Raw genomic sequence first — 61,886 nt, 5'->3', positions numbered from 1 at the left:
ATTCATTTCCGAGAGGAAATGGATGCTATGTAATACTCCCAAGGTTTGGACGGTCGTTTTATCTATATTGAAAGGTCCAAATTTTGGGGGTGTTACACCAAGAGGCAAACCAATTATTTTGGCACGACCAACCCGAAAATCCAAAAATTTTAAAATAGATAAGGAACCGCCTAGTATAACACGACCCGACATGGCACATAGAACGGGTCGTGCATGAGCCTCGTTTATGGAAGAGATGTATGCTCACGATCAGTGGCGGACCCAGACCTTTAGGTCAGGGGTGGCACAATTTTTTTTTGGAGCGAGGAGATTTTTTTTTTATCAATATAATGTAAAAAGTTTGTACAAAATTTAAAGCGACTAATTAGGATAGAGCAGTAAATGATGGAATTGAATTCATTTTGTTCGACAAAATATTTTTTTATATAGTATAGTCCAATTAAATATGAAGGTGGGGGAAAAAAAGCACACGATGTTCAGTTGGTGTAAAATAATAAAACTTGAGATAGAGACATCAAATGGAATTATTAGGAAAGAAATGGAATAATAATATGAAATGAACAATTGATGGTCATGATTTTTTTTTCTTTTTAAAGTGTAGTCCAATTAAATATAAAGATGGAAAAAAAAACAAAAGATGATTAGATTGATGTAGAATTAATTAAAAAAAACTAACTAAACAACCAAAGAATGGGTAGAAAAAAATATTTAAAAACAAAAATAGCAAATAAGTTATATATTAATTAAAAAAACTAAATAAACAACCAAAGAATTTGGTAGAAAAAAAAAAACGAATTAAAAACAAATATATAAATGAACCAAAACTATCATGGTTGAGCCTCATACCCTTGCCTTGTGGACATTGACAATCATGAAACTTCTTTCCTTCCTCAACCACTGCAGCACAATTATATTCTCTGCTTATTAAGTGCAAATTTTATATATACCCTTTGTATGTTTTTTCTTTTTTCTTTTTACACAATTTAAGTTTTTTTTTTTCGGCCCCAATGTGGGTCCGTCAATGTTCACGATACGACATGACTTTTTCTCGGCCCATGGGGGATGAGGCATGCAGACATGACACATGGACTTACACGCACTAGTGGAAAAAATACCTGTTGCAGCCCCCTTGTTGAGGGGGGCATTTAAAAGCACGCCTCAACAACCACTAAGTCAACGCGGGTCAAAGATTTTAATGAGATATCGAGGCGGGCTTCTAATTGTTCGCTTCAACATAGTCTATTAGAGCGGGCTTTGGTGTTGTTCGCTTCAACCAAACCAAGCCTATTGGGCCGAACTCTAATTGTTCGCTTCAATAGACCCCCCGCCCAACTTAAATCAGCTCACCTGTTTGATTAGGGTTTTTATATCTCATTCCTTCTCTCTCCTTATTTCCTTAGCCGTTTTTTCTCTCTCTCTCCTTATTTCCTTAGATCTGATCTTTTCTCTTCTTCATTTTTTTTTTGCGATTTCATTTTACTTATCCTCTCACATTTGCATTTAATTCCTCTCGTTCATCTTCTTAATCTCTTTCCCCTAAAAAAAACCTTCTTAATCTATCAAGATGAATAATGTTTATGTGTTTTTTGAAACTCCGACGAAGAGTCAGATGTTAACGGCGATGGACGAGATCGTGTAGGTGGCGCCGGTGAAATTTAAACGAGTCAATATTTCAATATGAGATGGAGACGGCGGAACTAACGAGGGGATGGCGGTGCAGAAGGCGAAACGAACGAGGAGAATGTTTTAAACGGCAAGTTTCCTCATAATTTTCATTTTTTTTGTTTTATTTTGGATAACCTGTTGAATTTTTTAGTTGTTATTCTGAATTCATTGGAAATATCTCTTGATTTTTTTAAAAAACACTTTAGGTTCTTTGATTTTCTTATTTTATGGAAATTATCGGTAATTTATTTAATTTTTCTTAATTTTATGTTTTCATTGGATTTTAGATCTAGATCGATAATAAAACTCTAAACGGCCGATTTTGTTGGAATTACGATCCATTATATTGGATTCATCGATCACTTTTATTTTCCGCTTTAAAATTTTTTTAAAAAAATTAATTTTACCAGTTTTTCTAAGAACTATAATTTATATATATATATTAATTTTACCAGTTTTTTTTTCTAAGAACTTCAAATAATATGTAAAATGCATACAATCTGAAAGATATATTTAATTTTTTAATGTTTAGAATAAATTAATGTAAATCTATTTGTTCTAAATTTAATTTCTAATTTCTATGTACGTATTTGTTTTTTATTTGGTGGATCTTTTCTTATTGGTTTGTTCACTTCTTAGTTTAATCTTTATTGCTAATTGTTTTTGCAGGTTTATCAAATGGTGAAGTACCTAGATCCTCCGAATTGAAGACTTAAAAAAATACTCATACTTTTTGATAATTGTAACTTGATGTAATCATATATACTTATATATAGAAAGTGTTAATTTATTTAATAATGTATTGCTGGATAAGTTATTTAGTTCAATATGAATAAATTTGTTCTTGTATTTTCCCAAAGGATTTCAAATTTTTGTCTCGGAAGTATTCAAGCATGCTCATATTAACCAATTAATACGGAGTATTCTCCAAGCAAAAGGCACATCAGCCAAGAAATAAAGCAATTGAAGATAAATTAATTAATAATTACATTTCAAATTCCAAAACAGAAACAATAATTCAATTTGGCGAGCTAATGAGGCGGGCTTTTTAAGGGCCCCCTCAATAGACTACTCTGTTGAGGCGGGCTTTTGGTAATGCCCCCCACAACAGGTCCTTAATTTTTCCTTTAGTTTTGGGCTGTTGAGGCGGGCTTTTGAAAGCCCCCCACAACAGATGACCTGTTGAGGCGAACAAAGCCCGCCTCAACAGCTAAGTGAGCTGTTGAAGCCACGTCTATTGAAGCGGGCCATGTTCGCCTCAATAAGCCCAAAATGCCCCCCTCAACAGGTATTTTTTCCACTAGTGACGATCCGATACATACCCAACTTTAACCTCTGTCGCACACATTCTACTGACTCTAGCACCTTCCAAAAAAGTTGTTATACTTTTTAAATAGCATTCTTATAGTTTATGATTAACTTTGTTGGTACTCATAGAGGCGGCAACTAGTTATTCATGTTAGGTACAAGTAGGGTTCATTTAAGTCGGGTCAGAATTGAATTCGAGAGTAGAGTTTCAGGTTGAGGTGTGAGTTATATTCGGGTAAGTAGATTCCTAATATAGATGTGTCAAGCCTGATCAACACATGTCGGGTCAGGTCCTTTTTTAGGTCTATTAAAATTAACTTACTGTGGAGAAGTAATCCATTTTAACTACGAAAGTAGTAAAATGTAATTTTTTTTAGAGTCTATTTTAGATCATATAGTTTATTAGTTTATAAATGGGGTGCAAACGAGCCGTGTCGTGCTGAGTACTACCTTGTTCATCAGGGCCGTCTCAACCATAATAAAGGCCCTATGCTAACTTTAAGAATGGGCCCCCAAAAGTTAAAGTTCAAGGGAAAAAAGGAAAATAAGAAAAGTTGAAGGAAATAAAAACAAAGCGTGCACTGGGTGGCCCACTCGACCACTCCAACAAGCAAGTTTAACTTACAATTTCGTTGCACGATTTAATATATAACCAAAATTGGTGGCCCTTTTAACTCCTTTATATTCGTGAGCCCCGTGCTATAGCCCCGCTTGCACAGGCTATTCTCCGGCCTGTTATTCATGTTCATGTTCATTTAATTTAATTTAGGCGAGCTCGAACCCGAGCCCGAGCCCAAGCTTTCAACCGAGCTCAAAAATATGTTCAAGCTCGGTTCGTTTAAGTAATTTTGCGTCCGTGAATGTATCGTAAATGTGAGAAATAAATACAATCTCTTATTCCATCAATCCCTAAATGTGAGAAATAATTTTCGCATATTACGAGACATAATTTTCCATGATGTATTCATAAGGTGGTGTATTAATATCGATTTCAACTAATTAAATATTTGTCCATTTGAATTTTCATGTTATATAAAATGTGACTTAAAATATAAATATGTTCAGTTTTACACGCATAAAAATTATATATTAAACATAATAATAATGTAATAAAAATAGTATGTAATAGTACAGTAGTAATAATAATAATAATAATAATAATAATAATAATAATAATATGGTAACAATAGAAATACAAAGTAGTATAGTTATAATAATAATAATGACGAACACAATGCCGATTTCTTTTGAATTGAATTGAAATTAAATCCAAAAGAATATGGCCTTAGATTTCAAATAGCACACGAGTAATGAAGACATATGTATTACACATTTACACTCCACACACACGAGTCCAAGACAACATAAATATACGATCCCTAGAGTTCTCCCAACTTTGCAGGCCAGACTCATTGTAAGTAAGGGGATATTATAAGGGGAAATCCTCACCTGCAAAGAGCCCCTAGTGGAATTTAATCTCATAACCTTGACGGCTCGTTTGGTATGAGAAGGGGATAGGGATAAGAATATAAATTAGGATAGGGATAAGAAAGTTATGATAGGGAATTCATTAATTTTATCTATTTCCCTTGTTTGGCATGGTAGAGGATAAAGATATATATTAAATAATAAATGTACTATATTACCCCTTTTAAAATATAGGCTAAAACATATCAACCTTTATTTGCATATTACCCTTTAATGAAGGGTAAAGTAGTCTTTTAACATTAAAACGAGAAATCCTCCATTCTATACCTACTCCTACCCAAGGATTAGCAACTCGGGCGGATCCAATATAAATCCCTCATCGCCCCTTCACCTGCGACAAATTCATTATTTAACAACATCACCCAATAAACTTTCCTCCATCGCCGCCCACTTGGGGCAGATGCATAGAGGGATCTCCCAAACAATTTGTCCCACTGGCAATCTGAGATCCCTATATTCGATAAATAATCCAATTTTTCTTTCAACTAAATTTTAAATATATTGACATAAGTTTATAACGAATTATCAAAATTGATTGTATTAGCTATAATATTGAAAAAAATGGTGAGTGTTCTCAAATTCGATCAATTCATACTCGCCCCATCACCAAGATGGGTACATGTTATTCTTATACCCATCCACCAAAAATCTCTTTTTGTTAGTCAACATTAGTCAATCATCTATGTTTAACTTTGTCGTTAGGCCAATCTAAAATCCAAACCCGTCCCATCATCACGTGTGATTCACCATTTACATATATAAATTTTATTTTACACGAAATTTTAAAGTGATATTGCAATCATTTACATTAATTTATAAAAGATTTTTTTAACTCAAACATATTAATAAGAAGGAAACTTAATTATCTAGATCATATAACTTTGAACATAGTTGATTACGATATATTAGTTAAAATTTAAATCAACATGCTCTTAATGCGTCAATAATATGAGAGGATAAATTATTATCCCTGGTCCATATAAAAATATCACGATAATGAGAATATGGTAAAAGTTATTTTTGATATTTAAGATTAAGTATAGGCTTCATACTAAAGAAAGTATATGGCTAGGGGCTCATTTTGTTAGTTAACAAAGTGCCTATAAAATGTTTGAGACAACCTTGTTATATACATTAATAGTTAAATATTGCTATGCATATCCGTATTCATTATATGACACAAATTCTTAAAAATTTAATAGTATTATAATAATATAATTAATAGTCCAAGTTAAACTATTATAAGATTTTCTATGCCGGTTATCAAAATTGTATGCAAAGAAATTTTATTGGATAACAAATAATAAACGATTAAAGGAACATTCGAACATATCCGTACTCATCATATGACAATTTCTAAACGAAACTTAATAGTACTTACAATTAGTCATTATTTATGTTATAAGAGAGACAAATCAGAGAGCGACATTTGTCATCTCTACATCGACTTGCTTCTCTTTTAGTATAGTACAGAGTATATAGATTTAAATTAAGAAGTTTATTGACATGAGTAAATAAATAATTCGTAGTATAATCTATTATTACCATACGTATATAATTAGAAGATTTTAGGTACAATATATACAAAATATATTAATTATTTTCACGGTTGTTAGTAAATCACTTCAACTATTAGTACCTTAAATTATCAATTAGTAAAAATTATTTAAAAAAATGGTAGTATCTTTTAAGTATTTAGACAAATTCAACAAAATGCTATGGAGTACATGATTATTTTTATCATAAAAGTATTAATAATCACCAAAAAAAAAAAAAAAAGTAGAGGTATGCGTGAATATAATAGCTAGTGTAAAAATCAAATAGTTGCATCTAACAAATTTAGGAATTACGTAGTAAATTACTCCCTCTATTCCTTTTTTAATTTTCATGTTTCCATAAATATCGTTCCTATTTGATCTTCCTGTTTCGTTTTTTGGACATGATTTTTTACCCAAATACCATTCTTTATCTTTCTAATTACCAAAAAAAACCTAAGAATATTTACATATTCTACCATAAATTTTCCCACTATCCCTTATTTAATTCATTCACATTTTCGATTTTCCCATTCACCCACCCAACCCCACTTTTATAATTTTTTATTACTTAAATAAAATTATCTTCTCTCTCCTTCATTTCTTTACACGGTTGCTATACGCAACCTTTACTTACTTTAACGCACTCCCATAAAATACAAAAAATACCTATATAGTCTTTTGCTTTCTCCCCCAAACTAAAATTCTCTATGATAATACCCTCGCATTTTTGCTGCAATATAATTCCATCTTCAACTTCTGGCCTTCAATTTATATAAATAGCAATTACAGTGCTTGTAATTTGTCTTTTAGTTAACACATGATCAAGCAAGACAAATTAGATAACCAGTTCACTATTAAAATACTACGAGTAATTAATATTAGTAGTACTCGACTACTCGTTGCACGAATACCATTTTAATTTGTTAAATTTTTGTATAATGACGAGAGTTATATTGTTCATTGTACATGCATGAAATCTTGTGTACACTATTGCGCCAAATGTTTATGAAATAATTAATTATCTTTTGTTCAACTTGTACGAAATTTTAGTTTGGTTATGTTTAATATATATGAAATAGTTAATTATATTTTGTTCAATCTGTACAAAATGGTTAGTTCTACTATGTTCAATATGTACGAAATGGTTAGTTATATTATGTTCAATTTGTACAAAATAGAAGTATTTATTTTATACAAATTGCATGAAAAAGGCTAAAAAACAGGAAGAAAAAAAACGATAATTATCTCAATTCCAAGGTTTTCCAAGTCAAAAAGTCGTCCATTGCAATCAACATATCTATTCTAATTTGATTAGATATACATGACATTTAAAAAAATTAAATTTATTTGAACTAAAATAATATAAAAAGGGTTGCGCCAAGTAAAATCAGGTTACATTTAGTACTGCCATTTCTTTATTACTTTCCTTCATTTCTTTATTACTTCCTCTTACTCTTAATCATTATTCTTACACCAAATCATTACAAGATTCTAGTTTTCTGAATTTCCACCCTGATTCCACAATAAGAAGATAATAAAGAAACGGAGGGAGTAGTAGATAGATTATATTACACGCGTTTAATTTTCTCATGTTTTAAGAAGTTACATAATTTTTTAAAAGTAGCAAAATATACTATCAATGGCGGTGATAATTTTCGAATTTAGTTGCTAAATATACTACATATAAAATAGTACAATCATTACCGGTTATAATTATCTCATTTAGTTGCTAAATATAACGTATAAAATAGTACAATCAATGACTTTTTATAATTTTCACATTTAGCTGTTAAAATAATACAGAGTACTATTGTACTTTTTTTATACACTCTTATTCATACTTGATTGATTTTCTAATTTATTGAATAAGGGACAGTTCGTTGTTAGAGTACTTGAACAATTTATTGAATAAGGCTCCGTTTGGTAGGGCGTAAAACATTTTCATTGTAAAATAATTTTCCATGTAAAATATTTTTCAAGGGAAAACATAATTCCAAACTAGTTTTCTAGGTAAGGAGTAAAGAAGGAAAAGTGGTTTCCCTCCTTTCCAAATGGAAAGGGTTTTCCACATTTGAGGAAGTCATAATTGTTTTTCATCTCTTACCCAACCAAACAACGTAAAATAATTGAAAATAGAAAAATTGTTTTCTATGAAAACGTTTTACGCCCTACCAAACGGAGCCTTAATGTAAGAGAAAAGTTAGTTGTCGTGGTTTTTCTCCTCAATCTTCTTACTGATGGTACGGAACATCAAAGATTGTCAAATATGGTAAAGGGGTTTAATAGTTAGTTGGGAGGAATTGGAAGGAAAAGAAAAGAAAGAAAAGGAAAAATAATGTTCAAGACTATACAATCCATCTCCATATTTGATTCTTCGCCTTCCTCACCTCTCGCCTCTGATTCAGATTACAAGGTTTGTACAACTTCGTTTTAAATCCAATAATCCAATTCCATCTCTCTCCTTAGAAATTACGGAGTAATATAAGTATTTTTCTTGGGTTGTGGGGTAAATTTTATTTGTTTACTTAATGAGTACAATTTCAGCAAAAAGTTCGGCGTCAACCTCACTACGGAGTATTAAGCTTTGCTATCCACCTAATCGGAAATTTTTTATAGGAAATCGCAAGTACTATTTGTTTGTGTTAATCTGGCAAACTTTTTGTTGCATTATTGCTTTATGGAATTTGTAGAATCGTAGACTCCTATTCTTGAAAGAATACGGTGTTTTTGGAATTGGGTAATGGTTACTGTAGATTGATACCCATTTATAGGTGCAGATTTGGACAAGTGACTAAGACCATATTATTTAGAGCTGAACTGAAGTAAATATTTGATTTACGGTTAATAATTATATATTAGTAATTATTAATATAAGAGAAGGAGCAGAGAGGCAGAGAAGAAACAACTTCTTGAGCTAATAAGGTACTTTAAGTTGAATAGAACAAGATCTAAATAAACTATTATAGGAGTAGATATTCTTGTGCTAATAAGATATTAATATTTGTAATCAACTATCCTGATATTCTAATTATTAAAAGTTTTGAAATAATATACTCCCTCCGTTTATGAATGTTTTTTTTTTGGTAAAATCCGTTTATGAATGTTAGTCCCTCTGAAAATAAGACAATCCAACAAAAATACAAGTGTCACAGAGGAAAACAATTGGGGGGTTGAAGGGGATATAAGTTTATTTGAGAGTAAACAAGTGGGTCTTTGGTATCTTTGTAAGGGTATAAAGGAGATAAATGTTAAACAAATAAGAAAAGATTCCAAATTGGACTCAAAAAAAAAAAACAAATCAATTAAGAAAGAGACTAACATTCAAGAACAGAGTCAGTAATAAACTTTAAATAAGATATTATAAGGTCTTGTGATTTAAAAAAGATCCTACTCCGTATAAGTTAAATAAGGTCTTGTAAGATATTTTAAGTTGAATTAGCATGTTCATGAGTTATGCCAAACTAAAATTTGGAACTCATGCGGTACGTAATGGATGAAATATTTTCGAATATCAGATATGTGTTTGCAAATGCATGTCATTGCAAAAGACAAAATAGGAAAACGACAAAAAAGAAATTGAATTGTACTTTTATAAACAAAAATGGTAATTTTTTTTTTTTTTTTTTAACAGAATGATACTTTTTTTTATAACATGAATGATACTTTCATTTTTCCTTATTTTATCTTTTAGCTCTTTGTCTTTTACTCTTATATATCATATATTCGAAAATACTTCCTCGTACATAATGTAGCCTCGTTCCTTATTATTTTGCTTAGCGGTGAAAGTGGTTTTCCCATCTTGCAGTTCTCGAGATATGGTAACGATTATGGTAAAATATATAAAAGGAATATATACAAAGGCAAAGGGCTCAGGAACTTGGATACCTTGGAGCACATTGGCCTTCTGGGATTGCCAACTGACATTGAGTTAGCGACTTATGTGGTTGAGAATTCTACCATGCTCAAACAAGTAATTTTTACACGATTCAAATCGCCATTTTGCAAATCTTATGACAATTTTGCTGGGGATCGTGTTTCGGAGTTCGTAGCGACATTGCCCCGAAAGAGTCGCCTTCACATTGGCATACATCTAGACTACCGTTGTCCAATTTCGATAAATGTTGTGGGATTTTCTAATTAGTGCCTCTATGTTTTCTCAAAATCCAAGTTGTAACCCTTAAATTTATACATGGTGCCCTTAACATTATTGTATCTCCCTATTGTCAATTCTCATGTTAGTAATTTTTGTTAAGTTAATTTTTGTTAAGTTAATTTTTATTTGGCAAATTTGTCAAAAGGATCTTTTATAATTCAAATTTTGCGAGAAATGATCTTATATAATTTTTTTTTGTGAAATCACACCTTAATGTATATTTTTTGCGAGAAATGATCTAAGGGAAGTTTCCGGCATTGACCGAGCTTTTTCGGCCATTGACTGGGCTTTTCCGGCCATTGACTTACACGTCAGCAGCATGTGTGGCTTAAGTTGGCTAAAGACACTGATTTTCTCGAGCCTTGAATTTTCAAACTTGATTTTATTTCAATTTTTTTTATTCAACTTTAGGTTTTAAAACTTAGAATTTTGGAGGAAAATTGAGTGTGGTTAGCAATAAAGCCACACGTGCAAGTCAATGGCCGGAAATGCTCAGTCAATGCCGGAAACTTACTTTTGGTTGTCTTTCGCAAAAAAAATATTACATTAAGGTGTGATTTCAAAAAAAAAAATTATATAAGGTCATTTCTCGTGAAAAAATTTACATTAAGGTGTGGTTTCACAAAAAAATTATATAAGGTCCTTTCTCGCAAAATTTGGTTACAAAATGTCCTTTTTAGCAAATTTGCCTTTTTATTTATCCCTTTTTTTGTTGAGGAGAATGTGCATTGTCCTTGGTATAGAGTGTAGTGACTATGCATTGTGGTTGTGGGAGTGATTGAGAATAATTGACGAGGATGATAATTAGTTTTATATTTTGATTCAATCATTGTTGTGCATCTTCTTTTCACATTATTCATGCATTTTTTTGGTTAGTTTTTCGTAAGTGTTTTGATTTGTTTCCAAGGAACAATTCTTAAAGATGTAATCTATGTGGATTCCTTAAATTAGGATATTCAGGTGAATGAGTAGAGGTATTTCCATTGGATGTTTGTATGTGCGAGTTAGGGTGCTTAGGGATATTTTAATCTTTGTTGCTTGAGTTCTTACTTGATGAAGCACTCGATAATTCTACCGGTTGTCAAACTATGTGTTGAAACGAGTCTATCTTGTTCCCTCTTGGAAGTTTTTGCTTTCCTAATTTTCACCTAAAACTACCATTAGTGCACTTCCCATATCCTTCAAGCTAGCTATTTCTAAGAGTTGACAAAGAGTCCAATAAGTGGAGCCAATGAGCCCACAAGGCAAAAGCCGAAAAGTCAAGTCCAAGTCAATAAGTGGAGCCAATGAGCACACAAGGCTAGTAGCCTACTGTGTCAAAAAAAAAAAACTCAAAAGAAAAAAATAAAGAAATCGAAAAAGAGTCAATAAGTGGTTTACACCACATGTCCTTCAAGGTAGTGGGTTAGTTGAGATGTTTGAGTGGGGGCTCGAAAATATAAGTAAAGTTCCTTAGTAATGATAAATGTCATTGCGGCTTAAAAATATCAACTCTAGACCCATTTCTCAATTGATTGAAATTTGTGTTTTTCTCTTAGTAAAAATTTAGCTTGGGGGAGTCCTTGTGCATATTATAGGTTATTGAGTTCAATTTTGGGAACGTTTCCGTCCTTTAGGGAACAATTTGTGACTTTTGGATACCTTAGAGGCACTAATTGATGTTCGAAGCTTAATGGTGGAGCTTTTGCTACTTAGATTAGTCTATCCCCTAGATTCTTAACTCGCGGATACATTTTGAATGTGGTTATGCTTTAAAAGTTTGTTTGAATCATCCTTTGTTTTGAGAACCATATTTGATGAGAAGACCTTGGACTCATTTCTATTTGTAGTGTTTGTTTGGAGTTGTGGGTTGAACTCTTCGGAAACCCTCACAAGAGCATACTCGTCCACTAGAGCGATCTAGGGGTTTAAAGAGCTTGTTGCACACGCTAATTGCAACCGTGACTCCTACGACAGTGAGTTACGATTTATTGCTTTCGTTGGTGTTTTTCTTATAGTTTTGTATTGTTTACTCGAGGACGAGTAAAAGATTAGCTTGGGGGAGTTTGATAAGTGGTGGTTTTGTCAACTATAAAGTGTCTTTTTTCCATCCTCATTGTGCATTTCCTAGCTTATTTTGCTTAGTTTTAGATAATTGTTATAGTTGTAGGTCTTTTGTAAATTTTAGTTAATTTTGTCACTTTTCTAGGATTTGGTACTGCTCCCTTGTGTTTAATGTTATAGGTCTGGATCTTGCACGTATACATGCCATGCACAAAGAATGGAAGGGCGCAAATGAGCGAAATAAACCAATTTGGAAGAGTTTTGCAAGACTTGTGCACAACAGCCAAACTAAAAAGATCATAACTTTTTGTCTACTTAATATTTTCTTGTGATTCCAGTTGGAGATGAAAGCTTATTCCAAGGGCTTTCCAACGAGTGGTCACACGCCTTATTTGGACGAGTAACGAATAAGTTATGGCTATTTGAAGCAGGGTATGTACGATTCTCCGCGAGAAAGTTCATCCCGGCCGCGACCAAGACTCATCCCGGCCGCGACAAGGCATCACGCCCGCGCGTATTTCACCCCGGCCGGGATTTTGCTACTGGAACTTTTAGTAATTTTTGCCCAGCTATCTCGTCCCGCCCGCGACACCCCGTCCCGCCCGGGACGACCTGTTCTGCGAACACTTTCCTTTGACGGATATTACTATGTTGCTTGGTATATATACTGATTGTACGACATTTTCAAGGGGGGCAAGCCATGTATATATTAGCAGATTTTAGCTTAGGTTAGGGTTTTTAGAGAGAGAAACTCTCATTTTCTAGAGAGAGAAAGTGAGAAAAACTTGTTGAATGCTTGGATTTTGAAGAATCTAAGAAGGAAACTTGAAGATTTGGAGGCTCCTTGCAATATCAATGAGAATTTCTTACTCTATCTCTTGTTTTATTGTTTATTTTACTTATTTTTGTATTGTTTCACTTTTAATTACTTGTTTGTCTTAGTTTAGTGGTGGATTTCATGTTATTAGTTGTGATATATTTGTTCTTGCTATTTATAATGGTTTGTGAGTAGTTGTTTTACTTGGGAATTGGTTGAATCCATTGATGAGATTATGAACCTATAAATTGAACATGGAATTTTCACTTGGGATGAATTTGGTTGATTGATTTGGTATTTCATGAATGCTTGCTTGGTTGGCCATCATAAAAGCATTATTTAGGTACGTACCCTTAGTGAAAGATCGGAAGATGAAGTTAAGGGGTTGCCTCAAATCGATCATTAGACTTGGAGGACCATGAAAATAGGGATTACATAGTATATGGGACTTTCTTTGATTGTTTATGTTCATCATGTATATGGATATGCTTAGTTGAATGCCTTAACCATGAAATTAAATAGGTCTTTGGTTGGATATTAGGCCAATCTAACTAGCTTGAAAGAGTAGTTAGAGTACCCTTGGATGAACGATTCCCCTCAATTGATCCCCTTTGTTTCTTTCTCATTTTGATTGCTTGGTTTGTGAATTATTTGATTGGTGGAATACCCTTTCCCAAGGTCTTTTTTTAATTGTTGTTCATTTTAACCCAAAAATCATCACCCAAAAAGACTTGGCCTACCTTATCATAGTCAATATTTTAACAGTGCTCCCCTTAATTAGTCCATGTGGATCGACCCTTGTTTACCCTTTCTACCCATTAGAGAGACCAAGTTAAGTTTTTTATTTTTTAGTAGGCTTGACGACGGCCCTATCAATAAGGTTGTTGAATTAAATTGTCCAGGCAATACCTTTGTTTGTGTTGTGTCATAAAGTTCCTTATGTTAGTACATATTTTGTGTTAAGTAATTATCAAAAACCAACTTGAACAAAATTGAAAACAAAAATAATTGAAAAATGAATTGAAGAGCACCAACGGGGTGATATGAAGTGAAATTCGTTATTGAACAATAACGGAAAGCCGACAGCATCAATAGCAAATAAACTTGTTCTGAAACCGATTGTTTGTTGGTTCAGTGGTGACTGGGGCTGAATTTGGTAGGTATAATTCGTATTCGATCCCCCACAACAACAATTGGTAAGTGGAACATATCCACCCATAACTCGTCCCAAATTCGGATTAGCCCTAAGGGTGAACCAGGTGTAACACCAAAAAAAATAAACATATTTGGGGAAATTATAATGTTAGTACTTTATTATACAAATTTTATTCAGTGCGTCTCCTGTGAGACCAGTCACACCATCAACTTGATGGTGTAACGAGCGCGAAACCAATAGCGTATCTCCTCTAAAATTGTAAAAAAAGAAGTAACATGTCTAAACTATAAAAGTAACATACCTAAATTAAAAATGCACCTCCCCTAAAACTATTACGTAAAAAAAAAAGTAACATGTCTAAACTATAGAAGTAACATACATAAACTAAAAAAGTACCTCATCTAAAATTATTAAAAAAAGTAACATGTCTAAACTATAGAAGTAACATACCTAAATTTAAAAAAAAAACCTCCTCTAAAATTATTAAAAAAAAAAGTAACATGTATAAACTATAGAAGTAACATACCTAAACTAAGAAGGTATCTCCCATAAAATTACTCCGTACGGAGTATAAAAAAAGTAACATGTATAAACTATAGAATTAACATACCTAAACTAAAAAAAGTACGTCCTTTAAAATTATAAAAATAAAGTAACATGTCTAAACTATAGAAGTAACATACCTAAACTATAGAAGTAACCTACCTAAACTAAGAAAGTATAACCAAAAATAAGTTTCGATAAGTTTTAACAAGTTCATACAAAGTATAAGATAAGTTCAAAAAACATGAGTGAAAATCGAATGAATAGAACAATATCCTTTATCTCTCAATAATATTCTACAACATCGCACCATCAAGTTTATAATCAAGCGACTTTAAAAGTATTACTCCGTACAAAACTTGGAGTGACGTACTCGTCTTTCGGGCCTACATTAAACGTTACTCCCTCCGTCCCGGAATACTTGACCTGTTTTCCTTATCGGGCCGTCCCTTAATACTTGACCTGTTTTCCTTATCGGGCCGTCCCTTAATACTTGACCTGTTTCTAAAAATGGATATATTCCAACAATATTATATTATTTCTCACTCCACCCATATTAACCCACCTAACCCCTACTCCATACAAAAAATAATTAAAAATTCAACCCCTACTCTCCTCCAACTCCACCTATTAACCCACCTCCCACTAACTACATTAAAATAATACCCCACTATCAACTACTACCTATTAAACTAAATAGTCAATTCAAGTCCCTTAAACTCTGTGGCGGTCAAACCGGGTCGAGTATTCCGGGATGGAGGGAGTACTCGATACTCAGTATGTGTCTCCCTGAACCCTAAGATATGTACAATTTCTTACGGTACATCAAAAAAATTACCATTGTACTATACCCCATACTAATTTTTATTTTTTTTTATTTTTTTTATTTTTTTTATTTTAAGGAAATACCCCGTACTGATTTGTGCTTAGCTTGATCCCCAAGCCGAAACGGCAAAACATTCCGGATATTTTTCTTACCTCACCCCTAAAACCCTACATTTCTTACCCTATAAAAACCAACCTCCCCTGTCTTTCATTTCACCACAACACACTGCAAAAATCAGCACAGTACTACTCGTTTGCGTTTTCTTCCTTTTTGCCCTTCTTTTCATCACCTTTAACCTTCAAACCAGAAATATGGCGTCGCCATCTCTTTCCTTCCGTCCCAACCCTTACTCCTCTGAGTTCATTCCCATTCCCATTTCCTCTGAGTACGTGGTTTCCAACCCTCTCTTACCCAAGAAGAAGGCGTCTGACGCATCGTCATCTACTGCTTTGGTGGCGCCTTCTCTCTCTGAGATGATGAGTACACTCAATCACTCACTCTCGGACTTAGGGTTTCCCATCCTATCAACCGGAAGCTTCCACGTGGCGGTGGACTGGAAGGAAACTTCTGTTACACACGTCATCAAGGCGGCGGTTCCTGGGTTTACGAAGGAGCAAGTGAAGATCGAAATGGAAGACGATGGTCGCGTGCTGATAATCTCCGGAGAGAAGAAGGCCGAGAAGAAGGACCAACAGGAGGGTGAGAAGGTGATGCTTGCTGAAATGGGTTCTGGAAAATTCTGTCGTAAGTTCAACCTTCCCGAGAATGCTAAGGTGGATGAGATCGACGCTACTATTAAGGATGGTGTTCTCACTGTCACTATTCCCAAGGTTGAAGTTCCTAAGAAGAATCTCAAGTCCATTAAGATTTCTGCTGCTTGATATGGGTTCGTCCATTGTTTTCATTTTCTGGGTATTGATGGTTTCTTTACAGGGCTCTGGGTTTTATGATGGTTATAGTTTTTGGGTTTTAAGATGGTTTATGGTGATCCTTTCCAAGGTTTTGGTAGTAGTATAAGGAAGAAGGCTAGATGCCATTGTCAAAACAAGAAGGCTAGATGCCAAATGGTAGCAAGTGTTTGATGTAATTACGGTGTTACTCCGTATCATCATTTTGTGAATATAATGAAAGTTGGGTTAAATTTGCAGTGCCACACATTGTTTCTATTTTCTTTTTTTGTTTCTGTTCAAAATCTTCTTAAAAGATTATGGTGAGTTTTTTTGGCATTCGCTTGTTTCAATCGACTTTCTCCCTGTTTATGGATAATACTCTGTTTTAAGGATAATACTCGTTTTTTTTGAGGGGTTAAGGATAATACTCTGTTTTAAGTAATTTTGTGGATTTCAAAGCTTGCGTTCGTACACTCTGTTTTACGGTTAATACTCTGTTGTTACAATACTCCTTTGCTGATAAGTGTGAAGGAAATATGTTGTGATTTTTTGGAGATTTCCATATTTTGATCTATTTCCTCCCTATTTTCGAGTAAATACTCTGTTTTATGAGTAGTCATAATTTTTTTTTCGGAATTCCGGGTTTCAAAGCTTGTGTTAAACTTCAATTTAAACCTTGTAGACCCTTGTAATTTGTTGAAGAGTATCAGTATGTTAGCCCTTATCCGAGCAATAAGTATTTCATATTCACATGGCGTACATTGTACATTTGATTCAAATGACGTACTACGGAGTAATTCAGACCATTTATGTACCCTTCCCTCAAAATGGCGTGTAAGTGTAACGGTTGAATGCAAGCCTGCAAGGAGCCGAGGTCCAAGGAGAGTAAAAGCTGTAAAACTGTAAAATATTATAAAAAAAAACTGTGGAATAGATACCCGAAATAGGAGCGGTCCATTAGAATATTCGGACTGGTTGTAATTTTTTTTTTAATTTTTTTTTTTTAATGATATCAACAAAATTTGACGTATATCGCATTAGCATTAGAAGGGTAAAAAACTAAAAACTTTAAGATGTTGTACAACAAATTTCACCCTGTACGATGAGGAATTTTTTAAGATGCCGCATGCCACGGTGCCATTGCCACGTACATAAGATGTACATAGAGCTGTTAAAACGGTTACTCGAGTCGGGTTCGGGTCTGGTCATCTCGGGTCACGGGCAGTGGCGGTGCCAGAAAATTCGTACTACGGGTTCGAAATTCAAACTCAAGCCATGTTTTTAATACAAAATATTGAACAGTACTTTTGATACCATACATAAGATACATTAAAATTTTAGCAACACGATTTATAGTCTAAAAATTAATTAGGACGCAAAAAAATGGGAAGAAAAGATGCTAAAGTTAGCAAATTTTCATATTTTAAAAGTAACTTTATATAGGAATTATTTTTAAAAATATATTGTTTTAGAAAAACAAATAAAATAAAAGGAGGAAAGGGATTTGATCCCTGACCTTTGGTGTGACTAGTAAAGCGAAAACCACTGCCGCAACTCTTTTGTTTATGTCATATGCCGCGTTTACTAATACTTGTCCTTTATTTGTTTTGTAAAACCTGCCAGATTTTTAGTTTAGCTAGTAAGGGTTCAGTTGAACCCACTGAACCCTTACTAGCACCGCCCCTGGTCACGGGTCATGATCTGGTCGGGTCATGTCGGGTCACTTTATCACCGGGTGCAGGTCAGGTTCAGGTCGGGTTCGGTCAGGTTGAAAATTTGTCGGGTCATGTCGGGTTACTTTTCCATTTCGGTATAAGTCGGGTTCGAGTCGGGTCTTTTTCTAGTCGGGTAAAATTACGGGTTCGGGTCTTAACGAGTCGGGTCAAGTTAGGATCGAAAAATTACCGGTCTGTTAATATTCAGGTCGGATTTACTATCGGACACGGGTTAAGACCGGGTACGATAGTTATCAGGAGTAATTAACTTTTATAAATTTGGTTAAATTTGGTTTAAAGCTTTTCACTTGTTCTAGATTAGGTAATTATTAAAAAAAAATATTAACTTGATTTAAGTTATTATTTAGTTAGGTCAATGGCAAATCGGGTTGTCAACAGGTCGCGTAAATTCAGGTAACAGCTTGTCAGGAATTGAGTCAATAATAGGTTTTATCGGGTTATAATTGGTTTCCGGTTGACATCGGGTCGGGTGTTGAATCGGGTTCAGGTCATTTTTCGGTCGGGTAAGCTGAATTAGTTTTTTTATCGGTTATATTCGGTCGGGTGTCAGGTTCGGGTCCGGGTCATGCATTAACGGGTCGAAATCGTCGTCGATTTTAACGGGTTGGATACGGTCGAGTTACGGGTTTTCTATTTTAACAAATTTCGGGTCTCGGGTCGGGTCCGGGTCCTTGAAAAAACAGGTCGGTTTAGGTCGGTTTTTCGGGTCGGGTCAATTTTTGACAGCTCTAGATGTACGGTAAAGACGTAAACTCCTCAGTTGAGATTTCATAGCCGATTTGGGTTTGATTATTTTTGCAAGCATTTGGAGTATTATTCCTGAGATCTTTCAAGTGAACAATTGAGGTTGTGTGACATCTAGTTTTAAGACCAAAAAAAAAGTTATTTTCTCTTCACTTTGGATAAATAGGGGTCAGTACTTTCAAATAAGATAATAGTACCCCATAAAATAAATTCAGAAAGAGAATATAATAGCCAATAACTTATAAGATAAGATAATATAAAGTGAAATTTTGTCGAAGAGAACGATAAATTTACAAGAGCCAAATTCGATTGATTCCTAAAGAGTCTTGACAATACTCCGTAATTCAATTACTTCGTATTAAATAGTAGTGGTATGCTGACATACATGTAAAAAAATCTTAAGACAATACCCGCCAATCTTGCTGAAAACTAAGTTTCATGTATGACACGACCCACCCTTTGGAGTTTTGGCTGGTAGTTACTTTTTGTGTCTGCGGAGCTCCTCATTTGCCCACTTTTTCTTTTTCATGCCTATTTGGGTCGATTAATGGAGGAAGTACTTTCGGATATTTGATATGTGCTTGTAAATGCATATATAGCAAAAGACAAAATAGGAAAAATGATAAAAAAAGAAATTGAATGATACTCTTTTTAAACAAAAGTGGTACTTTTTTTTTACAGAATGGTACTTTTGATACTTTTTTTTTCTTTGCCTTTTACTCCCTCCGTTTCTTTTTATTTGTTACGTTTGGACTTTTGCACGTTTATTAACGTATAATAAAGATTTTTTTCTTTTTATTAAAAAATAAACTCAAGTAAAACCTCAATCCACTAATCATTACAACAACCAATAAGATTGTTTTATTTATCAAAATGAACCAATGCTGGAAAAGCACAAAGATTGCTAACTTAACATACTTGAAAATTGTAAAGAAATTTAATGAGTTGAAAAAATTAGAACAATTAAAATTAAAAGTTGGCATAAAAATAATAGTATAATAAGCTTATAAAAGAAAATATTCTCTCACGTAACAAACATTATGAAACAAGGTAAAAGAAATACGTAACAAACAAAAAGAAACGAATGGAGTAGCTATTTGTCTATTAATTGATATGAGTGTTGTCCCAAAAAAAATTCATATGCTTATTCATAATGACACATTGCAATTTCATGCTGTGTCATGCTTTTACTGGCTCGTGCTAGGCCATGGTTTTCCCTTGCCATGAGTGGGGTACAACCGCACAAGCCGGTAGCCTTACCACGCACCACGGCACCAAGACCGAGTGCCAAGTTGCCAACTGCCAAGCCTAAATCGAATACGTAACCACTTGTTAAAATTAAGCCCGTTAACCGGTTGACGTAGAACGTGAAGAATCTGTCTGCAACGACAATGGAGTGGTACTGGTTCTCCGTCCTCCTTCCGTCAAAAGAATGTCTCTGCAGGTAATACAGTAGTTCCAAGGCTCAAATTGTTGTGACTATTAGTTGTGCCGCCCACTTACTTTACTAATTTTAAATCCCCAGTATTCAGTAAAACCCATTTCTTAATTTGAATGTTTCAGATTATGAGTGTGGTCCAGACGATTAATTTATTCAGTATTGCCACTTCCATTGAATTCCCCAAATTGTTCTTTGAGTTCATTGGTTTATCACATTCATTTTTTGCAATTTAATTCACACCCAGTTGTTTATTCAAATTCCATGTTAATTTGAATTATTCAGATAATTTAGGTGTCCGGATTATTGATCACAATTGATAATTTCTTCCTAATTATATGTCCTAAAGAGGGAAAGGAAGAACAAAACTTGACAAAAGATGAGAATTTATGTTTTGTGTATAGAATGTGAGTGTTGATTTGTTCAAGCATCAAAGTTGTCATGAATTCCAGAATTCTGGTTTATTTGCTGCTCATTTTCTTAAGCTGCTGGATTGTGTCAGCAAAAACTAATTCTGCAGATTGTAAGTTGCTCTTAAATCATATTGCCCCGTTTTACTTTTTACGAAGTAGTTAAAAAAATTCTTTAAAGCCTCATTTTAATCAATGTTGCATTGGCCTTCTAACATTGAGGAGGTTAATTCATTTCGAGACGACTTCTTATGCTTCCATGATCTATAATGAATGGAATTGTTTTACTGTTATCCGTGGATTGTAGGATTCCCCTGCTGTAGAGATTTCATGCTGTGTCATTTATCTGATGAAAATCTGTGTTATAAAAGTGCCATATGTGAGCAATCGAGGTCTTTAGTAACGTGGGTGGTTTTAATTGATGATCCTATATATCGGTTGTACTGTGTCTGTGTCTATGTTGATATTCAAGAATTTCGAGCACATGTTTTCTTTTTTGTAGTCTGTGTTTGCTTGCTTGATGGTTTTACTTGATGATCCTCTATATTGATAGAGTGTTTAATGGGGAAAAGAAAGCTAGAAGAGTAGAAATCCAGGCTTAACTAATAAGGAGTAGGTGTAATGTGTGACGGGTGGCAATATCTATTAAGTTAAATGTGCAGAATTTGGTTTTTGTCAAATCCAACTCCTGATTTAATCTTTAGGTTATAGGCTACATAGATTTTTCCTGTCACCTAGTATTTTCAGAAGAAGATAAGTTTTAGTATTATGATCTTGGAAGAAATTAATCTATTGAGTTGTGCTGATGCAGTGGCTGTGTTGAAAAATCTCAAGAAACAATGGAAAAACACGCCGCCCAACTGGACCAGGCATGATCCATGTGGTAAAAGATGGGATGGCATTTCCTGCAATGGCTCTCGTGTGACTAATATGTTAGCCTGCGAATAAATTGTTCTTCTACAACTTACAATCATTCATTCTCAGCCGATTTCTTGATAACTTTAGTTTTGCTAACTGAGCTTTTGTACTTTATATTGCAGCTTATTATCAGGTATAAATCTGACAGGTCCATTGCCTGAAGATATTGTGTCCTTGTCTGAGCTGCAGAGACTGTAAGTTGTACTAATATAACGTTGCTATTGCCTGCACTCTCATTCTCTGTCTTATTCACTCCTCCGGGATTCGCATCATGTATCTAATATAAGCTGTTTATAGATTCTAGACATATGAGTGCTATGACTACTTGGCTAATGCAGGGTCGTTTGTGAATAAGAAAGAAGAATGATTGGCTTAAGATAGTTTAGGTTGAGAATCTTGAGATAGTACCATAATAGTAATCAACTAGACATGTTTTCTTTTTGTAAATTTGCGTATCCTATAATATGATGTGCATGAATATCATGAGTATTCTAGATGTTGAAATCTTGAGAAATTAATTGATAAAAGTTATGTTTCTCTCATAAAAGAAATGAAGCTGTATCATACGTGTCATTTTCCAGCTACAGTCTACTTGATTAAACTCTAGTTTATGTTATTTGCTAATTCAATATGTGCTCAATATTCCGGAAACACTTGCTGCTGCAATATAAGTCATTTTCCTCATGGCATTTTCTTCCCTCGTCTATATTGCTGTTTATTTCTCTGTACTGTGTCAAAGTTTACTCTATAATTTCTGTATGTAGGGATCTTTCTGACAACACAGGTCTAACTGGCCCGCTTCCATCAAATATTGGCAATCTGAAGAATTTACTACGGCTGTAAGAAATTCTCTCATACCATGTAAATAACATTGTTCTAAAAGTTAAACAGATTAAGCTCACTGTGTTTTCTTATTGAAGTGTTCTTTCAGGCTGTAATTTATCTGGGCCAATTCCTGAATCAATTGGATCCCTCCTGCAGCTTGAGAGTTTGTAAGGATTTCCTATGTTCTCTGTAATCTCCTGCAACCCCATATGTTGGCTTCTTCCCATCTACATAGCTGAGAATTAAAATCTATGAGTACTCTTGTTGGTCAACTAATTATTGTTACTTTTGCTTTTGACTCATGTTTTTTTTATCTGTATTAGGTTTCTCAATTCCAATCGTTTCAGTGGATCAATCCCGCATTCCATCGGTAATCTTGAGAATCTTATCTGGCTTGATCTGTCTGGCAACCAGCTGGATGGAAATCTACCAGTTTCCAACAAGACTACACCTGGGCTGGATAACCTGTCCATGGTCGAGCACTTGTACGAGTATTTAGTGCAGATTTCTCTGATGGTTCCTTTCTTTGGTTCTTACTGATGGTAAAATTATTAACAGTTTCTTGCTCTTCATGCAGTCATCTTGGAGAAAACAAGTTCTCTGGTGAAATTCCTCTTGGACTTTTCCGCTCTAATATGTCTCTGAGGCATCTGTAAGAAACTTAATTCTTCCTCCGGCGAATATCTGTAGACTGATGAGAAATATCACAAAGCTAGAATGAAAAAAAGATCACATCAGTTTGACTGAAAGATTTTGCCCACCTTTTTCCTTGCCAGGTGGCTTCGCAGATAAGTCAGTCATTTCTGGCATAGTATGAAATGTGGCATAGGTCTAAACAAAGATTCTTCTAAACACAAAACGTACTCTTTTACAAGGCAAAATTGACAAAATCTAGGGCAATGAATGTCTTCCATTGGACTTGTTGCAAAATCCGTATCCAACAGTAATCAAAATTCTTGCAAAATTGCAATAACATTTCAACCTCCAACTTGCCTTTTTCCCCCCTACCTCTATTGCTTTAGCTTTATGGATTATTACAAGAAATTCCTAATTTTTTATTCTTTATTAGTTGAGTTCCGTTCCAAACTGAAAATCTAACCAAGCAAATTTGGCAGACAGTAAATGTTAACCTATCTTTCCAAGCTTACATTATAGAACAAATTCAGAGAATTTGTGATTATAATTGAACCTGCTTTTGTGTTTTCTTTTTCCTTCTATGCAATAATGTATGCAGGATTTGATGATTTACTATGTCATTTTTACAGAATTTTGAATGGCAACCAGCTGAATGGAACTATTCCAGACACATTAGGACTTGTGTTGGATCTAGAGGTCATGTGAGTATATATTTTGAAGTATATTGTGGAGAAATGAATTTTGGGTAGACCATTAACCATTTTACCTTGGTTGCAGACGCTTGGATAGGAATTCCCTTAGTGGTATGGTTCCCCAGAATTTAAATGACCTCATTAACATGGGTGAACTGTAAGTAGAACAACCTATAAATCTCCACCAATTCACTGTTGGCTATAAAGTTGATATTTATTTTACTTTGGAATTGGATTGTGAATTCTGACAGGCTTATTTTTTCAGCTACTTAGCTAACAATAACCTGAGTGGTCCAATCCCTGAGCTTTCTGGAATGAATCGCCTTACATATATGTGAGTAACTTCCCTTGATTGTCCATTTTGTTAGTACCATTTACTCGTCAAATTATTGAATAGCAACACATTCGCACAGTTTTGCTGATATAAGAATGTACTCTAAATATGTTTCGTCTAAATTCCATGCAATTATAAATCTTCCTAATTAATGTATTTACTTCTTTTGCAGAGATCTGAGTAATAACAGGTTTACTTCTTCAGATGTTCCTTTGTGGTTCACCACTTTGCCAAGTTTGACTACACTGTATGTTTCTGGCCTTCATTTACTTTACCCCTTCTAGACCCAAATTATAAAATAGGAAATAGGCTAAGAGATGAACTGCAGTGAGAGGACACTGCCAAAGATACTACTACGTATAAGTTTAGTTGCAATGCATACTGATAAGTGACAAACTGACAATGCCGGGCATATGATCTCATGGATGTTTGAATTGCCACCAAATTCTTTGTACTGGGACAGATTAGCTTGACTCTGTCCTGTTGTTAGTGAGATTACCTCCTTTGAAGATAATCTTTCTTAAGATATTACCTCAGTACAAAACAACTATGGCCAAATTAGAAAATTTGATGCTTGACATACATCCCATTCTGCTGCTTTCATGAAAAGTCATTTGGAATAGAACATTCTTCTTTTACTAGAAAACCCAAGTGGCATGATTATTACAATTAAAAACCATAAAGGCCCATTTGACAAGCGGTAATAAATGGTAGGAATGAAAATAAATCTAAGTGTTATTTAGCAAAAAAAATTATATCATAATATCTATGGTAGTAAAACCTTGTCTCAAACTTTATGTTCTTTCTCATAAATTTGCATTCCCACCCAATACCACTCTCCATATTGTAATGGATGGTAATGGAAATATATGAAGAAAAAAGAGATAATTTTAAGTGGACTAGCATTACCATGGGAATGAATATTGATTTTCTTTGCAAATTTATAGACAAATTCATTCCCGTTGACACCAATTTATGGTCGGCTACCAAATTGGCGGTAAGGGTAATTGGGATTTATAGATCGAACAGAGAAGAATTGTTTCATAAAAGCAAATAATTAGGCCAGATGTTGTATAATAGGGATTTGCACATAAGCCATTTCTTGCAACTTTTGTTTGAAGAAGGTAAAACTACGGCAGCAGAGAGAAATAGGTGATTTTCAGGAGGAAGTATTCATAAGATTGTCATCCAAGTCTTTAGAATTGTCAATCAGTTGAGAAAGGACAAAAATGTTTTCGTTGCAAGCATCTGTGATTCTAAATCTTCTTCATTGTTCCTGATTGTACAAGGTTCAACCTCACTAAGTTAAGGACTGACAATAATTTTTTGGTGGCATAAAGTTCAATTATCATGACAACAAGACATTTAACATGTATTTTTCACTGTATTTCTGTTTCTGTCTCAGCCTTTTGTGTAGATCTGATTTATTGATAGAGCTTTCACAGAAGGATGGAAAACACTAGCTTAAACGGGAAACTACCTGCAGCATTGTTCAACCAATCTAATTTGCAAACCGTGTATGATTTTTCTTGTCATTTATTTTACCTTCTGTTTCTGTCCTTACTTTGGTGAGTTTGTCTCAGAAGAAGTATGAGAGATGTATAATAGTGATTGTAATATAACCTTGTACATCTGACAACAGATTACTAAGAAACAACCAACTCAATGGCACTGTTGATATTGGGACCGGCTTTGGCAGTGATCTTCACCATATAGATTTGCGTAATAATTTCATTGATGAACTTATTTTAGGAGAATACAGTCACAGCATTCTGTAAGCACTTCAGTTCTTCTGTAGTCTGTATTATGCTTTTGGTCTGTTTTAATGTTGAATTATTGAAACTGTTTGTTGGTACCTGTATGACCGAACTACTTAAATGAGTTGGAACTTCTGTGATTTGTGGCAGACTTGATGAGAATCCATTTTGCGAAAGGCAGGAAGCAAAAGGAATCTGCAAGAATGTCGAACCCTTAAATGCTTTAAAGTTTATACCTGAAGTGCATTGCGTTCCTCTATCTTGCTTTACAGACTTTACAGGATCTGATTGTGGACGTCCCTATCTTGGTCGCCTGGTCTTTCTGTCATTTAACTTCTCTAATCTTGAGAACTTGACCTATTACAACTTCTTGGATGGCAAGCTAAAGACTGCTATTGATTCACTTCTTGTAACAAAAATATGCTTGGTTAGTTCAACGATAGAAACCATAAATGATTACCTCGTGTTGGAAATAGCATTCTTTCCTCCACCTGGAACTCATTTTGATCGAACAATAATTTCTAGAATTGGAAACACCCTTAATGACCATCTCTTCAAATCACCATATGGACCTTATCACTTTATTCCACATGTGCCTTACGCTTTTCCAGGTGATTATACATTTGGTTGACAATAAGGGCTTTAGCAAGATTTTGTTTACCTCATGTGAATTTTTTTCCACTAATTTCTTCTCATGAAACAATATGCAGAACGGCAGCCCAATATTCCCCTCATTATTGGGCTCTCTATATCTGGATTTGTGCTTACGCTGCTTACAGTTTCTGCTGGAGCTTATGCCTACCGTCAAAGAAAGATAGCTCGAAGAGCCGATAAGCTAAACAACCCTTTCTGTAAGATTAGTTGTCAATGCCGAGTTAAATCATATTGGGCATTGGTTTTGTTTGCTTGTATGTTGATGAAATAGTTGTTGTTTCTTTTTGTGCAAGCACAGCATCCTGGAGTTATGGTGACCTTCCTCAAATACAAGGAGTTAGATTTATCTCACTTGAAGATGTCAAGCAGTGCACTAATAATTTTGCAGAAATAAATGAGATTGGAATTGGAGGCTACGGGAAAGTAAGTTCTTTTATCTTCTACGTTAGAACATATCTCAAACTCATAGAATGGGTTGTCTAACTCATTATACAACAACAAGAACAACAAAGCCTTGGTTCCAAAAATGATTTGGGTCGGCTAACATGAATCGTCCTAAAATGATTTGGGTTGTCTAACTCATCATGAAACAACTTTTATATTTAATGATAATGATGCATTCTATCATATCTTTTATTCATTTAGATTTTTGGTTATCCATGTTTCACACCATCAGGGCTTCCACTCTCTTAAGGATTTTTTAGTTTTCACTTAAACATTTGATCAGGTTTATAAGGGGAAACTTGACAATGGACAACTAGTTGCAATCAAAAGAGCTCAGGAAGGGTCATTGCAGGGTGCCTTGGAGTTCAAAACCGAGATGGAGCTTTTATCAAGGGTTCACCACAAAAATGTAGTCAATTTAGTAGGCTTCTGTTTTGATAGAGGTGAACATATGCTGATTTACGAATTTGTTCCATACGGAAGCCTCAGGGCAAGTCTTTCAGGTACTTCTTTTCTTATCTTCAAGGGCTAAGGATATACGGAGTAATTTAATGCTAATAGAAAAGACTGTTAATTCTAGTTCTTGTTCATAATCTTTGAAATTAAATACGAAGTAACATTGTTTCCTATGGTGCAAAGACTGCAAACTGCAAAGTATTGTTTAAGCCTCTCATTTCTGCTAGTTAGAATTACTAGCCTACCTGGTAAACCATCTTGAATTCTTGACTACCTGCGTAACTCTTTGTCAGCAGCACCAACATGCTATCAGATCAAATGCATATAGGCTAGTGATTCTTGATATACCTATTTGTAATTTGTACGGAGCATTGCACTAAAATCCCAGCACATATAGGTCATCAGTTCTCAGCGCTGCAGTTCTATTATAATCTAAACATCTAATGCTCCGACGAAGTACTATCTCCTTCAAGTGTTCAACTTGCTCACTTACCACCTATAAGCTACTCCCTCCCTCAAAATCTTAGTTCATATTGCTTGCACTTAATGCACTGTTAACTTGTCATTATAATATATCAATGTGATATTACTTGTCAGTGAATACCAATGCATAAAACCAGAAAACATAATTAGTGACCAAATGTTTTTAATACTTCGTATATCGTTTTCATGTACTTAGTTCAGTAGGTTGTTCAACATTTAGCATTCCTGATCCGATTCCTGTTAGTCAGCTTCCTGATGTGGAGTTGGTGATTTGAAAGAGAGTGATATATTGGGATCAGTCATGTGTTGTATACTTATATGTGACCACTTCCTTCGGAATGTTGTCTCGTAAAATATGCATTTACACTATCTTGGATGGAGGTACTAATTATTCTGATGAGCCATTGCAGGGAGATCAGGAGTCACACTAAATTGGAAAAGGAGGTTAAAGGTGGCTCTTGGGGCAGCCAGAGGTCTGGCATATTTGCATGAGCTTGCCGAGCCACCCATCATACACAGGGATATTAAGTCGGAAAATATACTTCTTGGTGATCAATTAACTGCAAAAGTAGGAGATTTTGGTTTGTCCAAGCTGTTAAGAAAGGATGAAGATGTCACCTCCCAAGTTAAGGGAACAATGGTTAGTCAACACTTGTATGGTTTGGTTGTTAGGGGGTGAGCTGGGGGTGGCTCAAGTCCCCTTTCCTCACCCAAAAGGATTTGAAATGAGAATTTCTAGAGAGATAAAATGTAGTAGAATCACTTGATACTAATTGCCAAAGGATGCAATTTGATTCCCATTTGGAGCTGTTATAATTTTGACACCTTTTTTTCTCTCAACTTAGTTGCTTGTTTCTTCCTTTGCATTTAAACGCGTCTTCCTTTTCCAGGGCTATTTGGATCCTGAATACTTGAGTACCCAACTGTTGACTGAGAAGAGTGATGTATATAGCTTTGGAGTGGTGATGCTGGAGTTGGTAACTGGAAGGTTACCAATAATGACGAACAAGGAGTACATTGTAAGAGAGGTTAAGGTGACAATGAATGATACAGGGTACATATACAACCTTGTTGACCCTGTCATTCGCTATAGCAATCTGACTGGCATGGTGGAATTTGTGGAACTTGCATTGAAGTGCGTTGAGTACTCAGGAGACAAGCGACCTTCAATGGGAAAGGTGGTGAAAGAAATAGAGAGTATAATTCAAGCAGGTGAAAAGAACCTGAAAGATGTTTTAAGCTCCTATCCAGGAACAAGCGACAGCAGTACTAGTCAGAGCAACAAGAACAGTACTAGTCACAGCAACAGCAGCAAAAGTGGTCCTTCCTCAACATGAGACATCATGGTTGAATTAAATGTAATGTATGAGGATCTTTCAGTTCTTCTTTTTGTTTACAGGGTTTACTGCATCTTCCTTTCCCAGTGATTTAATTAAATTCAATCACCCGGGATGGACTGAGAGCATTTTTTTCCCACATACTCCGTATATCAAGTAAGATGAACTGGTGATAATGTAGGGCTATGTATACCGTATGTGTATATGCTTGTATGTGTGAACATGTAGCTAATTAATAAGAAATACAGAGTAATTCGAAAGAGTACGCAAGAATGACTTTTAACCGTATTTCTTTTGGTATCGTGGATTTGGTCGTTGAATCATAGGATTGTAGAATGGTATAAATATTTTGTTCAAGTATTAGCATAAATACTCTACTTCGGATAGGAGTTTGACTACCATGGTATTTGGTGCATGGTTATATGTTTGAGGTGATGCTATGTCGAAACTTATTCAACTTGATATTTATTCTCAAAACTTATTTTAGTTGTAAATTGAATCCATATAGCTTTGTGGGTCCTTATCTCGACTGGCTTGAAATTGTAGACCCATATTTGACATTATCTTTTCAAGAAAAGAACAAAGCTGTATGAATCAAAGATCTTAACCAGCATAAATTCTAAAGAAACCAAAAACAATACAATTACAAGAATGCTAATATCATCTTACTAAAGGAGATTTTCGTGATATAGCTTCGTTCTTTGGTTCAAGAGTAAGGTAGATTTTAGTTTCTCATCTTGATGCATTGGTTAATAGAGAAACTGTATGAGAAAAATCATACTCCAAGGGTTACAAAAGAGCACAATTCTCATTTTAAGCAAACACCAGAGTCAATGTAATTGATAATACACAACAAAGCAGAGGCATCAGTCTTTTTGTTAACTTGTTGTCACACACGAATAAGGCAATGCTATCCAAATAATTCATTTCAAATTTTTTTTAGGAACTCAAGTTTCGGGAGCTGGAACTGCAGCTGCAACAGCTTCAGGAATGAGAGCAGCTGCTCGCTTGACGGAAGCAGACTTCATAATATGATTGTAGCTTCCTTTCTCTCTGAAAAGCTGTGAGAAATGATGTTTGCAGTAGAGAATTCCATCAAGGGCAGCATAGTTTGAAGGTGTAATGGAGCAGCCACCATGTGAGCACTTAAAACAAGACTTGTGATAGAATATGTTTTCCACTGTCACCTGATGGGTATTTCAATATGGAATCAGTAACCAAGGAAAAGGTACAGAGTAATTAAACAGACACTAGAAAACCTATCTTCAGTTTTTTTTTCTCCCTCACTGGCTTTAGACAAGATTTGACTCAAGCTCAGTTACCCTAAAATGAATATTTTCCTATACATGAACCTGAAGAGTAAAGACACCAAACAAAAGGCGATAGAGACTATATATTTTGATGTTTGAACTATTTGAAGCAAAACCAGGTTTAACTACTCCTGGATAGTCAAGAACTAATACAAATACTCAAATCACAATATAAGGATAGACAATGAAGCCTTATGAAGGGCTTTTTAAGCAATAAACATGGATGTTACTCCAGCTTCGGTGCTGTGCTGGACACAGGTAGGTGTCCAAGTAACAGACTCCTGACTTTCATGGAAGAAGTTCAAGTCGAATGTAAAGATCCAACATGAGTACTTAAGGTAGGTTATGATGAATAACATCGGAATAACCTCACCTATCCAGCTTACAAATTTGCTGACATATTTTTCCTATACGTTTGTTCAAGTCATTTCTTGAATATAGAATTTCAAACAAGTACAACAACGTCATTACGGTTCATCCAGTGCAATGTTTACATTTCATGGATTGATAAGTTCTCTTTTTTTTTTTTCGGGTCTCTTGGGGAGTGGATTACACAAACAACTTTGAAAACAGAGAAACTAAAGCTAAGCCTGACTAATTTAAGTGCATATTTTGTAACAAATAGGATAAAAACAAATTACCTTCTCTATGGGATAAACAGTTTTGGAGCAAGTTGTACATTTTTCTTGAGTGCCTGAAAACATGCTTGCGGCTTTGCTTGGCGACCTTGTCTGAGACCAAAATGCATAATTGGATATCAGAGAAGAAACAACTAGGTCTCCCAACTTTATCAAAGAAGCATCATAATGGAGGAGATTTTACCAGCTGAGGCTTCAGATCAGGTGACTTTTCAGCTAGTAGTTTCGCAGCTGTTGAAAAGCGTACATACATAAGTTAAATGGAATATATTCATAGTTCAGGTAAATGGTCAGAAATCATAAAGATCTTAAATGCAGATTAAGGATGTGAAGGAAATCATACGGGATTGAAAATTCTTGTTGAAGTTCCCTGTTTCCTTGAACAACTGCTCAAAGTGAGGCTTGCAGTATAAGACACCTTCCATTGAAGAAAAACTGTGCAGCTGCAAGGTAGCAGATACGTTAGCCAGCAAAATTAACCACCTTAACCATGCATTGCTATTTGCTAGTATAAACCCAAAATAACAAAGGGTTGCACATGAGGGACAAATTCAAATTCTTTTCTTTCCATGGTTCTGATCGTGTATAGAACACTTCCATCATAACCAAGGCTTTAGCAATATACAAATAAACATATACAAACTCTAAGGATAGTGATCATATACTGATACACCAGCTGACCAGCATTTATTCTTCTTTTCAAGACCAGAAGGATAGTTTGATCCTCGACTCTTCCATCTATTTTCTCAAAACATATGGTTTTAAGTATTGTCACTTAATAGAATGTTGCATGTCACAACCTAGACAAGCAATGATTTTTTCTAAAAACCAGCAAGTTTATGTTCTTTTGAGCTGCATTGCAGCAAGCCAAAAACTAAAAATAACAAGTCATCAACCTAAACAGCAGCAAAATACCCTTCTCTTTTGGTGCAATGGAGGCAACAACATCATTCTCATTACCGCCATCGGTGCCATGTATTATGGCCTACCAAACAGACCGTAAATGCCGTTGACAATTTGACATAAACCATATAAATTCAAAGAACACCAAAAAAACAAATTACCCATGTCATAAACCATCTAGAACAAGAAAACCTTTCTTAAAACTTCCAATTTCTTTTCTTTTTTAATTTAATTTCACAGGGGACCTGGAACAGCTAGCATATAAGATCAGTCCAAACAAAGTCACCCCAAAAACCCAGAAAAGCTCAATTATTGTGAGCAACAAATAACAATTTTCCACATTGTCCATTTACAATACAAAACCTGAAATTTGTAAGAAAGTTTAAAGTCTTAATAATCAAAAAATATATATATACTACTCAGACTAATTAATCAAGATTGCAAATAAAAAAAGTAAAAAATAAAATAAAATTAACTTGATCCCTTAAAAATTGATTTTTTTTAAAAAAAAGGGGTTACCTGAAGCCTGCTTTTGCAGTGATGGCATTTGAAGCAAGACTTGTGATAAGAAACACCATCAGCAGAAAGTTGATCCATCACATACACAGTCTTATCGCAAACCTTGCATTTCTGTTGAGTTCCTGTAAACGACATCGTTTTCCTTTCCTCCTCCCTCTTGTTACAGATCTAACAGCTCCTCCTCCCCTTAAAACTCCAAAACCCACCACCTTAAAACTCTCCCTTCTTTTTCTCTCTCCTCCAAAACACAAATTAAGCTGATCTGAACAACAAATTAAAACATGGGTCAACCTCAAAATTATTAAATTCAGGACTTATAATTGCATGAAAAAGAAAAAACCAAAAAAAAAGGTAAAAATTTGCAGAATTTTAATGGGTTTTTTTGTAGTTCTTGTTTAGGAGAAGAAATGCAGACCTTAAATTGAAGGATCTGAGGAGAAGAAATGGAGAAGTGGAGAACGGCAGGTGGGTGCAGAAGAGATGGATGATAATGATGGGAGGGAAGAGGAGAGAGAAAGTAGAAGGAAGAGGAAAGAGACGCGGGGGATAAATATAAAAATCTGGGAAAAGTTAGCACCAACCTTTGCTGGCTCCACTGCGAACGACTATTATTCTAATCAGATGTTTATGCGCGGCTTTTTAGATAAGTTTTTTGTTGTTGTTTACAAATGGGAAAGATGAAATTTCAATTCTTCAGTGGAATAAGACATTTTACAAGGAGTCGAACACGTGTCTACAATTACACCCATCCAATCGGGTACTTCGAGTCCGGTATTGCCATTCGGATTATGTCGGATTTTTTAGTCAGGTTCGGTAGCGTAGGTCGTGACGGATGCGAATGTGGATGTAGGTCCCTCCATCCCCACCTAAAATTTGTATTTCTATCACCGCTCTATTGTCCATGGTGGGTACAAAATTAATCTTCATCCCCGTCCCAACAGGTAAAAACTAAAATCCATCTCCGTCCCACCACCTAGAGTATCAATCCCCGTCTCATCCCTAGCCCCATACCCACAATAAAAACCCGCCTAGTTTTTCTTAAAAACATACTTGATAACTAAAAATAACATAAATAATGGGGAAAAAAAGTACTTGCCATAATGAAAAATCCAAACAAAAACTTAAAAGTATCGCCTAAATTCATTCTATTACATATAAACAAATCCGAGCACATAAAAAAATGGGTTCAACTTAAATCTTTTTTAAAATTTTAAATTCACGTAGGAAACAAAGGATACTCGGGTGGTTGACGGAATGAAGCGTGGCCGTAGGGGATGGGGTGGGGATGGGACGGGACGTACAGGTCCAAGTTAACGCAAAATTCACACCCGCCCAATCATCCGTGGCGGGTATGCTTTTTATACCCATCCCCACCCCCATCACCCCGCCAAACCTCTCCCAACCTTAGCCTATTTGGGGCTGATGTGGGGCGGGTCTCCCGTGAAACCCGCCCCACTGACATCGCTAATGTTCAGTCAATACGGGTCGAGTTATGCTGGATATGAGTCGCTTTAGTTTCTTACACCGTAATAGAATAATGTCAATGCTACTAAACTGGGTCATGTATTCTTATGGTTGATACTCTCTATAAGAAATAGACCAATAGGGTCTTCCAACCAACAAGTTGATGGGAAATTCACCTTGGACTTGAATGTCACATCCCCATCAACTATAAAATGTTTGGAAGTAGCTCAAGTACAGAGTATGAACGTGTTTGCTAGGCAAACTAACTTGTGATAGATGTCGATTCAGTAGGAAAAGCGATGTGAGACAATTTTTAGGGACAGAAGGATTATCAGGTAAATATAATCATAACGGGTTTTTTCATGATCCCCTATAAAAAGATGTCAAATATGGTTTACGTAAGGTTTTAACCCCTAATCTTTAGTTTAAACAACAAACCCTTCACCACTAAGCTATTACATGTTTCATGTTATCATTGCAAAAAAAAATATATATATATCCTAACATATATAAAGGCTTGAACATTGCTTACTATTCATGTAATAGTGAATTTACGAATATACCCCTCCATTTCCTTTATTGTTTATTTTTGTCTTTTCCTTGGTAATAGTGGGATTATATTTTTACCCTTTCCCTTTCATTACAATCTTATGTGCCACGTTCCTTTCCACCTGTTGCCACACCCTTTCCTCGCCCTTTTCATTTTGAGTCCTTTCTCATTGCTTCAATGTCCTACTACTACCAATATGACAACATATGTATTGATAGTTATGATTTTTTTATTTAAGAATTAAAGTAAGATTTTATTGGATATCAACGCTATGTGGTTATAAACAATGTAATGTAAATAGTACAAGGCATAATAGTTGTGTAGGAAAGTATCCATTATAGCAAGACTTCACATATAATAAATTTCGTTATCAATTACGTGCAAATAGAACTTTAACATTATTTTCTAGCATTTACCATAAATTTATAAATGCTCGTCTTTTACGTAATATTTTTTATAAAATAATTTTTTTATACCTTGAAGGATCGTGCGCGCTAGCGCACGATCCAACGACTAGTATATATAAGTAAATGTAAATGTTATTAATGTAGTAACTTGGGACATCGCCAAGCCTAAAAACTAGTTAATTGTCAAAAGCAAGAATAGTAAACATACATGCATTATAAGACATAGTTTAAATAAAATTTGTAATTAATTCGAAATATTATTTAATACACTCTTTGTTTTTTTTACATATTATGTTTTGATGTCTCATGTTAATCTCTACATTTAAAATATTTTCTTTTATATTGTAACATAAATGTTCTATTGTTAAAAATCGTGCAAGTGATAATTTTAATCAATCAAATTGATTGGGGCACTAAAATTTTCACATTTTTTCATTAGAGCATTAGATCACAAAATTCACCAGATATCCCTTGGGTTTCCAAATTCATCAAATGCCGCCGAGTTTTACACAAGTTTACCAAACGGCCTTAATAACGTCATTAACCTAAAAACATTTGGTGAATTTGTGTAAAAGTGGAAGACATTTGAGGAATTTTGAAACCCGAGGGATAGTAGTCCGTAACATAAGGGCTGAAGGGGGTAATTGAGGACTATATCATCAATTAGCATGGTTAATTAATATTAATGATTAATCGATCGGTACAAGTACAAAGATAAAGAATTGGAGTTGGAATCGGATCAATTGATGTCTAGTCGTGGTTCTGTTTTGGGGAGAAGGGGAGACCCGTTTATTTATTAATTTCACATGCAGTTTTCCCGTAGGAGCAAAGGACTAGGACCCTAAGTTAAAGTGCCATATGAATCATTTGAGCTACATAATTACTTCAACGATTAAACCATCTTTCTAATCAAACTGCATCATTTCCACCAAAATTAACGGCTTTTTACATAGAGTAAAGTACTTAAAAGTTCAAACAAATAAATCACTATCTATACTAAGACCTCACGTTTGGAGAATAACTCTCATTACCATCTTAACCAACCATTAATTGTTGCTTATCCATGCACATTAATTTATAAACACATGTTAACACGAAGTCTAAAACAACTAAATCTTTATGTTACCTTTTATTTTTTATGGAATATATTGGAATAAAAAATAGCAATTAAAATATTAGGAGAACAATGAATTAAACATGATATATATCATAAGTCTCATAAGCATCAACTACAGAAATGCCATGCATATATCTTATTAATTTGAAGAACATAGTTCCATTAGAAAATAAATTAAACGAATTGTAAGATGATCTAACTGAAAAATTATTTGGCATGATAAATGACGGTAACGTACACGTGTAATTGATGAACTCAATGAATCTTTTCACTTTTATGGACTAAATATATTTTGGTCAAATATTGAGTTGAAAAAGAATCTCGAATTTTAATTATTCAAAGTAGCAACCGGGGCATCGCCCGGGCGCCACACTAGTTAGGCTATTACTTAGTGCTTATTTAGTTAGACATTAAAATACGTGGGGGTGATTGGGTGAAGACAAATAAGAAAAAAATAAACTGAAATTGCTTAGTTGACAAAAAAAAAAAAGAAAGTTGCATTTTCTACAAAGTTTCATTTAAAAGTTCCTATATTTAATCAAAGTAAAAGCAACTCCAATGGTGAGCTACAAGATGTTGTGGCTAAGTTTGTCATATCAAATTTCTAGCTACAATTAATTGAAATTATAAATTTTTACATTGGTGGGCTACAATACTTTGTAGCTCCCTATAATATTTAGCTTAAATAATTTATTTTTTTGAGCTATATTTTTTTCTGAGCTACGTGGCCCAAAAATAGCTACAAGGTTTTAACAATCGCTTATATCATTGTTATACCAATGGTGGGCTACTTGCTCATATGCTCATTTTTTTTTGTGAGCATGTCCATGGAATTGCTCTAACATTTTTAACTTTCTAGAAAATGCATATACACAGGTTATAATAGTAACACAAAATTACGATTAATTCAAGACTATCAGAAATATTAATCAGATACTCGAACAAAAAAAACAAAAACTGAAAACTGACGAACGAGCATTAAACTGTATTGGATTGATTTTATGTAATTTAAGATTATAAGGTACTTGGTCAATAACAATTGTTGGAGTTATACCCCTATCAGTCTATATTGAAAACTCCAAATTATGTTGCTTCAAAAAAATTAAAGTTCCCATAATTATAATGTGGTCTTTCTTACTATGAATGATCAATTTTTTACCTTAATTATTGGATTGATTGTGTAATGTCAACTAATTGATTTGTTGACCGTTATTACCTTAATTGCTTCCTCCATTTATGGCTAATTGATGACCAATTAATAACCTTCTATTCTTGAATATCTTTTCGGCCTATTTAAAGGCTATTGATTCTTCCTCCAGAGACAGAGAAAATTAACCTCTTCATCCTCTCCGAAAATGAAAACACAAAATCTACCATTGTTCTGGGCATTGTTTAAGGGTGTTCTCAATCTTCGTATCCGTCCGCACCGGATATGAAGAGTCGTGTAACCCTGGGGGTTGATTGCCATGAGTCCGTGTGTGTAGCGGGGCAAATTCAACTTTAGGGCAGTGATTGGTGTCACGCCACGACATAATTTAAGATAAGCTATTCTAATTTAATCTACTATTAGTCATATCTCCTACAATCTAAAGTTGAATTTATATGTTGTTATTATTATGGCTAATAGTATTGCGTTGAAACGTATTTTGTTAATCGCTGCCGCAAGGAACAAAGCATTTACGGTTGTTGTTTTGTTTAATCGGTATAGTATTCAAGGGTTTGTTAATAATAATAATATAAAAAATGAATATATATATTGACGTATACGTTATTACGTTCGGTGCATCTATATTGTGCTGCTAAGATTTCCATAATCTTTGCCAAAGTATATTGCATGTTCCATAATTTTGATTCTTTGGTTCCAAATTTCCAATTGTGCCGTACTAAGTTTTTGGGAATCATAATCTGAACATGGAAGACGAATAATGAATAGTTCAAGACTCGATCAAATTGATAACTTGTGGTTTTACTTCTACAGAGTTCCCAATATCATTTAAGAATTTCAATTTGTTAATTTTTTTTATTTGTTGAAAAAATTAGCAGTTTATGGAGTTATTGCTCGAATTAATGGGATGCTTCAAAAGAAGCACAGTTGCACGCTTGGACGAAATTAGTGGACTGATTTCGTCTAACAACCATATTAATGTATTTAATGAATTTTCTTTCATTTAAGATTATTTTCATAATTTTCTCTCCTTATTTATTCCTTGATTGATGTGTTTTTCCAACCCTTCTGTTTTTTGGGTCATGGTTTTGGATTACTCTATTTTCATAATCTTTTCGGTAAAGTGGAGACACCATTGCTAATGATACATTTTTTGGTACATCCATAAGCAAGTTGATTTGATTAACCTTTGTTGGATGGTACATATGCAGTAGTAATCTGGTGATGTTGTTCACTTTTTTTTTATCATGTAATAATACTACAGGAATAAAAGGAGCATAGTTAAGGCTCTAAACAAAAGGATGTTGGTTCACCAAAATCAAACGATTAGTCAAGTTTACATAGATTGGCTCGTACAAGTTACTGTATAAATGGAGTATTTCCTTATTTTAACTATGCTGTGTCAAAATCTAACTAATTTTCATATAAAATGCAATCTCCATTGCGTGGTATATTCTGTCAACACTTTGTGTTGGTCAATGTGGGGGATTTGTGAGTTAGTACTTGAGGAAAATGGGATACATTTATTAGTAACGGAAATCTAGAATGGGCAATAAGACTAATTCGAAGGATAATATCCTATTAGCAAGTTGTTTATTGCTCTTTATTTTATTATTCTTTTGGATCATGATGGATTAGGAGATGTTTATGTTGGTTTGCTAAAGCAGTATGAGACCTTGGTGTTATTTTCTAATCCTACAATCGATGGATATGGTGTTTTTAAAGTCTTTGCTAAAGCTCATGTCAAGAGTAACCCCGTTAGTGTGGGACTAAAGGGAAATTGAACTATAAGAGTAAAATCACAAGGAGTTTAAATTTTGTTATAATTGTAGAGTGGAATTGTAAATCTACTTCGTATACTTTTATACATATTTTTGTTTCATATACTTGAATCTCGAGGTGTAACTATTTCATGTCAAAGGGCTAGGTGAGACCAATTCGACCTCATTGTTTATGTTTAACGGAAATTAAAAGTCCTACTTAACCAAACACCAAATAAGTGTGTAAACATAAGCTATTATGTTCATCTGTTTGCACGAGGTATTGCATTATCATTTCCTTTGAAATACCTTGTTGAGGTGGATTTATTTTTTTCTTATTTATTTAGCGCAGAAGCAAGTTACATTTATGTCACATGATTAATAAGGTCATGAGGTGTTTTCTAATAGTAAACGAGACTCATATGTTGTATGATGAATTCATGAGTAATATTTTGGCGCTAATTTCTTGAGAGTAACCAATTAAAGTGGACATATGAATGAGTTATGATCTATTGAGACTTGTCAAACCATGAAGGAGCCAAAACACAACCTTTAAAAATTGGGTTGAGATGTGACAAATAAGTTGGTAAAGGTACTACCAAACTAAAATGAATATGTAGTGCTTGATAAAATAACCAATTTCCTATTGAGTGACCATCATTATATAGTATGTTCCTATCATATTGCTGTTGAAATTTATGTGTTTGGAGGTCTAATTTTTTATGTTTGGTTATCAACTTGATGTTGCTTATGTGGTAAGCAGAATATGTAGACAAGCGTGTGTTGCTGGTGGAGAATATAAAGTGTTCTCACTAATCATTGAAATGTACCTTGGGATGAAGGTCAAACGAGTATGTTTGAGATGTCTATTGGGTTAATAGAAAGTGATAATTCTATTATGGAGTTGAGTGTCCTTATCATTGGATTCTACCATAGAAAAGCTTTTGGATGTTAGCTCATTGTGGGGGTAAGGTGATTTTTCTATTTCTCCATATTATTATTTACATATTACTATGTATGTGGGTTGTCACTCTTGTCAGGTACAATGAGTTAATTGGAATATGTGAGATCCATTGTTGGTAAAGCCAACTCCATTAGTTCCATGTGTTTTGGCTTACAAGCTATAATTGAGATAGCTTGTAATGTGATTAGAATACATGCTTGAGGCATGGACATTGATCATGGGAAAAAAAAAATTGTGATATCGTGTGAAAATGAGAGGAATATTGAGATTCTCTCATCAAAGGCCTTTGTATAAATTGTGTGCTGGAGTCAGCATTAAGGAATGGGTATGAAGCCTATGTGGAGTAAATTGTGATTGATACCCGTCTTAGAAATAACTAAGTTCAATGGGTCAAACGAAGTCACAAAAGAACTCAAGTATTGTACTACAACCATTCCTACTAATAATTTAAAGTGATGTAGTACTATTTCTACTGTCATATGTGTAAGGTTGAGCCAAAACTCTTAATAAGTTCATAGCCTTGTGAAGGTGGTTTGTGACAGTACAAACTTGATGAACTTACCTATGTGAATGTGGGGGTTACGCCCAATCCCCTATGAGGTTCCTTAGGCTAGGACCTCTAGAGCGTTCATGAAAAACCAGGCATATGTGGGGCATTGACTTATTAAAGTTCGCGAGAACACTACTTGTTTTGAGAAAAGTTTGGTGCGTTGTTGTGTTACTACAATCCCCATGCAAGGTTCAAGGGTAATTCTACCTTACATGGTTGTATGACATACTAGTATGCACTAGGTATCAATTCAAGTCCACAAGACATTGATACTTGTAAAACTAAGTATCCCTTGCCCAGAACATCTTCTTATAATAAAGCCTATCTTCTTTTGAATCATGTGGGGGAATGTTGGAGTTATACCCCCTGTCAGTCTATATTGAAAACTCCAAATTATGTTGCTTCAAAAGAATTAAAGTTCCCATAATTATAATGTGGTCTTTCTTATTATGAATGATCAATTTTTGACCTTAATTATTGGATTGATTGTGTAATGTCAACTAATTGATTTGTTGACCGTTATTACCTTAATTGCTTCCTCCATTTATGGCTAATTGATGACCAATTAATAACCTTCTATTCTTGAATATCTTTTCGGCCTATTTAAAGGCTATTGATTCTTCCTCCAGAGACAGAGAAAATTAACCTCTTCATCCTCTCCGAAAATGAAAACACAAAATCTACCATTGTTCTGGGCATTGTTTAAGGGTGTTCTCAATCTTCGTATCCGTCCACACCGGATATGAAGAGTCGTGTAACCCTGGGGGTTGATTGCCATGAGTCCGTGTGTGTAGCGGGGCAAATTCAACTTTAGGGCAGTGATTGGTGTCACGCCACGACATAATTTAAGATAAGCTATTCTAATTTAATCTACTATTAGTCATATCTCCTACAACAATATCAGTTTAGATATATAGGCAGACACTATCACACTACACAAAATATTACCTTTATGGACAGAATACTCCGTAGCTCATACAATATCTTCCCCAATGATCAGATAAAGGAATCACAAAAGCTGGACGATGAAATAAATATGAAAGCCAAATATATTTACAGGCAACTTAAAGATCTCCAGGAATGTTTGACGACTTTGCCGTTCTGAATTATGCCGCCGCATCAGGAACAACCGAAGAAACTTCCAGAAAGAATATTCTAGTTGATCATAGGAAGGACTAAATTTAAGTCGTTAATAAAATAATTTTAGATTGACGTTGATAATGTAATTTGAACTATTTATATGATAATTATATTCAGCCTAGGATCAGATCGGATATTTAAGATATAAGGTAGAAACATCAACCAACATAAAATGATAGAATCGAGCTAAGGATTTTTGTTTTGTCAAAATAACCGTTGCATGCAGTTATGCTTGGCACCTAGCTGAATGATTGATAAGTAAACTGTGATGATTTTTATTATTTATCATTAGTTTGATTCCCAAATTATAATTACTTGTGGGCACGACACATTCTTCTTGTTTGTTTGTATGATTAGCATTTTGCAGTAGCTGTCAATATTGCATTCTCATACCGATTTCTGACCGGTAAAACATACTCGAAAATATACTGATGTGACTTATACATACATCTACCATTTCTAAGTTGGTTAAGGTGGATTGTTGATGGAATCAATGGAATGAGGTGGGAAAGCTCTGGTTGCTAGAATGCTGCGATTAGGAAGGTAAACCATTACCAATGCGAAGCAAACGTCTCCAAACAAGTTGAACACCTTGTTAAAGGCATTTTTTTTAGGGACGGAGGGAGTAAAAAACAACTTTTATATCAAAATCTCAAAATACGATGGACTGCTCTACAAATCCAGTGACCTGTGACTGGGTTTGATACTCTCATCATGTATTCATGGGAAGATGAGGAGTTTAGGGCCTAAGTTGCATGTAGGTGCCTTGCACAAGGGAATTCATGTATACCATTACCGCAAGTTTGAAAAAGACACCGAATTGCTTGTCAAAACAAATTGGATTTAAATTTAACTACTCCACCTTTCTAGTTGCTGATAAATTAAGAAAAGAGCAAACAAGAGTAATGAAAGTGAAGACTTGTAAAGTCTTCACAAATACAAATTGGTCAAAATCCTGATTAGCTCTTGATAATGTGAGAAAGCCACAAGGCAGTATAAATACTTCATTTGAATTACCAAAACTTCCAAGAATGTAGACAAGAACAATACTCGTGAGATCTGAGCCTATCAATCCATCTGATTGTTCTTTGCTCCAAGTTCAATAGTTAAATATTCAACCAGATCAAGCTCAGATGAGTTCTTAGATTCACAAGTCTCACTTGAATAATTCAGCATTTAGCCAGTCCCTACAAGAAGAAATCGATTGCATGTAAGATTAATACCGTCATTCTGAGCAATTTACACCATGTTGCTAGAGTAAAATAACAGGAACTTACTTGTTAATGTCGTCAAGGTGATCATCAAAGTCTACAATTTCCTCCCATTTCTGGGTTGATGCATAATCCAATAATATTATGTTTGCTGATGGCTCCTTCAATACTAGCCGACCACTCTCCTCTACTTTCCATTTGGATCCATCTTTTGAATACAGCTGATATAATGGAAGCACCAATCAAATATAAAACTTCTAACTTCTAAGATATAAAAGAATAATGACCAGAAAGTGGAGTCAAGGCAAGTATCTCTCCTACAACATAACAAAGCAATGCAACAAGGGATGTAGTCAAGGCAAGTATCTCTCCTACAACATAACAAAGCAAAGTGGAGTCAAGGCAAGTATCTCTCCATCCGATAGTCAGTGTTTTTAGTAATTCCAGCCCATTTTAATGTCACTAGCTAGAGCTGGAGGTCAACATACACTAAGCTCACAACTCAAAACATAGGACACAATTTGGAAGCTTTATCTTTTTATTAAAGAAACCTAATTCATTACACTGAACAGCGGACTAGGCATGTGATGTAATATAAACAAATTCACTTGGATGAGATTCTAGAAAATGCCAATTGGACATTTTGCGGCTTTGCGCGATCAAATCAACATGCAGCATGTGATTGTTGAGTAGCATTATCATAAAGTCCTATGTCCCAACCATTTACCTCTGACTATCTCACCAAACATGCATCGAAACGTAAAGAGAGTATGTGTATATACACAAGTGATAAGTCCCTCTCTACTGTGCTAAGACATAATTTCTCCTTTGTTGGTTGGTGAACTGATCTACAGGCTAGCGTACAGAGAAAACAGAAACAGAGGTATCTACTTCTGTCAAGCCTCAATTTATCATCTAAAGTAACACATTGTTTGGATAACAAAAAATGGAGACAAAAGGAGGGTAGGGAAAGGGAGAGGAACAAGCTCCCTTGTTTGGGTAAAAGGTTGGGGAAGGAAGGGGAGGAAGAGGGAGGGATCCATTTTCCCTCCAAATTGGAGAGATTTGGAGGGAAAATGGAGCTCACCTTAACCATGCCTTTCTTTCCCCTCCCTTTTGTCCTCTTTCCCTCCCATTCCTTTCCCCTTCTATCTTGCTATCCAAACACACCATAAATCTTCTATGGAGCCAGAGAAAGAAATCAGTTCACAGTCACACAAAAAAAAACTCCCTACAGGCTGCAGCTCTAGATTAGAGGGTGCTATTATCACACAAAAAAAAAACAAAAAAAAAAACACTACAAGCGTATCATAGAAAAATGAAAGAAAAGCTACCTGCATTACAGGGCTGCGATCTTTCACTTTTGGTAAAGCTTCGAGTTTTTTATTGTCCAACTAAGAAATCAAACATCAAACATCAGCATTGATAGAAACAAAAGGCATTGAATGCACCCTAACTCTAAAAGGGAAAGAAGAGGGAGCGAGCATCTCGTCACTATGCATACCAAGAGAACTCCAGCCTGGGGAAAGTACCGACAAATATGATCTCCGATGTTCTTGGCCACATTGCCGAGATCATTGTCATCGGACCTTTCATTTGCATGGAAGTAACCCACCAAGCTCAAACCTTGACTTGCATATTTTTCTTCTATCTAATAACGTAGACAACAGATCAGTAAATGTACTTTTATCATTATAAATTTATAAAAACTTACAAAGAGAACATCATATAGAGAAAAATGAAATTAAGAAGTGAACCAATCAATGTACATATCAGAGAATTCCAGAAAGACCCTGATGCATGTGATCAAAGAGAGGCTACAATCTACATTCACTACAAGAGGAGGCAATTAGGCATCAAGGGGATCCCTATTAGACATATATTCCTATTCCATTCAGCCACAACACACATAAAGCAGCCAAACAAACAGATTGGAAGAGTAGAGATTCTCTGGAAATATTCAACCCAATTGGAGCTAGAAAGATCGATTACCCGAAGAAAAATTTTACCACGTAGTTTCTTAACTATCTCCACACATAAATCAGAAGACCTTGACCGATTTTTCCAACATGATGCAGTGCCCATTAAAAAGTACTAAAAGGATACTGTGCTCTTTGTGACAGATTGCCGAGTGCCAGATGGCAGGACAATACTAGAAATGATATCATCTCACGTACTCTTGAAATTCCTCCTTCATGGAAACACCAATTAATACCCTAAGAGTGCAGTCATTAACAAATGGTTGAATTTCACTGAAGAAACATTATAGTGCAAGGTCTGCAAGATACTTACATTATACTACTTCTGTTTTTAATTAGTTGCTACGTTCCATTTTTTGACATTATTCACATAATTTACTGTGATTATCTTCTGTTATTTATACCCAGAAAAAATATAGTCATGTGAGATCTTGTTAGATTTGTCTCAATATTATTTTATTAATATCAATTTTTTTTTATGACTTTTGTTTATAGATAATTAAAGATAATAATGGAATTTATGCAGCAAGCGTGACTAAAGAAATTTAGCAACTAATAAAAAATAGAGGAAGTATCATATTTTTATGACCCAATGTTGGCTTGGAGAAGTAGCCGAGTAGAATCCCAAGTATGCAGGACAACTACAGGAAAAAGGGGTCTCTTAAGAGATGCAAAGCACTAGACCAAATAACCAATAATTCATCATTCAGTTGTAGAGAAAAGCCATGGTTATTCGAATAATCTACCGATATAAGTAAATTGCACATTAGGATTTTCATAAAACAGTTAACTAAATATTGTTCTAGTTCATTTCAGTACTATTTTTATGGTTCACATATGTATTGAATTCATCGTCTTTGTTCTCCATCACGATATGGATTGGCTGTGATTCACAGTTCTGTTCAAATCAGATCCATTAACATTCACTCACTGATGAGCTAAATCTGGCAACTCTAGTATGACCAATAAAATGAACTCTGGCACTCTGTAAACATAGCTCGTGACCCTCGTCAAGAAAATAGCTTCAATCATTCAAGGACTAGCATGATGTAATTTGATCCCACTGGGTTGCGAAGTTTATACAAAAAGATAAGTTTGATAAATCAGACAATTAAAATACACCTGCTAACACATGAGACAGAAGTTCAACACCACTCTACAAACTTCTCTCCCTCCCCCCACTCAATCACAGTTGAACACAAGATATCACTATTAAAATTTACTGCAACCGTACCAAAGACCCAAGTCATATACATAGTTACTTCTTTGAACAGCACTAACAAATTATGCTTCAATAATAACAACATTTGGTAAATGACAGCGCACAACCAACTTTTAGCAAATAAAAGCAACATATATCAATTGAAATAATAAAATTTCAAACAGAAAAAGAGCGTATATAGACAGCAGAGAGAAGAGAGAGAACATAGAACATACTTGCATCAGGGCGATCTCCAGAGCAGGGAGGAGACCAATGTTGGAATGAAAAAGAGGGATAGCATCAGTAATTTCAACCACTCCCTTTCCACCATCAAAGCGGCCAACCAAAACTCCATTAACGGGGCTCGCCTTATGCTTTAAGGCATGTAACACTAGCTTTATATACGCATTTTGCCCGATTTCGTACATCAATTCTCCCATGATGGTTTAACACAATAAGCAATCACCGATTGACTTAGAAATATTACAATTCTACACCTACATAGTCATCACATACAAATAAAAATAGCTCAAATTCAGTATGATCTGCTAATTGATTGAATTGGAGAACATTTATTTTATTACTCATTAAGCAATTCAACATTATCGAGTGATAAGTGAGTCTCATCATCTGCATAGAACTCCGTCACTCCAAAAATTTAAATCAATCGGACACCAACGGTCTTAACCTAGAAGAATAAATTTGACATGTAATTCATAAATTAAAGGTTTTGAAACCTTTATACGGAGTACTCATAATTAATGGACAATTATGATAAAAGCTGATAAGATAAACTGAATTTGACCCAGATGCTGAGCAAAATTCCCAAACAATTTAGTTCAAACAATTGCCTATTACATTAAGAATACCGTAACAGTAAGCAAGATTACACTTTTAAAACCCTAAAAATTGAGAATCAGTAGAAAAAAAGGAAGTGAATGCAAAATCAAAAACCCTAAAATTGTTAATGTACCTGAGATAAGGGAGAAGAATTGGATGCTGCGATTGAGATAAAAGAGCTCCAACCAGAGATTTCAAACCTGAAAATTGTCTCAATCTGCTCCACTTTCTCTCTCCTTAATGTTTTGGGTTGAAGATTGGAAGATCTGAGGAATAAATTTTGAGAGACGACGATCGGGAGACAGAGGCCTTTCTTAATTCTTATTTACCTTTTCTTTTTGAGAGACTCAGATTTCTCTCGGGGTGGGGCCTGCTGGGATGATTTGTGTTAATTTTTTAACATCATAAATCGACTAAAAGACTCGAGTAGTGACGTCAGTGGGGCTAATTTTAAGCATTTTGAGTTACTCCCTCCGTCCCGAAATACTTGACATGTTTTTCTTATCGGGCCGTCCCTTAATACTTGACCTGTTTCCAAAAATGGAAATATTCTAACAATATTATATTATTTCTCACTCCACCCCTATTAACCCACCTACCCCCTACTTAGGAATGTCAGTGGGGCGGGTTTTGTGGGAGACCAGCCCCGCATCCGCCCCAAGTAGGCGGGTGATGGGGCGGGGATGGGTATAAAAATCGTACCCGCCATGGGTGATGGGGCGGGTGTGGATTTTATGTTGAACCCGCCCCTGCCCCATCCCCACTCGCCCCGCCCCATCCCTACTCGTCCCGCTTCATACCCGCCATGGGTGATGGGTGAATTTGGATTTATTTGCATCTTTATGTGATAATATAAATTTAGGTGAGATTTTTATGTTTTTTGTTTGGATTTTTTTTGTTATGACGAGTATTTTTTTCGATTATATAGTTTACTTTAGTCATAAGGTATTTTTTTTCTATAGTTAACTTTAATTACTCCGTATATATGGCAAATGTTTGCTAAATAAGAAAAATTAGGCGGGTATTAGCGCGGGTATGAAGCGGGGATAAGACGGGGATGGATACCCAGTTGGGTGGCGGGGCGGGGATGGATTTTAGCTTACACCCGTTGGGGCGGGGATGGGGATGAATTTTGTACCCGCCATGGGTGATGGGGCGGGGATGGGGATGAAAATTCTAGGTGGGGATGGGGATGGAGGGACCTACATCCGCATCCGCCCCGCCCCATTGACATCCCTACCCCTACTCCATACAAAAAATAATTAAAAATTCAACCCCTGCTCTCCCCCAACCCCACCTCTTAATCCACATCCCACTAACTACATTAAAATAATACCCCACTATCAACTACTACCTATTAAATTAAATAAGTCAATTCAAGTCCCTTAAACTCTGTGCCGGTCAAACCGGGTCGAGTATTCCGGGACGGATGGAGTAACTTTTACTTTGGTGTACAATATTTATTGTACAATATTGTACACCCATTGTAAATAAGAATTTGTGTGTTCTGTATCCGTCTCAAGTAGGGAGGAAGTCTTAATCTATACTAGGTATACCATTGAAATGGTATACTAATATTCTGTAATTTTATTTAGTATCAAACCACATAGTTTGGTACAAGAAAAGTAGTTATATTTTCTCATGTGATACCAAACAACATAGTTTGGTAACGTGATTTTATTTTTATTTGGTTCCAAACAACATAGTTTGGTACTTACAAGTCAAAAATAAATGTTATTTTTCGTGGGCCAGACTCAATTTATTACTGGAACTTACCATTTAGCCCTTAATATACCAACTGAAGTTACTATTTTGCCCTTAGTATACCATTTTAATGGTATACCCAGTATAGATTCAGAAAGCCTCCTCAAGTAGGTGAGGATGGAGGTAGGTTTGACGGGTGATTGGGTGTAAAATTTGTAACCGCTATGATGATGTGACGGGTGTGGATTTTGTGTTTGATCCGTCCCGCCTCATCTCCACCCGTCGGCCATCCCATCCAAGTATTCTTTCCAACGTGAATTGATATTTTTTTAAAAGATATAAAGTTGAACAATTTATTTATGTGTTTAGATTTGTTTATATGTGACAATATGAATTTAGTGTTTTTTTTTTTTTTTTTGAAATTTTTGTTATGGAAAGTACATTTTTTCATTATGTTTTCAAGTGTTTGCTAAATAAGAAAAACTAGGCGGATATGGGGCGGGACTAGACGGGGATGGATATCCAGGCGGGAGGTAGGACGGGGATGGATTTTAATTTATACCCGTTGGGGCGGGGATGGGGATGAATTTTGTACCCGCCATGGGTGATGGGGCAGAGATAAGGATAAAAATTTTAGGCGGAGATGGGTTCGAAGGGACCTACATCTGCATCTGTCCCGCCCCATTAACATCCCTAAACTCGAGATAACCCAACCTAACTGACTCATAATTAAACCGACTCGAGAAAACTAGTGGTAGGAGTTAGTAGTTAAATTGCAGGGAGCGAATAATAGTAGTGGGTAAAAACTAGTTGTTACAGTTGCGTGTAACAGTTAGCTGTCAATGAAGCGGTTAACTATTATGAATATTCAGTAAAAATACTGGTTGATATTATAAAATACATTAAAATCTACGGTTTTTTCATGAAATACCCCTGAGGTTTGCAATAATGCACCAAATACCCCTGCGCGTTTCAAAATTCATATAATACCCCTATTTTTTCAAACCTGTTCACCAAATACCCCTATTATGATTTTCCGTTAGTCCTCCGTTAAGTCATGCTTATAATTCACCAAATACACCTATTTATAAACTTTTTGCATAGTATACACCTATTTATAAAGTTTTTTGCACCAAATACCCAAAAAGCTTATACAATTAATAATTGATTTTGAAGCCCAAAATTGAAGAACTGTACATCTGAAAATTGAAGAACAAAACCCATAATATTGAAGAAGAGAATATTAAATTTTGAGAGTTTAATTCCTAAAATCAAAATTCTAAACTACAAATTCGAATTCTAGTGTCTATAATCTCTCTCTAATCTACCTAAATTCTGCTATTTTTCGACCCTTGCTGCTGCCACTGCTATTCTATGCTCACGAAGAACTCAATTCCAAAATTTAAAATAGGAAAACGAAAATAAAAAATCTGAAAAACACAAACAAATGTTGCTCCAAAATCTCCTCTAATTTCATATGTTCCCTCGAACCAAAAAGAAGAACATAAATGCTGAAGAACGAATTCGAGAACGAAAATCTGCAAAAAAAAAAAAAAAAAAAAAAAAAAAAAAAAAATCTAGTTCCGTATTCTCTCTTAATTGTTGTGCTACCCTCTATGCTCTCTACTCTATCTATTTTTGTTCTCCGTTCTTCGAATCCAACCCCAAATTCGCAAAAATAATCAGCCCAGAAAATAGGGGCAACATGAAATCTGAATTCAGCATCTTCAATTTCAACAGAAATATGAATTCATGTCCTGCTGTCTTCATCATCGGCAACTTCAATTTCATCTTCAATTCACTACTCAGTACCGCCGCCGCAGTATCATCATCACCATTCGTCATCGTCTTAAACCTCCCCTTCTTCATCAAACTTCAATTCACGATTTCAATTCACTCGAAAATTTGGGTTCGATTATTTGGGGATCTGAGTTAGCAATTGATCTTTGAGGAAGATGGTTTGAAGAAGGAAAAATTGTGGTTGGTTCACCATTTTGATACCCAGGAAAAAGAGATGTGAGATTGAGAGGAGAGAGGACGGTGAGGGGAGAGAGGGGATTTAGAGTTAATTAGGTTTCATTAGGTGTTAATTAGGATTAATTTAGACATTAATTCACCTCAAATTACCTAGAAATACAAGCTGCTTCTTCCGGTAATTTGATGGTGCAGGTGGTGGAAAGTCCGACGAATCCACCATTTTCGCAGACGAAGGTTGAAAGTTGGCGGCGAGAGGAGAGGACGTCCGGCGAATCCATTTTATCGGAGAAATTCATTGAAAGGAGAGGACTAAGCGCGGTAGCAGCGAAGGAAGGAGAAGAAGGTGGCGAGAGATCGAAGAGAAACGATAAAGAAGAAGAAGAAGAGGGGCGAGTATTTAAGAAGGGTCAGAAACAACAGAGGAGATGAGAGGAGAGAGAAGAAATTAGATTTTTTTTTTTTTAAAAGTTAAAATGTAGAATATTGGGTGAATAAGGGCATAAACGTAAATTAAAACTAACGGAATACTAACGGCCGTTAAATCCAAGGGTATTTGGTGCACTTTAAGTTTAAATAGGGGTATTCTATGAATTTTGAAACGCGCATGGGTATTTGGTGCATTATTGCAAACCTCAGGGGCATTTCATGAAAAAATACATGTTATTTAAAACTTTACTATTTCGTACAAATTTATCAAATGCTACCGACTACCTTTGAACGTTGATACTTTAATGTTTGAAAAAAGCTACCAAATCGCTACCTTTACCGCTAACTGTTGTCTAACCAAACATTTACAAATTTTATAAGTAAAGTCTTGACTAGATCAATACGCTACTCGCTACCTCAAATACTACCGCAAAACACACACATTTAAAACTTTACTACAATATCAAATGTTACCTGCTACCTTTGGATGCTACTAATTGCAAGATTTGACAAAATCTACAACCCAACCGCTACCTCTGCCGTTAACTGTTACCTAATTAAGCTGACCATGCCAAACACTAACAAATTTTACAAGGAGCTATTGGCTAAGTCAAAACAATACCCGCTACCTCAAACGCTACCGCAAAACAAGCCCGTAGAAAAAATATGATTTGCTTTTGACAATTACAAAAAGGATTTTTTGGATAAAATCACCTTTTAAAGTTGCTATTTTTGAAATAACCACCTTATATGTTTTTTTTTAAAATAACCACCTTAAACTTTCCTTTTTTATGAAATCACCACCAAATGTTAACGGACGTCCAAACTTCCGTTAGTGGGGCCCACAACCAACGACCATATTCTTTTTCCCTCCTCTTTTCCTTCCTTCTTCCTCTCCATGAACCCTTCCTCCATTAACAAACCTCTCTCGAAATTTTTTAATCAAAATTCCACAAATTAAATCTATTTCTCTCCTAATTTTTCAAGTACAATTCATCTGCAAGAAAATTTCGGCACTTCCCCCCAATTATCAGCATGTAATTTGTGCTAAATTGAAATTAGGGTTCTTCAATTGTAGAATTTGGGGGGTTTTTCAATTTGGGGATTTAAACTCAATTGATAGTTTAATCAACCAAAACGCCAAAATTCATAGTTTAATCAACCAAATTGCATCAATTTCAACAAATCAATTTTTTAGGGTTACAAATCAACAAAAGCGGAAATTTTAATTACTAATTAATCAACAAATTCGAGATTAGGGTTATAGTTTAATACTTAATTTAATCGTCCTTTTCCTACCAATTAAAGCACACACATGGAGTTTACTACCAATCTGGATTGACATGAATGAAGCTTCAAATTTCATAACTTCTACACCTACACCTGGATCTACCCTTGATAATCACCATATAAGATAAATAATTCTGGAGGTCATGTACCTATAACCAGCAAGACTATACCAGGAACAACTATGCACTACGGTAATGTAACGGATTATAATGTCCATAACCTTTACGGTTTCTTGAATCTCAAGCCACCCGTGAAGCACTCGTTAGAACCAGCGATGAAAGGCCGTTTTTACTTTCAAGGTCGACATTTGCTGGTTCTGGGAAGTATTCCGCGCATTGGACTGGAGATAATGCTGCAAGATGGGATGATTTGCAGTATTCTTGAACTATGTATAGTTGTGCTGGATTTCATTTGGGTATTTAGGCTTTGACAGATCGAGATGGAGGAGAGAGAGATTCGAATTGTGGGGTTGAGGAAAAAAAATACAGAAAATAAATGAGGAGGAAGTGTGAAGAGCAATAATGAGGAAGAAGAAATTGTTTGGAAGATGAAAATAACAGTAAAGAAGGAGAAGAAAGAGAGTACCGAGTGAAAATGGAGGGAAAACAAATTTTGGTCGTTGGTTGTGGGCCCCACTAACGGAAGTTTGGATGTCCGTTAACATTTAGTGGTGATTTCATAAAAAAAAAAAGGTTTAAGGTGGTTATTCTAAAAAGAAAACATATAAGGTGGTTATTTCAAAAACTGCAACTTTAAAAGGTGGTTTTATCCAAAAAATCCTTACAAAAATTATGAATTGTTACTTAAGAAACACACTGTAAACCCTGAAATTAGGTTTACGAATCAAGTCAACATGGCCGGGTGAAAACAACTTAAGTACGTAGTGAAATCCAAACTTGACCCAGATCAAACCCAACACAGGTGAAGCAAATATTTTAAAAGGCATCGAAATTACAATTCGTACGAAGTTAAAAAAAAACCACATAGGACACGAAAAATTAGGTTGACGACATGAAATTCGACCGGCCGGCCTACCTTTTGACAAGTGTAAAACATACTACAAGTATGCGATAACAAATGAATAATGATATATATAGTATTTAGAAACACTTTAGGTTGGGACATAGGTCGGAGAAATTCGACTGACGAGCCTATTGACGAGTTTAAAACATAATACTTATAAACAATAAAGCCTTTACCACTAAGCTATTACATGTGTTTATGTTATTATTGCAAAATATATATATATATATATATATATATATATATATATATATATATATATATATATATATATATATATATAAATATAAATGTGAATGTCATTAATGTAGTAACCCGAACATCGCCCGGGCCCAAAAACTAGTTATTCTTAAAAATTGTGGCAATTGTTACGTAGTATGAATACAAAAGAACAAAAGATAGTAAAAAGGAGAAAGTAATTTAAAACAAACATTTTCATGGGAGTCAATACTCAAAAAATTGAAATTATTTACACGACCGTCCAAGTTTGTACCACCAATTGAGTTGAAATTCAATTTCTAGAGTCTAAACACTTAAACAACATTTGAGAACTAAAAAAAACAAGTATACAACTTCCTTCCTACTTTGAGTGTGCTGATTTGTACGATTAATTATTCATAGCAAAATCATACAGCTAGTTTACTGAAGGGAAACTTCGTTAATTAAGGACTTATGGTGATGCACAATACTCTGCGTTGGTGTATTGGGTTCTGAGTTGGGAGTTCAAAGTTCGGACTTCTGAGCATGAAAATCGTGAACCTGTATAGTCGCCTTTTGAACTCGATCTTACACCCCGGCTCACAGGTTTCCTTTTCGTTCCCTTCTTTTTTTTTTTTTTTTTTTTTTTTTTTTTTTTTTTTCTGGTCCAAGTAGTAATGTCTAATAATGTAGAATTAGATACAGTTGAATTCCCTTCCCTTTGCAAGGATTATGTTGTTAGCTGTATCAGTGAAGAAGGTTCATTTTTGAGATTCAGCATTTCATTGGCTGAGAATGAGATGAACTTCAGCATTCAGATAATCAGATGGCTGATATGTACTTCAACAGCAAGATGCTAATATTAAAACAGTAGTCCTTTTATATCCTATCTGCAAAGTAAGCATTGTTCTAAGAGCACCAGTCCTAGCAGATGCTATATCAAGAGTACACAATTCAACACCTCTAACATTTAACAACAACACCACAATGCTTAAGATGGATTGGACTACTGATTCAAAGTTCATACACGGATTAAGATCCAAAAATTGTCTTAATTACTCAGGCTAAAGGGAAAACATATATTCAGAGGAGTTTTAACAATGAGAACCAGGAATCAAAGAAAGCCGAATCTAACTTAAGATTTTCAAATTAATAGGTTAATTCTAGTCTTCTCAAGTTTAAAGTTTTGACAGAAACCCTACAACTAATGCAATCTAGGGACAGTTTTACCAAAACATTGAAAACAAGGGTTGAATTGGATTGTTCAAGATGGGAAACATACAATCAGGTTTCTGGACATACACGAATCAATGGAGTCGGCTGCCTAGATCTTACATCTTCATAACTTAAACATTAAGGTAAACTTCAGCTACTTTTACACAAAAAGTTCGAGTTTCAATGAGTAAATCCAACACTGGAGCTTAGACAGATCAGTAACATTGATTCTATTTAATCCAGGAAAGAAACAAACATGCATGTCAAAAGATTAGGAACAATTAAACAAACCCCTAATAGTATATCCATTCTTCAAACAATCTAGCTATACTTCCTTTATGCCCAAAATCACAATATCGTATAACTGAAATAAAACCAACAGCAGAAATATGCAAAAGCTAATTTAAAGTGAAGTTGATATGCAACAAAAGTCAGCAGAAAGCAATGGCATCCAAAGAAACAATGAAATTGTGAATAAAAACACCAGAAATTCTCCAAAAACTTTAAAACTAGATATCATTTCACTGTGTATCAAAGATTTACAGTAATCAGTATCAACAATTGCTCCTCAACACAGTACACTGATGTTCCCTACTTCTCTAAACCGGTAATTAACAACAACCATTATTGATTTCGACTTTCCACACTACTCCCTCTTCATTATTCACCAAATTCTCTTCATTACATCCAACACTCAAACATCTAACAACAGACTTAGGGAACATAAAAGCTTAGAAGAAGAAAAATAAAACATAAAAAATAGAAAAGTCGAATTGATCTAAATCAAACCAAAATTCATATTCTCCCAGAAATATAAGGTATCAATTCTCAGTAACAGTTGATAAATTGTGCTTACACCAGTAAATCAAGAACAGCCATCATCAAGCAAACTGAGAGAATAGTCAACAAACCTTTGCTCTCAGAAATTCGTGAGGACCCACTTAAATCAAGCTCATACTTGCTGGTCAAGTTAGGGTAGAATATCCCCCATTGCCTGGTTAGTCCACTGCTGTTCCCTTGACCCCTTTCCCTGTCAAACATCTCATAGATGTAAACCTCAGAAACACCATCTTTCTTCAGAGGTGTACCAACCCCGGATTTCAAATGTTTGGTCAACCCTTTCAGATACATTTCAGCGAACACCTGGTTGGCATTGTTCTCCTCATTGGTCCCGGGCGAGCTCGGCCACCCCGTTTCCGTTATGATCAACGGAATATTCTCGTGTCCGGCGACTGCCATTGCCGAAAGAACCGCGTCGATCATTGTATCAAAGAGATTCTGGTACCGGACTCCGGTGGTGGAGTCGTCCATGAAATTGTACGGACTTTCTTGAAACAGAGCAAACCCAAGTACAATCTCATAGTTCAAGCGGTAGAGATCATAAGGGTGAATATTCACCAAGAAGGAGGAGTTGGCCTCGTCCAAAAATTCGAGCAATGGTCGGACGACGACGTCGTTTACCGGTTCTTCGAACTCCGCAGAAGAAGGCGGGAAGGCGGAGGTGAGCAGAGGGATCAGAGAGAAAGTGGTGGAAACAGAGATTTTACGAATACCGAGCTCGTGAAGTGCGACGTGAACGTTTCGAATAGCGGGAAGGATGTCGTCGGCGAGGTCGGAGGAGGAGGAGAGGACGTCAGAGCCGACGGAGATAACGGAGATGTTGGCGCGAGGATAGAAAGGGACGACGTGAGTGTAGAGCCAAACGGCGGCGTTGGAGCGGTTGGAGGCCAGAGAAGAAACGAGGGTATTTGGAATGGATAGGAGGAGAGATACAGAGGAGTATGAGAAGGCTCGGATGAGGTTTGGGTCTGGGTCGATGAGTCGGACGGCGGCAATTTTGCGACGGGTGATAGCAGCGGCAATGTGTTCAGGGGTGGTGGATTGCGGGTGGTGGTGGATTGTTACGCCGAGAATGGGTGTTGAGGTGGTGGAGGAAATGGAAGTGAAGATGATAAGCAAGACGAGGAAGAGGAGAGAGAAATCCTGGGTAATGGACGCCATTGTTGTAATGTTGGAGAGCTTAAAAATGGTGTTCGTAAGAGAGAGAAAGTGGAAGGGAAGTTTGTTACAGTGGAATTTTATAGTGGAAGTGAGTTGCAGAGAGAGGGAGAGTTTGTTACAGAGGAGGGAGGAGAGAGAAAGGAAGGAAGGTGGTTTTGGGGTTTTGGCGGTTGTTTGAATTTGTTTTAGAACCAGTGGGTTTTTATTGGCTACGACGCGAGTGTATGGTAAGTACTAGATGGAGTTTTTGTAGGAATTCTTTGATGTAACAAGGGTAAACTAATTTCCATTATCATTGTTTTGTGAAGATTATTTCTCGACCTAGTAAAAGATCTAACAACGATTTAATTGGTCTTAGTTTTTTTTTCAACTAATTGGTCTTAGTTTATACTGAAATTGATTCACACTCCTACCAAATAAATAATGTGTTTAAACTCAATAAAAGGGGAAGATTAAATAAAAAAAATAAATTAGTGTGACATACAATGTTAATAGACAAAGTAAGAACACAATTGTCAAACAAATTTTTGCTTACAATGTGAATTAACACTAATGCAAAGTAACACAAAGTAAGAACACAATTGTCAAACAAATTTTTGCTTACAACGTGAATTAACACTAGAGTATTTTTCGTGTGTATTTTAAAATCATAAGAAAAACATTCTCCGGTTCTTTGATATGTACGTACAACGGTACAATAAATGGTACTCCCTCCATTTCTTTTTGATGTATCCATTTGGAATCTGGTGTGGTTTTTAAGAAAATTGAAATATTAGTTTGTATGGGTATAAGTGTAATGATTGGGTATAAGAGATTATAATAAATAAAGGAGTGAGAATATAATAAAGAAATAAGGTAAGAGAGAGGAGTAATAATGATGGGTGATAAAGGAGGTGAGAGAGTGGGTATATGGGGAAGGGAAAAGAATTAAATATTATGGGTGGGGAAAATTAGGTGGGAATATGGGTAGAATCTTTAGGTATTTTAGTAATTAGATAGAAATGTAAGGGTATTTTAGGATAAAATGTATGTCCAAAAATAGAATAGATTCTAAATGGATACAACAATATGAAACGCTTAAAATGGAAACGGATACAACAAAAAGAAACGGAGGGAGTAGTAATGCTATTATTATTATTATTATTATTATTATTATTATTATTATTATTATTATTAGGCAAATTTGTTAAGAAAGACCTTTTATAACTCAAATTTTGCGAGAAAGGACCTTATATATTTTTTTTTGTGAAATCACACCTTAATGTTAATTTTTTTGCGAGAAAGGACCTTATAATTTATTTTTTTTGTGAAATCACACCTTAATGTAATTTTTTTTTGCGAAAGACAACCAAAAGGAAATTTCCGGCATTGACTGAGCTTTTTCGGGCATTGACTTGCACGTGAAAAGTGCGTGTGACTTTATTTTGCTAATCACACCCAAATTTCCTCCAAAATTCTAAGCTTTAAAACCTAAAGTTGAAAAAAAAAATCGAAATAAAATCAAGTTTGAAAATTCAAGACTCAGGAAAATCAATGTCTTTAGCCAACGTAAGCCACACGTGTTGCTCACGTGCAAGTCAATGGCCGGAAAAGCTCAGACAATGCCGGAAACTTCCCTTAGGTCCTTTCTCGCAAAAAAAAATTACTTTAAGGTGTGTTTTCGCAAAAAAAAATTATATAAGGTCATTTCTCGCAAAATTTGAGTTATAAAAGGTCCTTTTTTGCAAATTTGCCTTATTATTATTGTTATTATTATTTCACACTTTATGTTTAGGCTCCGTTTGGTAGGGGGTAAAACATTTTCAGGGAAAGTAGTTTTTCTCTGTATTCGATTTTACATTGTTTGGTTTGCAAAGGAATGTAAAACTATTTCCCTTGGGAGTAAAGTTACTCTCTCAATGATGGAAAACCATTTTCCCTTCAAAATGAAGGGAAAACTGTTTTCCTCCCTTTTGCCTTATCTCTCTTGTACACTCTTCTCACTACTTGCTTACTTTACTTTTCATTTTTCTTACATGCAACCAAACAACGGAAAACTAAATTTGAAATTGTATTTTCCTTCGTAAATTGTTTTCCATGAAAATCATTTTACACTGAAAATGCTTTACACCCAACCAAACGGAGCCTTATTGTTACATACCCTAATACTTGTCAGTTGTCACCTTTTCTACACACCCTTTGCATCTACACAAGTCTACTATTCTTTTGAAATTGGCTTATTTGTTGCGTATGATTCCCTTAATTTTCCTGATTGTCGTCCATAATTAAAACTGCGAATATTCATGAACTACCATGGGTTGAAGTGATTAAGAGGGGCAGTTTATAAATAAACCGCAGTGGACCGCTTGACACCACTATACAAATTATATTGTTGTGCGGAATTGTAGCAAACTTAAAAGTTGAGGGCAGTAAGCAGCTAAAGCCAATGAACATGTCTCCTACAAAATTTACCAAGTACTCCGTAATTAGTAATTCTAAATTCTAATCATCTATGAAGATGATACAGAAGTGTGAGACTCGGTATAAGCATATCCTGAACGAAGTCTCCTATTTGATCTAAAGAAGCCTCTTCATATTGCAAAGCCCGGGTGACTCATATGCCAACCTCTCCAAGGAACCCAATGTTAGAAGCCTTATATGCCAAGTGAGCCTCTGTATTACAGAGTACATTGTTTTCTGATCAACACTTCATGCAGCTGATAGGCAAAATCATGTTCACAAAACGACCTGTATTGCACCAGAGAGTAACATAGATATCAGATTCATTTGAGCCTTTGAGGCTGCAAAATGCTCCAAAAGGCACAGTAGCAATATTAATAAGTGGGTTAGAGATGGGGATTCATAAGCACGATACAGACAGCAGGAAACGAGATTTCTGCAACGCAGAAGCCCAATAATTACCTTATCATTCACAAAGTTTACCCTTTATTTCTCAAATTACTGAAATTTGATGTTTAACGCTTGTCATCAACTTTTAACCTAGTGTGAGACTAAACTCATTCCTACCATCTTTTCCCCTCAAGTTTTACCAAACACTTCCAGGCCTTGTTTTAATAATAGCACAATCTTGAGTAACATCCAATTTTCAAAAAGCATAAAATTTCCATATCAAAAAAATACTCAAATCTCACATGAAAAACAATTTTCTTCATTCAAATCTGTCCTTCCCCAATCCCCATTACTTCATGAAAGGGTTTTACAATATGTCATGACGGATATGTTCCAGACTTGCAAAGCAACAAATTAATCTTTCCAAATATGATTGATTTTAAACTGGGAGCAGTAAAACTTCAAACAAGACATACACACAGCAAAGGAGCTAGAATTCTTACTGGGGTGGCATTTGTTGCAATGGACTGAACAAGAGTCCCCAAATTTGGGTCATCCTTGTGTTTTTCCCAAGTCTCTTCAAATTGCCGCCCTTTGCATCTTTGAATTACAGAAGAAAAAACAAAGCTTTAAGTATTTAACAAATATCACCTCCCAGAAGAAGAAAAAAAAAAAAATACAGGACTAGCAAACTAGTAGCCTTACTGCTGAAGCAGGATTAATATCTGACAGATACATATTCGTATCTCCTCCCGAGCAGTTTTCAAAGCAGCCTCCTTGTATAGAATGACCAATTCATCCACTAACCTGCAATTAAGAGTATGCATCTTGATAAATAGATTGAAGAGATGATAGTCAGATGGCTCTCAGTAACACCCACACTAGAAAAATAAGGACCTTTCAAGGTAGTCTCAAGTTCTCAGATATCCCAATTCCCCAAAACAAACCACTTACTGGAAGGAATAGAGGCACTAGTGAACTACCATGGGTCATGACATTCCAACCCAAACACATACAATAATTTAATGGTCAGTGATGGACTGAAGGATAACTCCACCTATATAGAGACAAAACAAGCATGCACACTTTGAGTGTAAGACAGTTATCCAAGACTGACCTAACAGTGAATGGACTTCTCCTTATCCATGTTAACTTCACAGTTATACGGATACTTTCAAGAACCTGTATCAAATATGAGACCTATTCAAACTTTCATTTATATACCATAAACATTGATATTTAACTGAAGTGGATTAAATTAGAGATTACCAACAAAACGGTTTCATCATCATCAGCGTGTATCCATTGGAAGTAAAGGGGAAACAAACGTTTGAAGTGAGCTAGCAAAACAAGACCAACACAGCAGAACAGAGGTTCAACAAGTTTCAGCCAAGCAATACGACGCCTTTTGTCCCTAGGTTGGCGCTCCAAATGACCTATCATCTCATTTAAAAGCCTATCAAACCTGTATAAAATGACATTAAATATTTTATGAGATAAAAAATGACCATAACTGTGAATGAACGAGCAATGCAGTTAAGCATAGACAGCCAATTAACAGATGACTTTCTATCTAATCAGCTCTTGATTTTATTATGTCACTGTGAAATCATAATGCTGAAGGCATGCTTGGTTTGAGGGTAATGCATTAAAGGGGTAATTAAAGACAAAATAAGAAAAAACAAGGTGATTAGAGGTGATGATAGGGTGACGAAGTGGTGGAAAAGAGAATAAGTTAGTGTTGGTAAGAAGAAAATAAAAGGAAGGGTGGAATAGTTACCCTCATTATGAGGTTAATTGTTACCCACCATTCCCATAGGGTAATTATTACCCTCATTTGGGAGGTAATAGGTTCCCCCCCTTCATCCCTTTCCTCACAACACCACCACTTCTCATCATAACACCACAACATCACCCTTCTTGCAACCACCTCAATTTACCTTCATTTTCCTTTTATTAAGGTGGTTTGACTTTATTTACTTCCATAATCCATTACCCCCAATCCAAGCATGCCCTAAATATACTTATACACAAACATAACTGAAAAAATTCAACTTGAAACAGTAAACATTTTACATCTGTATTAGAATTTCATTAACAACGATATATTACATATCCAAAATTGCACTCAAACTTGACAGCTAACTCAAGGAAAACTAGAGACCAACTAAAAGGTATAGCTATACACTACATCCAAAGTTCTAATTTTGGTTA

The 61,886-nt window shown here is 35.1% G+C and overlaps 6 protein-coding genes across 9 annotated transcripts in view; 2 read left to right on the top strand and 4 right to left on the bottom strand.

The window, feature by feature from the left end:
- The first annotated feature begins 15,745 nt into the window (after positions 1–15,745).
- LOC110805669 (18.1 kDa class I heat shock protein-like) lies at positions 15,746–16,690 on the top strand. The gene has a single exon (XM_022011298.2). The coding sequence runs from the start codon at positions 15,849–15,851 to the stop codon at positions 16,416–16,418; it is 570 nt and encodes a 189-aa protein (XP_021866990.1). The 5' UTR covers positions 15,746–15,848; the 3' UTR covers positions 16,419–16,690.
- A 3,406-nt stretch (positions 16,691–20,096) lies between these two features.
- LOC110805664 (leucine-rich repeat receptor protein kinase HPCA1) lies at positions 20,097–29,591 on the top strand. 4 transcript variants are annotated; one of them, XM_022011287.2, is made up of 19 exons: positions 20,097–20,351; positions 21,567–21,638; positions 21,796–21,867; positions 22,438–22,512; positions 22,594–22,665; positions 22,822–22,983; positions 23,076–23,150; positions 23,764–23,835; positions 23,912–23,983; positions 24,092–24,160; positions 24,333–24,407; positions 25,606–25,677; positions 25,803–25,934; positions 26,068–26,528; positions 26,628–26,768; positions 26,870–26,994; positions 27,299–27,518; positions 28,365–28,594; positions 28,845–29,591. In XM_022011287.2, exons 2-19 carry the CDS (start codon positions 21,634–21,636, stop codon positions 29,289–29,291), a joined length of 2,577 nt encoding a protein of 858 aa, XP_021866979.1. In that variant the 5' UTR covers positions 20,097–20,351; positions 21,567–21,633; the 3' UTR covers positions 29,292–29,591. The 4 variants fall into 4 exon arrangements, with proteins under 4 accessions (XP_021866979.1, XP_056695854.1, XP_056695858.1 ...); XM_056839876.1 differs by lacking the exons at positions 20,097–20,351; positions 21,567–21,638 and having other exon boundaries at positions 21,826–21,867; positions 22,605–22,665; positions 22,822–22,972; XM_056839880.1 differs by lacking the exons at positions 20,097–20,351; positions 21,567–21,638 and having other exon boundaries at positions 21,826–21,867; positions 22,605–22,687; positions 22,822–22,972.
- A 489-nt stretch (positions 29,592–30,080) lies between these two features.
- On the bottom strand, positions 30,081–33,238 carry LOC110805668 (LIM domain-containing protein WLIM2b). Its single transcript, XM_022011296.2, has 6 exons — positions 33,077–33,238; positions 32,662–32,923; positions 31,583–31,682; positions 31,424–31,470; positions 31,243–31,332; positions 30,081–30,478 (listed from the first exon to the last, which is right to left on the bottom strand). The coding sequence occupies exons 2-6, from the start codon at positions 32,794–32,796 to the stop codon at positions 30,239–30,241; spliced, it is 612 nt and encodes a 203-aa protein (XP_021866988.1). The 5' UTR covers positions 32,797–32,923; positions 33,077–33,238; the 3' UTR covers positions 30,081–30,238.
- A 9,360-nt stretch (positions 33,239–42,598) lies between these two features.
- Positions 42,599–47,346, bottom strand: LOC110805671 (ER membrane protein complex subunit 8/9 homolog). Its single transcript, XM_022011300.2, has 6 exons — positions 47,143–47,346; positions 46,406–46,666; positions 44,494–44,640; positions 44,324–44,383; positions 43,056–43,210; positions 42,599–42,965 (listed from the first exon to the last, which is right to left on the bottom strand). The coding sequence occupies exons 2-6, from the start codon at positions 46,607–46,609 to the stop codon at positions 42,935–42,937; spliced, it is 597 nt and encodes a 198-aa protein (XP_021866992.1). The 5' UTR covers positions 46,610–46,666; positions 47,143–47,346; the 3' UTR covers positions 42,599–42,934.
- A 7,986-nt stretch (positions 47,347–55,332) lies between these two features.
- On the bottom strand, positions 55,333–57,018 carry LOC110805663 (glucan endo-1,3-beta-glucosidase 13). The gene has a single exon (XM_022011286.2). The coding sequence runs from the start codon at positions 56,841–56,843 to the stop codon at positions 55,695–55,697; it is 1,149 nt and encodes a 382-aa protein (XP_021866978.1). The 5' UTR covers positions 56,844–57,018; the 3' UTR covers positions 55,333–55,694.
- A 2,118-nt stretch (positions 57,019–59,136) lies between these two features.
- Positions 59,137–61,886, bottom strand: part of LOC110805674 (uncharacterized protein At2g39910) — a 4,958-nt gene continuing 2,208 nt past the window's right edge. Inside the window, exons 5-9 of the mRNA XM_022011302.2 lie at positions 60,942–61,137; positions 60,790–60,854; positions 60,378–60,479; positions 60,176–60,272; positions 59,137–59,570 (exon numbers count right to left, since the gene is read on the bottom strand). Coding sequence (XP_021866994.1) covers positions 59,559–59,570; positions 60,176–60,272; positions 60,378–60,479; positions 60,790–60,854; positions 60,942–61,137 — 472 coding nt within the window. The 3' untranslated portion in view covers positions 59,137–59,558. The remainder of the gene's footprint in view (positions 59,571–60,175; positions 60,273–60,377; positions 60,480–60,789; positions 60,855–60,941; positions 61,138–61,886) is intronic.

This window comes from Spinacia oleracea, chromosome 1 (genome assembly GCF_020520425.1).
Source record: "Spinacia oleracea cultivar Varoflay chromosome 1, BTI_SOV_V1, whole genome shotgun sequence".
Lineage (NCBI taxonomy): Eukaryota > Viridiplantae > Streptophyta > Magnoliopsida > Caryophyllales > Amaranthaceae > Spinacia > Spinacia oleracea.
This window is presented reverse-complemented; position numbering and strand designations above follow the sequence as displayed.

What these genes read in the sequence shown, in the direction of transcription:
- LOC110805669 (XM_022011298.2), top strand. Translation starts at nt 15,849, where the DNA reads ATGGCGTCGCCATCTCTTTCCTTCCGTCCCAACCCTTACTCCTCTGAG.
- LOC110805664 (XM_022011287.2), top strand. An exon ending in AATATGTCTCTGAGGCATCT is followed by an intron (nt 23,151 to 23,763) that starts GTAAGAAACTTA and finishes TCATTTTTACAG; the next exon opens with AATTTTGAATGGCAACCAGC. An exon ending in CCTCAGGGCAAGTCTTTCAG is followed by an intron (nt 27,519 to 28,364) that starts GTACTTCTTTTC and finishes GAGCCATTGCAG; the next exon opens with GGAGATCAGGAGTCACACTA.
- LOC110805668 (XM_022011296.2), bottom strand. Translation starts at nt 32,796, where the DNA reads ATGTCGTTTACAGGAACTCAACAGAAATGCAAGGTTTGCGATAAGACT. An exon ending in CTGATCTGAAGCCTCAGCTG is followed by an intron (nt 31,333 to 31,423) that starts GTAAAATCTCCT and finishes TTTTGGTCTCAG; the next exon opens with ACAAGGTCGCCAAGCAAAGC. An exon ending in CTGTTTATCCCATAGAGAAG is followed by an intron (nt 30,479 to 31,242) that starts GTAATTTGTTTT and finishes AATACCCATCAG; the next exon opens with GTGACAGTGGAAAACATATT.
- LOC110805671 (XM_022011300.2), bottom strand. Translation starts at nt 46,609, where the DNA reads ATGGGAGAATTGATGTACGAAATCGGGCAAAATGCGTATATAAAGCTA. An exon ending in ATCGCAGCCCTGTAATGCAG is followed by an intron (nt 43,211 to 44,323) that starts GTAGCTTTTCTT and finishes CCATTATATCAG; the next exon opens with CTGTATTCAAAAGATGGATC. An exon ending in CACCTTGACGACATTAACAA is followed by an intron (nt 42,966 to 43,055) that starts GTAAGTTCCTGT and finishes TTCTTCTTGTAG; the next exon opens with GGACTGGCTAAATGCTGAAT.
- LOC110805663 (XM_022011286.2), bottom strand. Translation starts at nt 56,843, where the DNA reads ATGGCGTCCATTACCCAGGATTTCTCTCTCCTCTTCCTCGTCTTGCTT.